Here is a 72,089-nt window from a genome sequence, read left to right on the forward strand (position 1 = left end):
ACTCCGGACTCTATACCTTATGTTGCTGTCTTGACTGGTGTCCCCGAACTAAAAGGTGGTAAACCGGAATCCTACCAAGAACTCAAAAACAAAGTAACATGGTTAAATAAGAATAGGCCCATTCCTAATTATATGGATGGGAAGATTCTCTTTGCCAGAAGGGTTAGCTGGGTGGGATCTAGATTAAAAGATGTTCCGGGTGACGCCATCATTGTCAACTTTGAAGACAGGCGCATAGTGAGATTCATAAGCGACCAGCCATCCTCTACAGATTGGGCAGGGATCGGGGTCCATGATTTAAGGTATTTCTATCACTCTCCCCCTAATCCAGTCGGAAGATCTAAACAAGATTGGGCAAGTGGTGGAACTAACTCTGGGTTCACTACTCCTCCCTTTGACCTCCTCAATGGAATGCGTAACCCAGTCAACTTGGTATGACCGGTGATAGAGGGGTCGATCCCAGCGGTGCTCAGCAGTGAATGTGTCGCTGGAACCATGCCCTTGGGTGGAGCTGCTGCAGTCCTTTCTGCATCTCCCAAGACGTCTAACTCTGAAGGGGCTCATAACCCAAGGGTGGACGGAGAGTACCCGAGGGAACACGAAATGGGCTTTGACACCCCCCATCAGGTTAAAAGGTTTGGACCAGGTGTAGGTTCTATGATCTCTTGGAATGTTGCGGGCTTGAAGTCTAAAATGGATTCTCCCGATTGGGTCGAGTTCATTGGTGATTTTGATGTTTGTCTTTTTCAGGAGACCTGGTCCTGTGAGCCCCAGTTTATGCAGGGATACCTGAACTTTTGTGTTCCTGCATCCAAGGGACCTAAAGGGCGCCCTATGGGTGGCCTGACAATCTGGGTTCGTCAGGACTTATTTCCAGTGGTTACCGAAGTCCTAACTAGGACACTTGATATTCAACTAGTTAGGTTATCATTGGGCCCCCTGGGTGATCTAGATATTTATTACCTGTACATGAGAGGGACCAAGGGATCTGGATCACGGGTCCTGGCTGCCTTGGATTCAATTATGGACAAGCACTCGAGCGAGAGGAGAGTGGTTGTCGCTGGGGACTTGAACGTCACTTTTGAACCCCTCCTGGATCCAGATCTTGGGTGGGGCGTTGATCCTGAGGTAGACCAGCTCTGGGGAATACCTGGGCTTGAACTCGATCCAATCAAAAGGTGGACCGAGACCACTGTTCAAGTCAATGCTCTCTGTTTTGACCAAGGTTTGAGGGCGCTGAATGGTAGGACGGTGGGTGATAAATCCGGGGCTAACACATTCGATAGTGGTCGGCACTCTAGCAGGATCGATTATGTCCTCTGTAGTCTGGAGTTATGGCGATCCTTAATGGATATGGTGGTTGAGCCAAGAGTCGAGAGCGACCACAATCCTATCTGCGTAACGCATAGGTGGTGGAAACGTTGCCACATACCGGAAGAGGACAAGGAACTTAAGCCACCTGAAGTCGTCCTTTCAAATGATATGCGCAGACTTAAATGGCCCGAGGTTAAGATCAATGATAAGGCTATTGCTGACATTGATAATAAATTAGCCAGTGCCATATTGGATTTGGAGGGCACCCTGACCAACGTGTCAGGTAGTGCAGTAGCCACTGGACTTCATGAATTGCTGTTTGAGGGAATACGTTCACACTAGGAAACCAGTGAGAAAATCTAACAAGGCCCCACCCAAGCGGTTACGTTGGTATGACGGTGCTTGCAGGAGAGCTAGGGCCGATTTGGCTACGGCCCTCTCTAGTTGACACAATGCTTGCGTCCGAAATGCCAGGCAAACATAAAAAAACTGTAAGACTGGCCAAAAAGTAATGGGACGAGCAGTATTGGCTCGAACTGAAAGGAGCAAGTCACGCCAGGGACACCTGGTTATTCTGGAACATTATCAAGTGGGATAGAGGAGGGTGGCCTGATAGACCCTCAAATCATGTCTCCCAAGACGAATGGCTAAAATATTTCGAACCGCAATATGCTTGCAACCCTTCATTTAACTTTACCTGGGCTATAACTTACGTTTTTTATTCCAAGGGTCCTTTCTGTTGCCAGGATGCTCTAAAGGCCATTGGATCTGTCGCAAGTGGGCGTGCCCCGGGACCTGACGGGGTCCCACCAGACGTCTTTCTCCACGACAAAGTTTGTTGGAGTAAGTACATTTCTCTACTGGCAAACGCTGTGGCTGTAGGTACGCCAGTCCCCAAGTCATGAGGGGGGGGGCAGTTATCCCAGTGTTTAAAAAGGGAGATAAGGCACTCCCAGGAAATTATAGGCCAATTAGCCTAATAGACTCCATCCAGAAGGTCATAAGGAGGATGGTTCTGAACTTGATACTTGAGTGGACCGAAGTTAATAACATTCTGTCCCCCTTACAGGCGGGTTTTCGCAAGCTAACTAGCACAGTGGACCAGGTTTTCCGCTTTGTCCAGCTCCACTGGAAGGTAGTCACTCTGGGAAAGGGCAGCCTTTACGCGGCCTTTGTGGACCTGAGAGCTGCCTTTGACCTCGTGCCTCGTCTACGGTTGTGGGCAGTGCTAGAAAAACTCGGTCTCCCCATAGAAATTTTGACCCTGGTAATGAGGTTACACAAGTCTAATTTTGCCAGGATCCAGTGGGGCGGGCCTGGTGATGTTACCTCGGAGTTTCCTGTAGAGCGCGGTGTGCGCCAAGGTTGTACCATGGCCCCCACGCTCTTTTTGCTGTACATAAACGGGATAGTTGATCACATGCTTTGTGTTAGCACTGATGCCCCAAGGTTGGCTGGAGTTTCCATCCCCATATTGATGTTTGCGGACGACACGCTAATCGGATCCAAAACCCCGAGTGGATTACAAAGAGCTTTGCGTGCGTTCGATGTTTTTTGTCATGATCATGGCTTGGAGGTTAATGTGGCTAAAACAAAACTTATGGCTTTTAACCCCCACCCTAGTTATAGAGGGAAAAAGCTTTTTATGAACGGTCAGTCACTAGAGATGGTTAATAACTTCACGTGCCTTGGAATGCATGTAGCAAATGATATCAAATGGAGTAAGCATATGGAAATGGCTGTCCTGAGATTCAAGCAATTATCAGGTGCTCTATGCAGGGAGCACAAGAAATCCTTCACAAAACCAATACACCCCGTGCTCCAGGTCTATGAGGCCAAGGCCTTAAGCTCTGTGCTTTACGGGGCAGAGCTATGGGGCTTTGACCGGCTAGCTCCCTTAACTAGAGTGGAAAACAAATTCTTTCGAAGTATAACTGGTCTTCCCCAGAGCACTCCTATGATTCCTCTAAGATACGAACTAGGCAGGAAGGCGATCTCGGACATAGCAAAACTCAGGCCGGTATTATACTGGCGGAGACTTTGGACCACCCCTGAACTTTCCCACTATGCCAGAGGTCTCATGGACATCATAAAATTAGATGTGTTTCATAAGATTGGATGGTTGAAGAATCTCCATGAGACTCTGAGCGTCATGGGTATGGAGGGTTTATGGAGTGATCCGGCGACTGCCCTGTTCCCTACAAAGAGATCCCTCAAAATGGTATATTGGGAAAGAGTTGACTATCAGCTATGGAGCAGAGCAGACACCTCTGGGATGACTGGACTCTACCTGGAGGCAAAAACTTCACCTGCTTTTGAATCATATTGGGATATGGTTGTCAAACCTGGAGATAGGAAACTTTATTTCCAGCTTAGAGCTGGCTCTCTACCTCTCAGGTCTTTGACAGGACGGTGGACTAGTATGAACGAGGAATTATGTCCTGCCTGTGGGGCACAAGCAGAAACAACTGCTCATTTTCTACCCCTAGGCGAGTTTGGCTGTCCCCAATGTGCAGGATCTTAGGTACTAGGAGTAGTGCTGTGGCATTAAGAATCTTGTGCACAAGCACACTACCAATCATCTCCATAGCTCTAGCTAAATACCTGGGATGGGCGTGGTCTTTAAGGGATAAATCCATCAAGCATACCCTAGTAGCCATTTAGTAAAATAACAGGGGCTGGGGTGTCTCCCCTTGTACTATGATATGTTTCCTTCCTTTTTCAACCCTTATAGTATTTTACATTTTATAGCAGACTTTGTTGTCTTTTTAATCATGTATATCCATCTTCCAGTCTCCTAACTTGTTTAATGCCTTTCTTAACTACTTTTTAGGTATTTATTGACGGTCTTTTATAATCCCTTTGGAATTATGATGTTAGTTTTTTGCTTTGTTTTATGTTTGTGCTTGTTTGTGTCTTTTATGATCTTTTAAATCGAATAAAGACTGATGATGATGAAAATGGGATTAGTTGCAAAATAATTGCACAAAACGCATAACAAAACCATACTCCTAAGAGAAGTTTTTCAGTCCTATTGACATGAAGTCAAGGGCTACACTTCACCCATTGGGACCACTTTGATGATAATAATTGTGTTGCCCAGGTCCCTGGGTTACTGGGTTGTGCCTTTTTGTTCTAGAATATAGAAAGGTGATCTGGACAGAGGACTGCGGGAAAGCCTTTGACACCCTTAAGGAAGCTATATGTACCGCACCAGTACTCAAGGGTCTTGACTTTTCTAAGAGGTTTATTGTGAAGGCAGACACTTCAGAGCATGCATATGGGCTGTTTAAGCACAGTCAAATGAGGAGGGTCTAGACCAACTGGTAGCCTTCATTAGCAGGAAGTTACTTCACCCAAAACAGAGGTGGAGTGAAATTGAAAGGGAGGCCTTTGCTGTGGTCTAGGCACTGAAGAAGGTGAGACCATACCTGTTTGGGACTTACTTCCAGGTTCAGACAAACCACAGGCTCATGCAAATCAGGAGGGAAAAGTCCAAACTCTTGAGGTGGTCCATCTCCCTACAGGGAATGGATTTTATCATGGAACACAGTCCTTGGTCAGACTTCACCAATGCTGATGGTCTATCCAGGTTCTTCCGCCTTAGTGATGAGAACTTCCAAGAGGTTGGGTAGTTCTACCCACTTTCAGCTGGGTGGACACATGTTAGAGCCGTCGGCCTTAGGTTGGTCTTCCGCCAAACTTTTTGCCTTCCTCTTCCATTTTCCTGATCTCATATTTGCTGGCCTTAGGACTCTATGGCCTTTACCACTGCTAGACAGTCCTAAAGTGCATGTATTCACTCCATAAAATATGATAACATTGGTTATCTGCAATTAGCATATTTAATTTTTGTATAAATCCCTAGTAAAGTGGTACTGCATTTACCCAGGCCCTCGAAATTAAATGCTACAAGTAGGCCTGCAGCATTTATTGTGCCACTCACTTAACTAGGCTTTTAAACATGCCTCAGGCTTGCCATTTCAGTCTGTGTGTAGTTTTAAACTGACATTTCAGCCTGCAAAAGCAACCTTTTGCCAGGCCCAAACTATCCTTTTTAATACATTTAAGTGTCCCCTAGGGTATACCCTGGACACCCCATAGGGTAGGATGCAGTGTATTTAAAAAGTTGGACATGTACTTTAAAGTTTTACATGTCCTGGTGGTGAAAAACTCCTAAATGTGTTTTTCAGTACTGCAATGACTATATCTCCCATAGAACAACATTGGAGGTACCTTATTATATTTATTAAGCTGTAACTTGCATATAGAAACAGGTAACCAGTTCATGTTTGGTGTTTTGGGAATTGTAATGAAAAATTGTCTCTTACAGTGGAGTCGGATTTTAAATTACAAATTAGAAAATGCCACATTTAGAAAGTTACAAACAACAAGATGATGGATGGAATACTTGAATTAATCTCAGCCACTGGTAATCCCTCAGGTGCATCCCAATCCCTCATTTTTCGCCTACCATGGCACCTCAGTTTGGACCTAGCTATCTGCAAATCAGTCTTGACTGTGTTCCTCATGGAATCAGTCCAGACCGAACTAAGCAGAAAATGATGGATTTCACATATAAGTGAAAGTTTAAAGGAATGTAAATGAGGCCGGTTATATGAAAAAACAGACTCCGGCGTAGGCCTTCCAGTTGACACGTAAGAACAAGAGACTTATTGAGCTTTTTTACCGAGTGTGGGTTGGTTTTATTAGTTATTTTAGGCACTTAAAAATAACTACCTACCAGACCACATTACACAGTGGAGATGTGGGCCAGGCATACATCATCTAAGGATTTCAAGGTACACCATCTTCTGACACATCATCCAGGGCTGTAGATATTTGGCTCAGGACCAGGCAAAGCATTATAAACCTTTATGGTCAACTTTCATACAGAGAAATGAAGGTTGCATGCTCGAACGAGATACTGCTGTCTGTATTGGATCACCTGTCATCTCCACTAAATGGGGATTCCTCAATAAATCCTAACTGTGTTTTGTGTCTAGGGCATTGTTCTATTGCAAACATGCATGGAAATTGTGAGTATAAACGGTCGGACTTTGTCCACATTCATCTCTGTTTTAGAACTGCGGCATGAGCGTGTTCTCAAATGTTCTTCACTTTACTTACTCCTTCTTTTCCCCCATTTGTAGCCCATTAAGGTACGGGATTACCTACGCCCAAGCCCATGGATTAATTCTCCATATGACTTTAGGTAAGGGCTTTGCACGTTTTATGGTTTAAACCAACGCGGCAGTCCCACCACAACTTGACAGAGAATGCACAGCCAGTTTGGTAGAGGATGTGTGTGTGTGGGGGTGCCTCGATAATAGTCTCTCATCTTAAACCACGCCACCTCGTTCAGCCTGGCACACAGCGATTCTAACATGTTCTGATTTAGGGTAACTACCCCGCATTTAGGCTAAAAAACCTGGACCCTTCAGACACAGCATGCTCCCACGCATGGGGGTTGTCCCGAGTACCGATAGTACCTCCGAGTTCACCTATTCCCTGGCGCAACCAGCGGTCAGCACACTGTGTCCACTCGGGCTGCCTCCATTTTTGAGAAACTACCCCATGGTGAAGACATTTTCAATTTCATGTCGTTTACGCAGAGTGCGCATTTTATGTTTTCTCTGGAGGCACACGTCAATACCTACGATTCATATTCCATGTGTGTTTTTTCTGCTCTTCTATCTCCTCTCCTTTCCTAGGTCACTTCAGGAGCAGACCAACTAATTAGTTGTAGCTGAGCTGTAGTCCTCCACAGCACTAGCCCGCTCTAACTACACTGAGGGCTAGAATCCCTCTATCACCTGCACATTTCACATCACTATTTATTGCTGGTCCTGAGGAAGCACCACGGATCCTTCTGACCATCTAGGCGCGAAACATGTCGACCTGACCTTTTTAGTTACCAGGGGCACATCATTGCCCATAGGCATAACGCACAACCTTTGGGTTTTTTAGAATGACAAGGGTACCGCCACAATAAAAGATATCTTCCCTCTGGGATCCCTTAGCCATTTTTATCCTTCACATACTCTTTCACTGTGCACATAGGACCCACCCCACACACACGAACTCATCTAATGGCTGTTCTCTAAAAAGATCTCTGCTAAAGCGACCCTTCGGGGGACCCGTAGGGCATCGTAGCGCCAGCCCGACGAGGAGAAAACGCCCGATGATGAAGCATGACATCCTTTGGGGTGTGTGAGGGCAACATGAGACAAGACTTGTTCTCCCCCTGCAAAGTGGGTTCTAGGCCTAGGTCTACCCTTTTGCTCTTTCCTCTCTCACCGGTTTAGCACCCCCACCGACGGAACAGTGACCCTCTTTATGGTTTGACGACATTGTTCTATTGCAAACATGCAGATACAACTTTAGTGACAAATTATTATAGGTTAGAGGCACACAGCTATTTTTGCATAAGTGACAATTGTAAACAATATCATAGGTGTACTCAGATCGAAAATAAGTGAAAACTATTGAGACATTAAAACGAGCAACGTGGATCTTGATGCAGAAGCATCAAATGCTGGAATCGTAAATGCCGGAATAATTGAAGCACCAAAACCCAACAGTCACAGATTTTGTCCCCAGAATGGAGAATAAACGCACAGGTCCAAAAACACATGGATATGTATGTTTATCCACTATTATCTGCACTAGCACCTGGCCATGCTGCTTGGAGGTGGTGAGAGGAGAAAGGAGATTCCAGGGTAGACCTGTGCGTGAGTGAGGAATGTTGTATGTTCCAACACACAAAAGGAAGTAGGAGTGAGAAAATAATAAATGCTTAAAGAGTTATAGTAGATAAAATGTCAACATGTTTGAAAAACTGCCCTCACCCACACGAATGTGGCATGCTTCTTCATAGGGCTGCTAACACACCCCTGCGCAGACCAACGCCTGGGTTTGCCTTTGGCATGCCAAAGGCACGGCCGGGCTTCAGCCTTCATTAGGTAAGTCCTGAAAAGGGGAGGGGTGCTGGGGAGGCAGGAGAGTGGGATGCAGGGAATGGCCAGGGTCCTGGAGCCTAAGGGCACAGGAACCTGGGTGCCTAGAGGGCTGGGGAAGAGCAGCGCTGGGGTGGCAGATGCTGAAGTGGCTGTCAGCTGAGGCTTTCCTCAAGCAGGCGAGGCCTCGCACCAGTCAGCTGTGACTATCAACACAGGAGAGCTGGAGGGACCTGCTCAATAAAGTTGAGCTGCAGTCTTCATTAAGTAGGCCCTGTGAGGGACACTGGGGAGGTGGGAGAGCGGGAACCACAGGCACTGCAGGAAAAATGGCGAGGGTCCTGAAGCCTAAGGAAAGAGGAACCTAAGAGGTTGGGGGGCGCTGGGTGGCAGAGGCTGCAGTGGCTGTCTGCTGAGGCTTTATTCAAGCAGAGGAGGCCTCCCAACTGTCAGCTGTGATTGTCACCAAGCCTAGAGGTCGTCCGGTGGCCGGGCTGTACTCCTGTCTTCAGCTCCTGTCCCTGCAGCGGTTTCACCGGGTGCACATCTGTGCCCAGTGAAACTAGGCACAGTATCTCCAGACCTCCAGCTATGACATCTTGATTTTGTGAACCTGGCATTACTGAGGCCGGCATTTGTAGACCCAGTAATTCCAGACCCAGAGACACCATCTCACTCATAATGAGGATTAGTTGAGTTTCAACCGGAGTTATCACCCCATATGGAATCCTCCTTACACTCCTCATCAGGGCGAGAGTCAACTTGGGCCAACATGCAAAGCCTTTAATCAAAGAGGGCCCCGGATATACACACACGTGTCACAGACAGAGGACACTTCATTAATGTATCAGTCTTTGAGGTAGAGCACATTCCCTGTGTCCCAATCTAAAGACTCTCCCTTAAACTAGTTTCAATCTCTCTTTTCTCCATTATTTTTATGCCGTTTGCCAATTATCCCTGGGGGCGTTTCTCCAGGCAGTTTCTGAGGGAACAGAAGGCTATCTCAGGACTGACTTGCAATGCAAGATTCACATGAGTGTCATTTGCATACTAGGGTGAATACAGTTCATGTCTCCCTAAGTGATCACTCAATCCATAGCATCCTTTGGGTCCTACCTAGATACAACCATGTGGTCCATTACAAAAAAGCCTCCCAATACCTGCTAACCACGAAAAGCAGCGTCATAGGGTGAAGGGTTCTGAATGATGCTGATAGATTGAACAAACAAGGTGACATCAGCACAACCATTTATCGATGAACAAAGAGACATTACATTGAATATCCGTGCAAATCCTTGACTGGATTGATTAAATTATAAAATCTACAAAAAAAATATTAAAATGCCTCAGTTTAAGTGCACACACACATACACTTCCACTCGTGCACACACATACACACACATTTGTACAACCTCACACTTCTAATATTAATCTGCGCCTGAAATAATTTCCAGACAGATGCTCTCAGATGTAGCCTCCAGCAATGTGCTGATCTAATCCTGGAACTTACACTTTACATTTGTTATTTTTGAAACCCTGACAGGACGCAACATTCACGCCCACAGGCATGAGGTCACGGAATGTGGCCCAGGTGCGACACCTTATGTAACTCGTTGGTTTCAGGGGCAGGCGACGATGTGTGTGTTCACAGTGAGGATGTTTGCTTCCTGGTGAAGGGGCACGTCGGCCATCTTTAAATACCTCCGGGCAGGAAAGAAGGCGGACTTTGTGGTGTGAAGGTGTGGTAAGAAGGAGCCCAACTTAGATCTGATTTGTGTTATTTTAACTAGTTTTATTGCGGAGGTTAATGTGTCTTGTTGCCAGGATCATGTTTTTATGAATAGATATACCTCAAGCGTATTTTTACTCCACAGTTCTACACGTGAGCACAAAGTACAACAAATGCTTATATGAGCCTCCCACTGATGTTTACAGTTCGAAAGGATGCGAATTTAATTACGTCCTTTATAACGAGGGGCACAAAAAGGGTAAAATGGTATGTATGTCAACAACATCTGCCCTCAAAAATATCACATCTACCACATCGCTTGCCACTGCATCGCCAGGGTATGTAAGTAAGTATATATTTAGTACGTTTAAATCCACATCTATTTACCTTGACAAAGTATTGGCAGTCGATGTGATGGATTCAATATTTTTGCCATGCAATATAGTGACTCTAAACCTGCAAAAAGAGAATATCATTTCTAGCTAGCGCTATATAAAATTCTAAAATAAATACATTAAATAAAGACAGCTTTCTTAAAATCGCAATGTATTACTGTACAAAGGAGCTAACACGAATTACAATGTAGGCCTAAGTGGTGTACGTTGGCTCAATTTCAGCTACTCCATGAATCTACAACCCATCAGGATTCAACAAACCTATTAAACCATCTTTGGTGTTCCATGCTGTGCACAACAATAAGGGGGTTAAAGGACCAAAAGGAAAGAACGGTCAAAGTCCTGGTTTAATGTGCTGACGCATGCAGCAAAAGAAGACTAAATCTAAACAGAGAACAAAAGGTAGACTACATGGAAGGTTCCCTTGAAGTCAATATAGGTCTGCTTTTATTTGTATTGAAAATAAAGGTTGGATGCAAAGGGAACGTTCATTATAGTCTTTCTTTAGTCTCAAGAACACAGAAAGAAAAGGACTGTAATGAAGGTTCCCTTGTCATATGCCTATGTTTTGTCGTAGGCACGTTGAAGGTAAGAGAGCCTTCTGTATAGTCCACCTTTCATTTCTAGGAAAAAGAAAAAAAAGGAAAATCATAGCAAGGCGGTGACTCCAATTACAAGCTGCCAGGAGGGAGGAGTGCACAAGATAAAGAGGAAGGAAGAAGGAAGGAACGTGAGAGGGTGAAGAGCACGGGGGTTGATAAATATACAGGAAAATGGAAGCCTGGAAGAGATGCCCGCAAGAGGATGGCAGCTGGTGGATTACAAGGAGCACAAAGGGGAAGGAAGGGTGTGTGGAAGATAGAAGCGGGCAACAGGCAGATGGAGAGAGGAGCATACAAGGAACAGAGAGAGAGACAGGGGGGAAATGATTAGGACATGCTGGAGGAAAACGAGTGAGATACCTTAGAGGAAGCCAGCAGGAGTGGACAGAGAATGGTACAAATATAAAGTAACCCATCACGCAGTTCAAAGCAACACTCAAGTGGAGGTGAAAGCATAGATCCAACTAGCCAATAGCATTAGGTGAGAGTTGAATGTACAACTGGGCGGAGCCAAGATGTGATTTAGAAAGTCTCATGCCAATGGTAGAAAGAGGCAGGTCGATGTCAATGGTTGAAAGGAGCAGATCGAATGTCCACTGTATGTATATTGTTTGCAAAAGGTCTGTTTGACAACTTTGCCTTCAAAACCCAAACCTCAAAAATATGTCCTGTATTTTGCAGAGTGCATTTTAAAACAAAGTTACAGAGTGAAACGAATTGCCTAACAGGGTTTTTCCACCAAGGTAACCCTTTGGTGAGTATTGCACAAATAATTTGTGCATGCATTTCGCAAACTTCAGTAGCTGTTTGTTAGGTGTTGTCGGTAATTGTCCAGTCCAACCCCGCATGAGCACTACACGCATCTAGCTCATGCAAGACCAGCAGCATAAAATGTTTGCATCAATTATTTCACTGTGCACTCGGGTCTCAATGGTACTTTGTGAAGCTCTATACCTTATTATCAAGAAAAAGAATGTCTTGAAGAATTATTTTTTCAGAAACCATAACTAGTGATTGTTTGAGAGGGGGGGGGGAGGTCTTGCTTTACCAGACATAACGTACACAGTTGTGTTGAGGTTAGAGGAAAACAGAAGTTTTAGGGGATATGGTGGGGTCCTAATCTCTACTAACTGAAACAAGCATTGGTAATGTCAATAGGTCTGACTTTAAAAGAACGTTGTATGGTGATGTTAAGTATTGCAAGTAAATAGCATGGGAATTAATATGTATTTGTGTGGAATAATATTGGTGTAGGTTAAAAGGTCAGGTGACAGATGCACTGTCAAGCCAGGCCTAAAAATCCATGTAGGTCAATGACTGCCCTTCTCCAATCTGTGCTGGTGCCAGAAAAAATAAACATAATTTATCTAGCTATCTAAAACACTTCAATAGCATTACAGTGTCATGTATGTGCCCCTGAAAGTTCAACCTCAGGCAGCTGGATAAATAAACAACAAATGATGAGAGCTGCCTGGAGAGTAAGCCCTTTTTTGGGGAAGCACACAACTTCTGTCCAATTAAAATATGTACTCCTGACTCCTAACATGCGGGCAGAGCCAAAGTCCCTCTCTAGTAATACTCACATTAATTGTCTAGCGACATCTGCGCTGTCAAGCCAGAGCATAAAAAGCAGCGCCAGCGGCATACTAAAAAAAATGGCAACAGCTACTTTGCAATGTGGTCGAGATAAAGGTTTTTATTTTCACTTAAAATGTGTCAGAATGGCCCCAGGAACTCTTAAACCAGTGATACTCAAAGTATAGCCCAGGGGCCGCATGCGGCCCTTCTGACCTCTTCATGCAGCCCCCTCATCAACAGCAGATCTGAGCTGCTGTTTACTCAACTCTGCACTAACATCAAAAAGATGTTACATTAATGGGCAAGTGTTTATTTAAAGGTTAATTTAAGTTACAGAAAGGAAGTAACAAGTGTTTTAAGAAAGGAAGTAACTAGTGTATCCTGCTCCACTTAACTTTAGAAATACCTTCATTTTTAAAGGCATCAAAAGTGTAAAAGTATGATAAAGTTTGTTCAAAAGTCAAAAAGTGTATTTAATTCACATGCAGAACTGTTTCACCTTAGTACATCAGATTTTATCAGTGCATTGAGGAGTATTTTTTAAAAGAGTGATAGTTTTCAAAAATGAATTTAGAAACACTCATTCTTCATCCCACCCTGACAATAAATGCCAACAGTGAACTAAGAGGCAAGTCAGTGGCATGTGTTTCTATTATACATGAACAGCATTATAGTTTATTATATCAAACAGAGGAGGTGGTTTTGTACATCATACATCCTTAAGTCATGTATTTTGGGGTCCTTAAATGCTATAATGAAGGAAAGGTGAAATAAAACAATTGACTGGGATCACACAAATTGGTTAAGTGGAGAAGCCGGGATTATTCCCAAGATTCTGGTTTCACATTGTGCAATTCAGACACCTGATATATATGCTTCGCTTCCCTACCTTACCGCCAAACCCCTTTCGCCACCCGAGACTGCCACCCTGCTGGCATAAATGCGGCCCTAAGTCACATCACAGACCAAGCTTTGTGGCCGCCATAGAAAATGTTTGCGAGTGCCCATGATTTAAACTAAAGAAGCCCCAGGTTTTGCTGTCTGTGCAAAGATATGACCGAACCCCAGCATTTATCTTTGATTGCGCCCTTCAAGTCTACAGAAATGCTGATCATTGTTGATGTTGGGTTAAATCTAATGTTATTTTACTACAGACATGAGTCACCTTTTCAGGTTCCAAGATTGCAGATAAGCTTAGTTTCAAACAATGCTGCTCGAGAGTTATTGAATAGGATGTGTGGATGCAAAGTAAACTGGTATCGCCCTGAGTCATGCGAGAGTTTGGCACCAGACTCAGACAGCAGCAATGATTAATTACGGAGGCGAGGAGACTCAATAGACCCCTCCAGGGAATTTCAGGGAGACGCTGTTCATTAATGCCCGAATTCCAGCGTCTTTGCATGTTTACGTCACATCTAATGGCCCAGGTTGCGGTTTTAGTTAAAGGCACTCAACATTGCTCAAATAATTTCCGGGATCATTTTCTGCACATGCCGTCACAACAATAACATTTACGGATATTTTATAACTTTAGAGGGCGTAGAAAAATATAGCAAAGGCGTAACGCGGGCCCCTGCGGCGCAGAAGGGGTGATGGGGGAGCTAACTTTTTAGGGGGCCCCAACCATTCAGGGGGTCCTATTCAGCCTACGTCCAATAAATATCTGTGACCTATGGAAGACGATGGATGGGGTCCCTCTTCAGATTATGCAGGGGTCTTCGTCATTTTGCGTCACGGCGCTGCTGTACAGAACATGCAGGAAAGCTCTGCGCCCAGGAAAACTGCTCCCCTAAAGCGTGCAATGTGCTTCTTCACTAAACTGGTCTAAGCAATGGCACCAAGAGATGTGTAGATGAAAGTATAGCATGATTCGGACCATTGTGGGACTATTAACTGCGTTCCCCTCTACATTTCACAGTCCAAGCTGGGGCTTTTCAGGGCAATGTTTCTTACAGAATAACAGCCAGTAACATTCACTCACTCCTTCATTCTGTCCACCTGCTGGTATCTAACAGCATCAGGGGGTGACCTTTTAAATTCAAGAGGGATGCTGGCGGTTCTTCTTCTTCAGACCTCGCTTTCAGGGCCACACTGAAGCAGTGTTTCCACTGAAATGGATCTTTGGCCCAGAAGCCTGGGACCTCTCTCAGAATAAGCCCAACAGAGGCACCGGATTGCGCTCTAACATTAAGCGGTGGTCAGTGGTTTCCATGTTTGAATGCTCTGGACCCTGGAGGGAATCTGCTCCTGGCTCCCCACCCTCCTAGATCTTTCTCTAAACTCCAAATGTCACACGTATTGCTTTTTTCAGCACCACTCTAACATCCTCTGATGACACTACAGCCAGTGTCAGCTCTGGCTGACACTAGGGGCCCGATCATGAGTTTAACAGTACGGAGGCAGGTCCACCCCGCCGCCGCACCGCCAAACTCATGGTCGGGCCCCCGCCAGATTACAAGTTAAACTAGTGCCTGGCAGGCTTTTTTGGCGTTTCCACGTGGGTGCCTTTAAAAATAGACACAGCAATGGGAACGCCAAAAACAGTTCCTGCACGGCATGGACTCAAAAGTCCATGCTGTGCAGGAACTGGTGTGCATGCTCACAAGGGGGCGCATGTTGTGCCGCCCTGTGTGTATACACAGGGCATGAGGCACAAGGGGTCCCTATCCTCTCTGCCTGGGTTTTCATGGAGCAGGGACCATCATGAAAACCCTGGCAGAGAGGAAACTTGTGATATGCTTGGCGGGACCACGGCAATGCTGCCAAGCATATTGCCGCCTCTGGACTGCCGCGCCGCCTCCAGGGAACGGCGGTTCCCTGGCAGCGTTGCAGTCCCTCCTCCTGAATCCTAATCAGGATGTCGGGAGACCACCACCGTCACACCACCACGAGTCTGGAGGTCTCCAGACCATCAGACTCGTAATCAGGCCCTAAATGTTCTCAGTAGAAAGCAATACACAGCATTAGTGCTAACATGGAACAACAATGAACTGAGAGAAAAATTGCTACACTTGAGAATAACAGTCAGTAAGATGCTCTGAAAACATAACCAGACTTGTTTTACACTGTGCATTGCGCAACAATCTCTCTTCTGCTGCACAGCTTCAAGTGACAAATACCTGACTCTACACCTAAAATTTGTATTACATCAGCAGTATCTAATTTTTGCTCCTAACATTAAGTTGCAGCCTTTATGTATGGAAGGCTTGACAGTTGGGTCTGCCAAGCCATGGCCAAAGGTCACGCTGAGTGTGTTTAGGTGCTGGAGTAGGTCTGGCCTGTGCACGAAACACAGGTTGTGGGCTGTATCAGGGATGTCTAACATGTAGATCTGTCACTGTGTGAGTTTCATCATGCTTCTGGCCGTGATCTTTACAACCAGTGATGATCACAACCAACAATACTCGCAAACATTTGGGATAGGTGCAAGGGACTTACTTACATATGTGAACTTGCATCCATGGGGCCAAATTAACATAACTGCTAAAAGGATCAATTCTCAATGTTAATTTCCGGTACAATTTTTGCTGTGTGCCTCAGAAAAATCTACTAAACAGAAGTACACCAAACCTGACATGAAACTACAACTTTACTCTGACAAGAACCTTTTTTTCAGTTTGGTGTAAATCTGTTCATGGGAGGTACATCTGTAATGGAAGTTTTATTACTGGAAGGTCCTAGGTGGGATTCTAAAGGTGAATGAGACAGGGATTTTTGTATATCTTGCAGTTGATTCCCAGATAATTCATGGATCCAGAACCTTGAATCCTCAAAAAATAATACATTTAAAAACTAAACAATTTCCATTGGATTTTTTCCTTTGTCGTATGGGGAATCTGCGGATCCTTAACAAATTTGAGCATCCCGGCAAACTTATTGGCTCACGACATCTAAACTTTTTTGTTGCAGTAGCCATTACAGGCGGACCATCTTACGTTTGTATAATGAGTGATAAAGTAATCGATAATTGCACAATTGTTTTTTAGGTCGAGGACCGTCCGGTCTGCCGAAGGCAGAACCGGAAGTCGGAGATTTAATGTTTTGGAGAAGAGGGGCTTGCACCCGCCCCTCTTCTCCCCTCTTCTCCATTGGCTGGCCTCTTGAATGCTGGCCAGCCATTGGAGAAGAGCTTCGTCACTCTGAACAGGCCCCGTCCTTTTCGGATTCGGGGGCGTGTTTTTTTCAACTTTTCTGATTATCTCCTCCAGCCAATGGCAAGAGGAGAGAACAGAAAAATACACCCCCGAATCCGGAAACGCCGCTGCCTTTCTCCGAGGCATTTCTGCTTCGCTTTGGAGAAAGGCGGTGGTGTGCTCGTCCTGGTAAGCCTGGTTCATTGTTCGTAGTAATTAAGTTCTGTGTTTTCTCTTTACAGTGTGCTACTTGCAGTTGTTTTTTGCGTTTTACCAGTGGATGTTTCTGAACTGTAGCAAGCGTGTATGGGAGTCCTAAAAAAATACAAAGTAGGACAGCTACATTTTGACAGCAAATATCATTTTTGGATTACTTCAAATGAACGTGGGTTCATAAAACATCTAGGCATTGGTCACGTGTGCGATTTGCCCAGGATCATAGTTGGGAAGCAGGGCAGACAACTCGTGGCTACTAGTTGGGAAGTTGATAACTTAACCCCTACCCCTGGCACGCTTAGCCAAGAGATGCCCCGCTCCATCATGCGTTGCTCTGTCTACGGCCTCTAGAGACCGTCAATGAATCTGAGGCGCTGAGAAGGCTCCGAGGCAGAGTTTATGCGCGTGAGTGGGAGCCCAGTAGGAAGAAGTGCCAGAAGTAATCGGAGGAGGGGGGAGGGTATGAGGGGGCTTGGCCCTTGTTTACAGTTGCCCACACCCTATTTGGGCACTGAGGTGCACGCAGCATTTTTGGCATCGCGCAAATGAGTCTGTTTTGGTCCGCAGAGGCTGAGTGGAGGCCGGAGAGGAAGGGGTATTCTCCGCATCGGGCTGTTTCCGGGGTCTCTCTCATCTTCTGGACTCAGATTTTGGGACTGTTTGTGGTTTTTTTTTGTTTTTGGATGTAAAGCTGGACCTGGCTTAAGGAATCGGAGATCGCAGTGAGCCCGGAGGATGGCTGCCGAGAGGGAGACATAGGTGGGTCTGTGTGCACTGCTGTTCATGCGGGCAGACATGGTGGGGGCCCTCAGAGTACCACCGAAGTGCACAGGGCTTCATTGATACTGTAGGTGGAACTGAAGAACATCTTCGTGCGGCAGCCTGTGTGGTTCCAGCGTTTATATTGAGCACTGTGTGGGTTTATATCACTAGGCGCTACAATTGTACATGGTCCTCCTATGAACCGCCAGTATTTTGATGTTGGTGTATCAGTGCCAGCAGGTTGCACAGCACTGCAGGTGAAATGACGTCATTGACACACCGGGTAATTTTTCTCCGTGCATGTCAGCTGTATATTTCATGTAATCTTAGCATTTTAAATCCGCACGCTTCCTCAGCCAGCCCCTTCATTCACGGATGAATCCAGTGATCATTCTGTCAATCCATCCATCCATTCATCCCTCGATACATTCATCTCCACACTCATACTTCCGATTACCATCCTTGCACCCATCTATCAACGTATCCATTCATCCACCCATTCATCTCACACATCCACCCTTTTATTCCGGCCGTGGAGGGGCGCACTGCGGGTCGCGTGCTCGGCTGCAGGGAACCGGGGTGCAGACGCGCGGCTGCCGTTGAGTAGGGAGCACGCTTGACTTCCAGCGGTCGGCTACAGGACGACCCTTGGAAAACCAGACCCGCTCTCATGCTGGAAGGAGGTATGTGTGAGGAGGAATGTACAGTCAGCGAACTGCGTGTTTCAATTCCCGTGTCATGGGCATGCACTTTACACAGGGAGGAGGGGGGCGCTCGGAACTACACGTTTGTACAAGCACTCAAGTTGTAGGGCAACTATTATGATATGTTGGCTGTTCGGATTGTCTCGACGTGCAGAATGTTGAAAGTAGATTTTTTTATGTTGAAATAAATACTGGTTCAGCGCTCGTATTTAATGGAATGTTGGTATAAATGTTTATCCCCCGCAAAAACTAGCCTCCTTTTGCCTAAACATAAATTGAAATATCCTTTGCTTATGCGTCACGCTGCATGTAACATCGGGATCATGCAGGGTTGTGCACGTCAGTTTTTCCTGCAGAGTCTGCCCCTTTGGGGTGGAAGAGGTGTTGGGAGGGGAGGGGGGGGGGGGTATTGAAACGGTTTATATGAGCATCAATTACCTTACATAAAGTCACGCTCATTTTTTTAGGCACGGGAAAATTAAACTGATTTGCCCAAGATCACAGGATGTGGTGCTGACGCCTATGTCATGTTCCCCAAGTCCAAAGTCTGCAGCTCTGCCTGTTACGTCACATCCGCTCTCAGATTCAGAATGCATTATGGCAATGTTTCTTATGACCGTTGCTGCTTTATAGAAGGCTGTATTGAGTAGATTTTTTTTACGTTGAGATAAATGCTGGTTCAGCGCTCGTATTTAATGGAATGTTGGTATAAATTTTTATCCCCTGCAAAAACTAGTCTCCTTTTGCCTAAACATAAATTTAAATATCCTTTGCTTATGCGTCACGCTGCATGTAACATCAGGATCATGCAGGGTTGTGCACGCCAGTTTTTCCTGCAGAGTCTGCCCCTTTGGGTTGGAAGAGGTGTTGGGAGGGGAGGGGGGGGGGTATTGAAACGGTTTATATGAGCATCAATTACCTTACATAAAGTCACGCTCATTTTTTTAGGCACGGGAAAATTAAAGTGATTTGCCCAGGATCACAGGATGTGGTGCTGACGCCGATGTCATGGTCCCCAAGTCCAAAGTCTGCAGCTCTGCCTGTTACGTCACATCCGCTCTCAGATTCAGAATGCATTATGGGAATGTTTTTTATGACCGTTGCTGCTTTATAGAAAACTGTATTGAGTAGTGCTCGCTCACCCCCCAAGTTGGAACCGTTTTGCTTGTCCATTAAAAGTCTCGATAACTATTATACGTTGCACGATCTTCCCCGGAGCAGAGTTTTGCACACTGGCCAGTTTACTTTTGCCCTGGAAAGAGCTTGTTCTGCTGGGCAGTGTCAGTGTTATGCCGTTATGTGTGCTGCGAAATGCACGCATGCGTTGTGGTTGTGTTAACTATTGTGTTAGGATGATTTTGGATATAGAAAGCGGTTCCTTATGCCAGTGAAGGTGCACTCATATGCACAAATGTGTGTTTGTTGAAGTTTTTGTGCCTTTCTTGTGCGTGCTTGTGAGGCTGTAAGAAAATAAAACTTTATTAAAGATAATAAAAACCCTAATGTGTATCCGTGCTTTGCGGCGAATGGCTATACCGCTTGCGTTTGTGTATTTAGAGCAGACGATTGTCACGCCATCATAAACACCTTTTAATAACTCTGTGTGTGTGTGTGGCTCTATTTGTGTGTGGTTTGCTCTATGTGAGTGGCTCTCTGTGGGTGGCTCTGTGTGTGCGGGTGGCTCCATTTGTGTGTGTAGCTCTGTGTGTGGGTGCAAATGCAATAGGTCTCGCATTTGGGAGTGATTAAGCTATTGACAGTGTAAATAACAATGCCGTTTCTTTACATGTTTTAAAAACAAAAACATAAACAAAAATAATGTCATGAACAATGCCAATAGCTCTAACTTTAATAATGCCGAGACCATTGCATTGTAAATGCTTGTTTTGTCTGCATGAGTGATTTTATTTATTGGAAGCCTGTTACATGTTAGACACCCCCCAGGTAGGCCCAAGGCACCCCCATGGCCAGGGTGCAGTGTGTGTGAAAGGTAGGAAATGTACCAGTGTGTATGACATGTCCTGATAGTGAAATACTGTGTATTTCGATTTTCACTACTAAAGGGCTACCTGTCCCAAAAGCTAACATGGGAGTTACTTTGTAACTTCTTGCAAGTATAACTTTCCATTTGAACAAGATAGAGAAGTGGAGTTTAGGCTCTCTGAACTCAGAATTTAGTAACACAACTTTTTAGGGAGATGGTTTTTAAATTGTGTGTTTTCTGCCCCCCACTCTGAGAAACCACAGAGTTCAGAGACCCCTGGATGGCCTGGGGCCTGGACCTGGACCTGGACATTAACAGCTGTCAGTGACCCCTGTTGGTTATTGTCCTTGTAGACAGAATTTTCCCTGTGATAGGGAAAGAAGTCAGACCCAAGGGATGGAATGGGCCACATCACTTTGTTGGCCATGGTGGTACTGTCTGCCTACTGGGATGCGTCTGTGAGCAAAGTAAGGTTAGGTGCTGCACAGACCGGGTCCACAGGTGAGGAGAAGGATTCCCCATGGGTCAGTTCAGTGGCTCAGGGCAGTATAGACCGAGGTATCCAACTGAGTTCAGTGAGGCGTAGAACTGACAAGTGCCCCTGCAGTAGTGGACCATTGTGCACGTTCTCTTACCTAAGCAGGGAAGTCCATGAAGGTATTAATTAATCTACCCTGGCTTTAGGCTGGAGTGAGGTTGTGTTGGAAATGGCCCTTTCTGCAGGGTCACACCCAAACGTTTTGCAATCCTTCTCGCCTTTTTGCTGAATTTGTTTTTGTTGTCTTAAGGACTCTGGGCACTTTACAACTGCTAACCAGTACTAAAGTGCATGTGCTCTCTGCTTAAAACATGGTAACATTGGCTAACATTGACTTATCCACAATTGGCATATTTAATTTATTTATAAGTCCTTAGTAAAGTGCACTACATGTGCGCAGGACCTGTAAATTAAATGCTACTAATGGGCCTGCCGCATTGATTGTGCCACCCACCTAAGTAGACTTTTAAACACTGCAGAGCCTGTGTGTGTAGTTTTAAACTGCCATGTTGACCTGTCAAGTTAACCCACTTGCCAGGTCCAAACCTTCCTTTTTAATGCACATAAGTCACCCCTAAGGTAGGCCCTGGACAGCCCAAAGTTAGGGTGCAGTGTGTGTAAAAGGTAGTACATTAACTTTTAAGTTTTGAATGTCCTGGTAGTGAAAAACTCTTAAATTCAGTTTTCACTACCGCAAGACCTATCTCTCCTATAGAATAACATTGGGATTACTTTCTTACATTTCATAAGTGTAATTTCCAATTGTTAAGAGCTTGGACCCCATGTTTGGTGTCTCTGAAATCACAATTTAAAATCACAACTTATGGTGCAGTCGGATTTTAAATTGTAATTCTGAAAATGGTACTTTTAAGAAGTTGGCATTTTCTTACTTTAGAAATTTGGTACCTACTGCCTGTCTCTGAATACACGTCTAGGGTGGGTGACATCTGGGCTTTGTGCATTCCTTCTAGACAGCTACACACAAAGGGAGCTTAAGTAGACAGATGTTGCCATCCACATCCTGATGGGCCATCCTGAGCAGGATGGAAGGAAGTAGCTGACACCTACACCTGAATAGGCTGTGCCTAACCCCACACAAAGGGCTGCAAACCACTCTGCAGTGAGTATGGAGCCAGCGGCAGAAAGGGCAGGGACTCTGTGCACTTCAAAGGCCTCTCTTTGAAGTCTACCCCAATTCAAAGGCACAACTGGGTATAAGTACTGGATTTCTGACACCACCAACTCAGTATATTCTAGACCTGTGGATAATCTGCCAGGAAGGACAGCTGTGCTGCTACAAGGACTGCCACTCTGTTGAACTGCTACTCTGCTTGACTGCTGCTTTGCTGTGCTGACCTGCTGCCTGCTGCCCTCTTTCCTGGGAATGAGAAGAACTGGACCTGCATCTCCCCAGCCCAGACTCAAAGTGACTGCAAGGGCTTGCCTCCTGATTGAAGTCTCTGTGACATAAAACTTCTAACTCGCCTGCTACAGCAGCTGGACTCCACCATCTGAAACTCTTGCCCTGCCAAGTGGTGCCTATCCAGTCCTGGGCCCTTGGAGGTAGGTATAAAGTGCTGAAACTGCCAAAATCCAAGTATCGCCTTCGCTGCGCCGCGCAGAACCGGCGCATTTCCATTGATGCCACTGCATCGCCACTGCTGTAAGGATCGAGGACATCTCATCTCCGTCGACACATCACCGCTGCTTTGAGGATCGTAGACATTGAATCGCCAACATAGCAGACCATCACCTCCATTCCCCATGCATCTCCTACATCCTAAGGATTGACGCCGATGCATCGCCTCCTTTGCTCCTCGCATCTCATCCTCAACCTTAACGCAACCGTGAATCAAAGTACTATTTCAGCAGGCCAAGGCTGGTCCCTGTATCCGAGCCATGCTCCATTGCGGTCGGCCTGAACTTTTGGATTTGACCCGGTCTAGCGTAACCAGATAGCCCCGGTTGGCGCTTTATGTTTCCAAGCACTAAATTTCAGATTACTCTTTAAAAATTCATAGTTCCGGTTCTACTTAGTGGATGTTTTTCGTTTTGGTGTTGTTTTGTTCATTAAATTAAGCTCTATTTTTCTTACCAAGTGTGGTATCTTTTTGCGTGCTGTTTTCACTGTTAGAAGTGTTGCACAAATACTTTACACATTGCCTCTTAAATTAAGCTTGACTGCTCTGTGCCAAGCTACCAGAGGGTGAGCACAAGTTAATTTAGGGTGTGTATCTGACTTACCCTGATGAGGAATGTGGTTCCTGCTTGGACAGGGTGCATACCTCTGGCAACCAGAAACACAATTTCTAACAGTGGGTGCATATCCCTCATACTCAAAATTCAATTACCTACAAAGACACTGTTTTATCAATGAGAAATAAAATACTAGACTCTTCCAAACCACCCCTTCATAAGCCCATTCTATGCCCAAGTTTTCTGACTTCAATTGACCCTTTCTGTGACAACTCCCAGGCAACAGAGGAAAAATCAGCTCAACGGTGTTCTGAGAAGCTAAGTTAACCCCCTTCTGAATTCCAGCAATTCTTTCAATATAATGCACTCTGCATTGTCATTAAGCATAAGCTGTATCACTATAAACTGCTTCATGATTTATAAATTATGCCACAGATGCTGAAGTGGTGTAGTAGAACTGCAAGCATTCAGAGATGGGTAGGGTTCCTATGTATGTGTGTAGTGTTAAGCTACTCAAGGTAATTGGTTTCAGGGTTTTAACTGTATATCTCATTGTATTAATTTCACACTTAAGGTTGATGGTTGTGTTTCAATGTTGGACAGGGGTATATGCTTCCAAGATGAGATTCTATTTTTGGCCATGAGAAGATTGAATACTGCTGCACAGATCCGAAGCTCAGTGTCAAAGACCCTGTTTTGCAATTCCCATATAAAAGTTTTGACCGCTTGAAAAGGGAATCTGTGTGAGTGGTACAGACTACTCAGGTTTTCATACCTCCTAGTTTGACTGAACTTGAATTTGCTTATTATTGGAAATTATCACTTCCTGCTGCTATAATTATTTGCATTGCTTTGCCTCCAAACCACTCAATCCGGGGATGAGGGCAGAGAAGACACTGTGCCAGGCAAGGTGTTCCAGCAGGGCAGGATTAGAGACACAGTAGGCTACATTGGACCTGGCAGGTGACACTACTTAGAGTTGTCCTCCTGATGCAGATTTTCCATGCCCCCACCTGCCATGGCACCAGGCCATTGATTGAATTCTGAGATATAAACTGCTTTTGGGTTTGTTTCTCAGGAAGAAAAAAATATTGATAGGCCACCATGCTATGGCAGCCTTTGCAAACTTTTGTTTCCTATGAAAGTTCTTCCATCAATGTTTTAGTGAACTTTCTTTAGGGTGACTGTCTTTCGTGGTTTGGGCTAAGACAAGGAGTCTGCCTAACCAGTAGTCCCAATCGACAGCTTGATGGGATCTACATGGTGCCCAAAGTTAGGGAGTAACTAAAGAACACTAATAGATTTGGAATTGTATCTACATAGCATGCTAAATAAAGTGTACTAACTTACTCACTCAATAATAACGTGTTCATACAAACCAGGTCACATTGTTAATGTACCAAAAAATGTATTAGAGTTCAAGTGTGTTTTAAATATAACAATTTAGAGGCCTTATTTAGAACTTGATGGATGGCATACTCTGTCACAGTGTGGTGGATATGCCATCCGCCATTTTATCTGTTATAGGCTACAATACATTTGTAGTACAGCAGACAGGATATTTGCAATGTTTGTGACGGAACATCCCGTCTGCCAAATTTTAAATAAGGCCCAAATTGTGCATTTTGAACTTTTAGGGCCCTACTCACAAACTTAATTTTTTAGTACATTTTGTAGCACTACAAAATGCTATTTGTAAACGTAGGTCCAGAGTTTATGCCTTCGCCCTCCCTAAACATATAGGTGTGGATATTTCCGCCCCAACTATGGTGTCACCGCACACATAGGTATGCATTTTAGTACTAAATGTGAGAGAGAGACATGAGTGGCTAGAAAATGGGGAATGCTTACGAATAAAGGGGAGAGGTTAAAGGAGGAGTACGGTGGAGTTTTGGGAGGGTTAGAAGGGAGTTTAGGAAGGGACGTCAACTCGCTCACACAAGACTAATCTTAAAGTTATGCACAAACTGCACTTCTATAGTTACAACAACCAAAAAAGGACACAAAATGCTGGAGTAAGTCTAGCACCACACATGGCCAACCACATTGCAACATCATCCTATAGAAAATAAAGAGTTAGGGACTTAAAATAAAACCTCATGGAAAAAAATAACTAATTAAATAATCTTAAATAGTTAAAAAATATACATAAATATACACTAATATTAAAATTTATTTGAGAAAACAGTACATAAATATAATATAATTATGAAATATTTTTATAAACTATTTTACATTTGAATATGAATGTTAAAATACTTTTTTCAAACCTAATTAAGTCACTCAAAATGGGAAGAAACGTACATAGCCCTGCACAGAGATATGTGTGTTTGAGAAATAATCAGTGCACATAGACATCTGTTCCTCCATGTCCGATAGTTCTACAAGGCTCACGGTTTAGATACGGTACGGCGAGTGGCATAAAACTGTCTCCCGCTGAGGGCAAGAGGCCAGTTCAGCAGACCCTAAAAAAGCAGATTTTCGGCGTCCTCAGAAAGCACGCTGCATTCCTATCTAAATACGCCTCACATTTTATTTTGAACGCAAGCAACTGCCCTCAGGTCAGAAGGGAAACTACAGAGTGTCGCACAGGCTGGAAACAAAACATTGTGCAATGAATCACATCACAGACCGATGGTGTTAAAAGGTCGCTTTTATTTCAGCAACAACAAAAAAACAATACCATAATGTAATCAATGACTTTCAAGTAACCCCACCCCTGCCACCCCTCCTTGATCCCCCATGAAATATCCACATATCGATCCCCCAATGAAATTTCCCCCATATCGATCCCCCATGAGATTCCCCCATATCGAATCCCCCATGAAATTTCCCCCATATCGTCCCCATGAACTATCCCCCATGTTGATCCCCATGAATTTTTCCCCATATTGATCCCAATTTTCCCCCACCTTGAACCTCGACCCCAACTCCTTATCTCTGTTTCCCTTCTGTCCTAAGCTATTCTGCCTGCCCCAACCCTTCCTGCCTGCCTCAATCCTGTCCAAATCTGCCGCTAGGGAAAAGGAAAAATATCGTGCAAACCCAGGAAACCTGCCCAAAATGAAAAAATTGCAACTATAAAAATTAACAAAAGGGAGGGTGGAGGCACAAAATGAGTGTGCTGCCTCCTACCTCCCCTCAGGACCCCCAACTGGCAATAATTAGAACGCGGCGTTTGAAAATGCGCCTCGCCTGCATGCGCTCGCTCTGGGCGATACTAACTGCCCGAAATAGCCCGTGGGTGGACATTCTTCGAATGCCACCCCCAAGACCCCCATCGGGCAATGAATCACATCACAGACCGATGGGGTTAAAAGGTCGCTTTTATTTCAGCAACAACAAAAAACAATACAATAATGTAATCAATGACTTTCAAGTAACCCCACCCCGCCACCCTTCCTTGAACCCCCATGAAATATCCCAATATCGACTCCCCAATGAAATTTCCCCCATATCGAATCCACCATGAAATTTCCCCCATATCAGTCCCCCATGAAATATCCCCCCGTGTTGATTCCCCATGAATTTTTCCCCCATAGTGATCCCCAATGTTCCCCCACCTTGAACCTTGACCACAACCCCTTATCTCTGTTTCCCTTCTGTCCTAAGCTATTTGCCTGCCCCAATCCTTCCTGCCTGCCTCAATCCCGTCCAAATCTGCCACCAGGAAAAAACCCTGTAAAGGCATTTTTCCTGTTTTCATGTCCCTCCCCCCCCCCTAATTTTGTGCTTGGCGATGAATATAAAAAGGCTTTGCTATATAGCAAGCATAATTAAAATCCATAAATCAGCTTGTGAAAGAAACAACCCTTTTAATGTGATAAACGTCTCCATAGAATCAAAGCTGAAGCCAGAAAAAACCCCAAGAAAAAGGAAAGCCACTTAAGCAATCCTTCAACCCCACGGATGCAGGCCCAAAATGTAAGATAATTTATCCTTAATATTTACAATGTATAACTCATTTGCAATGAAAGACAAATGAACCCCATCCGGTCTGAAAAATTGAAAATCGTCTTTACCAATGTCATCATGCGATAGCCAGCTACTATCGTTAATGATGCAGAACTGGTGAAGCTCTCTGTTGAACTTACGCCGTGTCGATGGCAGAAAACTTTTCAGTGCCCCTCCAAACCCGCCTTGGGACCAGTGCAGTAAATATGATCTTCGTATTTGACCAAGGTAGCACCATTTTTGCCAGGTCAGCTTTAACATACAGAAGAAGACCCAGGCCTGACAGCTTTACCAAGTCATTCTCCCCCAAATGAAGCAGTAAAACCTTCGGTAGTGGCTTAGAAGACGCCAATTCATATAAACTGGGCAACAGCTGACCTCAACGCATACCACTCTTACCAAACCAGAAAATGTCAGTGTCCTCAAAACTAAAACCCAAATTTGAACCATAGTGGGTTCTTTCAGCTTGTTTGGCCGCCCATCTCACGAATGAGTGTTCTACGATCCATACGTTCATCATGGATGTCGGTGAAGAGATTTGGGGACCTAGAAAGAAAGAAATGTTAGCAAGAACGAACTGATTCTTATAAGTAATTCAAATCTCTAACATACTTTGAACAGCAATTTGATGACCAACGGCCTAATCGTCGCAGCTGCTGTAAGGAAAAACCCCTTCTGACAGCTTCTGAAGCTGCTCCTATTTGAAAAGAATGGGTACCAAATTCTAAAGGGTTTAGACCCAATAAAAGCAAAGATTTTCTCAGTACCGCTAAAAGCTTGGAAGCGGTTAGTGCAGATCCATCCTGATGCTGAAAGATAAAATTATTATTAGGGTAACTTTTAAATTCTTGAAATTGTAACCAAGAGAACCATGGGCATAGCTACAGTAGCCTCTTTACCTCTCTAGTCAATTTTGGATGACTCTAAATGAATACATAGCGAATCTGAGGAGGTTGACACATTGGAATATTTTAAACCTTTAATAAACGACTTACCTAGAAGCTCAGATATCCTAAAAGCCCCAAAGAATAACCATAACATGCAAAGTTTAAACAGTGCGGCTTCAGTCTTGGAATAACAAAGTGTGGGCAGCGTTGGTAGAATCCCTCCCAATAAGGCAAAAGATATAGGTTTGCGCAGTACTGTACCGCCTTTCTTTACCTTAGACCAACCTAGTAAAATTCTCCTTCCCAACTCTCCCAAAGAGGGTTCATAACCCCAAAAACATTTACCATAGAAAGAGATGCCTAAAAGCTTCCCCGCAATAGTGGTGGCAGCTATATTCATGTCAATGTGGCTCAGAACAAAACGCAGTATTTCATTGTTACGTAGTTAAGAGCCTGTTTGATCATTGTTATGACAAGCCGCACCTGACTGGAGAAATTCCGCCCATGCCCTTCTGTAAGCTAAGCATGTGCTGATAGCAAGAGAGTGCTCCACCAACATCCTTATCTTCAGTCCGCTAGAAACCATAGCTCCTGAGGAATTTGAGTCTTTTCTGGATCTGCTGTGGGTGCCAAACCAGGGAATCTCTGCCACTGAGAACGAGATAACGCATCTGCTATATTGTTGTCCAGACCAGGAATATGCTTTACTCTAAAAGTTATATTCAACATTAAGCAACTCAGCATAAACCTCTGCAACAATTGAAGCAGGCGTTTTTCTTTTGCCCTCTGACCACTAACCAGATCTACTACAGTTCTGTTGTCAACATGAAACAGCACAGATTTATTAGCCAAAAACTTGCCCCAAACTGACAATGCTACTATCAAGGGAAAGAATTCAAGGAATGCAATACTGTGTTTCTCAAAGACCCATTTCAGAGGCTGTGGTTCCGCACACCCTTTTCCATCCCAAAAAAGTCCAAAACCGTTAGCTCCTGGCGCATCGGAAAAAATCTGTATAGACCGCACAAAGTGTTCGTCAAAAGACCTGACAGGAACACCATTGAAGCTTTTCAGGAAAATCAACCAGACCTCAAAATCTGATCTCATGTAAAGAGACACTCTGACCCTGTGATGAGGTAATGACACACCAGGCATAGCAAAACCCAACCTCCGACAAAAAGATGTCCCAGCTTTTACTACTCTGCAAGCAAAGTTTAGGTGCCCTAATAAACGCTGCATCTCGAACAGAGTGAAGTTTGGTGACATTTTAGCATGATCCAGCAATTTTACAATTTCCTGCACCTAAACAGCTGGTAACCTGGCTTCCATTTTGACTGTATCAATTTCGATACCTAGAAATATGAGACATGTCTCCGGCCCTTCTGTCTTCTCCTTTGCGAGCGGCATACCTAATTCTTGCATCGAGCTTTGGAAAAATTGGAGTGCCTTGCTGCACTGCTGTGAACCCTCTTGACCAACAAAAAGAAAACCATCCAAAAAATGAGACACTTGCATGTAACCTGACCTGAATGAGAAAATCCATGGTAAGAGAGAGTTAAAGTCTTCGAAAAGCTGACAAGAGACTGCACACCCCATAGGTAACACTTTGTCAACGAAGAAATGCCCTTGAAAATGTATGCCAAGTAATTTGAAGTCTTGGGGATGAACTGGGAGTAACCTAAAAGCGGATTTAATATCGCATTTGGCTAACTCCGCTCCTGAGCCGGCCTTCTTAACCAGATCAAGAGCTACATCCACTGAGGCAAATTGCACTACAGTGTCTTCCTTGGCTATAAAATCATTCACTGACAATCCTTGTGGACAGGACAAATGTTGAATCATACGGAATTCTCCTTGTGTCTTTTTGGGAACCACTCCTAAAGGGGAAATGAGAAGATAGGAAAGGGGCCATGAAAGGAAGGGGCCGGCTATCCTGCCTTCAGCAATTTCAGAGTGTAATGTTTAAGCAATTACCTGTGGGAATTGCTTTGCAGATTTCAAATTTTGTGCAAACCTACGATGCCTGGGACCTTGATAACCGAGCTTGAAACCCTCCTTAGACCCCCACTCCAACTTTAAAGCTTTCCCCCGAGAGGGTAAAACTGAAGCCAATAACATAGCTTGTGAATATTAATTGGTGTAGCTGCTTTTGAAATGAGGCTGGAAAGGGGCGCCTCTTCCCCTACCTTGACCGGTAGGGAAGCTCGAGGTCTGTTCGCTAAAACATTGCAAAATGGCGTGTTTACCACTGCATTTTGAACATTCGTGCCTATATTTACATGGATTCTTCTGACAGAAACCCCTATTTAAATTCCAACAGGCTCCTGTAGCAAACGCTGAGGATTTATCCCATGTGCCCACCCCTCCCGGAGTGGGTCTGTTAAGAAAGGGCTGAGGGGCAATAGCAAGCCCTCTGGCAGCATGCATTGTAGGGGGAGGCCTCTGGGAATACATCCATTGCACCCATAACTCACTTTCCACTTCACCCCAAGGTTTTTCTGAAACTAGCACCAGACGAGCTCTGAACTCTTCGTCATAATGTAGCCAGGCAAAACCTCCAAATTCTGCCTGAGCCTTTCAAATTGTATCCAAGTATTTGAAAATTGAAACCGAACGATCCGAAAACTTTTTGCAGTAAACACTCGCAAAAATCAGAAAGGCTGAGGTCCAGGAATCAATATTAGTGGGGACTCTGGGTCTCTTCTCTAGCTCCCAAGCCTCCTCCCTAGAACCTTCCTTGGATTGGATCTCCCTATGCAGTAACTTAAAAATGTCCACAAATTCTCTGTTCCAAATCTTTTCTTTAGTATGCTTATTTAGATGTGAACCTAATGGCATGGACAGACCCATGTAGGGCAGCCGTTTTAAACCTATGGTTTTGGCCTTACTGTCTTTTCCCTCTAGATAATGTGTGCAAGATGCCAACACTTTGTCTTGAACTGTATCTGTTTTTGGGGAGAATACATTCTGTAACTTTGAAGAAGATTCACAGTGGCAACAAACCTTAGCATCTGCAGCTTTATCGACAACTGCGACCGCTTTACGTTTCCTAAAGTTGGATTTAGAATGACCATCAGTGACCTGCTCAACAGGGCTTGTCCAGCGTTGCACGTCTTTCCGTATTAGTGTCTTGGAAAACCGCTCTAGCTGCTTCCAACTCCTCTCAGATTCTTTCATCTGCAAAATATTAGCTCGAGAAATCTTGTTCCCCCTGTTTGGAGAAAAAAGGGCTGTTAGACAATTCATCCTGACTAGTAATCTCACCCTCTTCCAATTCGGATAAGTCATCCTCATCATTAGCATGAATCCCCTGTGTAGCCCCACTACATGATGGCTGAGCTCCATCCCCCACACCACCATCAAATTGCCTCCAGTTCACCGCTTTTTTGAATTGGGAAAGCCTAGGATCAGGTAACGGTGTTGGGAAAATAGCGTTAGCATTTTTAAATTGGTTGTGATGAGGTGAACAAGAAGCTTGAATTGAAACCTGCTCAACGACGGTTCACTGCACCTGATGCCCTTCTGCAGCCTCGACATAGCGTTGGCCTGCAAGTCGCCATTACTTGCAGACATGTGGGGCTCCTTAAATTTGGCCGGCATCGCAGTAGTACCCTTATCCTTCGCATCAATCCAAACCTACCTACCCGCACTAGGGGGCTCACTGCCTGCTCTAACAGAACCAACATCTGCTCCACCAACTTCACAGGCTGAACAACTAGCCTTAGCCGTCAAGTTTACAGGCGAACTCAAGCAGTTTAAATCAGAATTTACCACAGGAAAATTACTTGGGCAAGCCTTTGAGGGGACAACCTTTGATAAAACTGAACTATTCAATGATAAATTGCTAGTATCAGAAGACATGACAGGATAAAGTGGCCTCTCGCAAGAACCGGAAACCCTCGCCTTAGACAATTGAAATTTAGTACCAAAAATAGGAATGTCACATCTGGTAGACACAGTCGCAGAAAAATCATCCTGAACATCACCAAAACTGTTTAACAGTCAGCGCCAGGATGCCTGCAATGGTGATAGTGCGCTTAACAAATGCCTAAATAATAATAATAATAATAATTCATCACTAGATGACACCAACGTCTCACCATCATCCAAAACAACCCCCTCAGAAATGTTAGATAACCCTTTAAGAGAGGTTGACTGAGCGTGTGCGAGCCCTCCCTCTTCCCTTCACCACAACAGGAGAAGCTGGCTGCTGGACAGAAGTGAGAAGGGGAACTTCTTTTGACATTTTACTAACTTTTACAGGCATAACCTCAGGGGAACTATCAGACAATGTGCAGGTAATCACAGCAGCAGACACCCCTTCAAAAGAAGCCCTATTCTTAATTTACAAACCGGTCCAAGCCTGACCCAAAACACCATGGGCTAACAAATCCTCCCTCCCAGCCTGGCACAATACTCTAAGTGCCTCCCTCACATTAGCAGAGGCTTCCGACATACTTATTCAATATTAAAGCCTCCCAGAAACAAAGTAAAGCAGACAGGAGCAGCACAAAATGAGCGTGCTGCCTCCTACCTCGCCTCAGGTCCCCCTGGCAGCGAGTTGGTGGAATTCTCTTCCTCCACAAATTCGGGCCATCGATGAGCTCCTTCAGTTTAGACGGGCTATCAAGACCTTTTTATTTGTTTAGCTCATCTGTTGTGTCTCGTCTCCTTTTTTCCGATTTTAGTGCTGTATTGTGTTCACCTTCTCAAAGCGTCAGGACGCACCTTTGCTGGGGCAGCTGTGCGCGGTATAAATAAAAATAACATAACATAACATAACATAATTAGAACGCGGCATTTGAAAACACCGCGTTCTAAAGCAGGCGCCTCGCCTGCACGCGCTCGCTCTGGGCGATACTAACTGCCCGAAATAGCCCGGGGGTGGACATTCTTCGAATGCCACCCCCAAGAACCCCATTTCATCTAATCGCGAGCAGAAACAACATGAAATTGCTCGCACCTGCCCTGTGGTCTCCCTTCTCTTGTGCATGCATTAGCCAATCGGTGAAATATTCATCGTAAACTAAAAACTGGCAGGTGCTAGGTAGTCATATGAAACTATTGTTTTCTACAGTGCATGTCTTCAGCTAGATGTGTGGGTTGTTGATCCATGCGTAGATGAATTATGCACAATTTGCAAACTTTAAAATGTTAGATTTGGTCAGGTGGGTGTGCTGGTTGGCAACTGAAGAGAACTCTGCAACAGAGGTTACACCAATTAATGTAAGCAATTAAAAAAAAAGTCAGAATCAGTTCAACACCTAGCTTCCTTGCGAGTTGTCCATTATTTGGTGCGAATGGATTTAAATACCATGTGCTATCTCCGCATCAAATAACTGGCACTACAAATGTATACACCCCTAAATGGGGAATAACGTGCAGAACCAGAAATATGGTGATCCTTTCTGCATTACATTCCCCTTCCGGGTCGAATAACAAGTCTTTTTCTGCAGGGATGCTGATATGGGTCAGAGTGTGAGCAGGGAGGCTTTGCCAGCATGTGGCCTGGCTATGGAAGCATTACCCCCCTCCCCCACCCCTGGTGCTGTAGCAAGATATTCAGGCGCCAGACTGTGCCTCTGCCCCCAGCCGCTCTCCCCATCCAGTGCAATACGTTATAACATAAGCTTAATGGCTTTTACAACATCATTATTACATTTGTGTTTCAATATGAAAAGACCAGACCTATTGGCTTCAACATTTCAACAGTGACAAATGAACATTTGGAGAACAATGAACATTTGGCTGAAAAAGAATAGTTCCTGTGTTACATCAGGGTAAACAAGGAACTGATATGACAGGACAAGTCGATGACCTTTCTACCTCGTGCCAATCAAAAGTTTCAGTTTAAGAACACTTTACCCAAAGTTCATATCAGTTGAAATGTTACAGATTTTCATTTTGGCCAAAAAGGAATAGATCATTTCTTTATTCCCAACTGAATTATGAGGCCTTATCGGGCCACAACCAGTGTATTGTTGGTCTTTCTGCAACAGTGCTACCTGTGCAAAACTGCCAGGTTGAGTCAGACAACAGTCTTCCTTGATCAGCCAGTACACACCTTTACCCGCAACCTGAGCAGAGCCTCGTACCCCAGTGTACAGCAGTGGACCTTATATAAAAGGTGGACACTGGAAGTTACACATCAAAGTGATTTTAAGATAGAGCTTCTAGTGGGTGAGAATTCCTTAGGGTTCCTACACCAAATCAGAGGCACAAAATCAATAGATCCATAAGTGAAAAATAGGGTTTTCCACAGGTTACAACCCGGTTTCCTACAGTAAGTATGTAACACCCAAGATCACACAGACAGATCTTGCTGTTGTTTACAAACTTTTCTGCTTGTGCCCATGGCTCCAGTCCCCATACATTCCTTGCCCCATAAGTTATTGTGCCACCTTTTGTCTCTACTTCTTGACCATATTGGTCCTTCAAATATCCATCCAAACTGTGGTCACATTTCCAAGAGACCAGGGGTGTATCCATAATATGCTGGGAGTTTTCATCAATAGCCCACCATGGTTTATATAAGGGTCTGTCATGCATGAGGCACCAAAATGATGTCATACTCCTAATTTTAAGTTACTTTTCATGCTTGCCACCCTCTTTGCCTGGCCATCCATGTAATCACAGCCTTCCTCTGTTCATTAAAATGCAGAGGTGGGCGAATGGGACATCTACCATTTTTTGGCAGATGTCGTTTTACTACCAATTTCCAAATCAGGGTCTTTCAGACCTTCTGTATGCTTTGACCTTCATGTACATGTATTTGACATGGCTGTCCTGAAAATCTGGTATGGATTCGACCTTCTGGACCTGCATTGGAATCACATGGTTTAGCGCCTGGCAGTGAGATCTTTGGGTATACCGCAAGGTTAAAGGCTAAAGTAGGAGAAAAACAACTTGCAGAGTCAATGCACTTGCCTTAGGGATGTGGCTGTGTGTTTGTGTGCATGTTCTGGTGCCTGCTACTCTGACGTTGCCTTTCCCAATGCCAGTCTTATAGGTAAGTGGTTTTATACACTAGCCGATGATATTTGTTTGGAGCCACCCAATAGCAGGAGCCAAAGCCAGGAAATAGCTCCGGAGGTTAATTGGTCTTCTGCAGAGATGTGTGCTCACATGTTAGGTCACATATTTCCAGGACAGGATCGTCGCTCTGGCTGATAATGCTACTACTGCAAGAATAATACATGCACATCTCCAGTCTCTGTAGGATAACTCGAGGAAGAGGTGGTACCTGATGCTTTGACATATCTGTAACATCTAAAGTCTAAAATTCAAATACCAATAACATAGCTCCAGGGCTTATATGGTTGAATTCTGTATCTACCCTGCACATCTAACCCAACCCAGCCTGCCTAACTTTCAAGGTCAGCAAAATGAGTTCAGTTAGCTGCGGTGTTATTGACAGGTGCTCCTTGAACTGGAAGATACAACTCATTACCTTTGGAGTATCTAATCAGCTTTATTTATTGTGTGTAGAAATTACTAATTCCTTCCTGCATCCTCTAAATCTCAGTGGGAAAAAAAATACAAGGAAAATTACTAATTCCTTCCTGCATCCTCTAAATCTCAGTGGGAAAAAAAATACAAGGGGCGCTGCTGTCTCTGTGTTTTTGGTATTCCCTAGTCAAGAAACAGAAGTTGTGGAGCCCCTTCCCTTCCCTCCCCCGCCCCAAGGAGTATTAGTTCAATGCAATGCGCTCTTTCACTCTCTGTCACACATCCTCTAGTTTCTGGGCATCTTCTCACGTTCTAACCCCTGCACATACCCTGTGGTGTGTAAGCGTTCTAGGGCGCTATAAACTCCTGTACACACTCTGTGGTGTCGGAACATAGTATGCTGATGTATTAACCCCTACATACATCCTGTGGTGTGTGAGCATTCTAGGGTGTCATACAGTCCTATTAACATCCTGTGGTCACTAACCATCCTATGATATTCTAAACCGCAACACTTATCCTGTGGTGTATATGCTTCCAAGGGTGTTATAAACTCCTATAAACATCCTATGGTATCTAAACACAGTATGCTGATGTACTAACCCCTGCACGTCCTGTGGTGTATAAGCATTCTAGGGTGTTATAAATTCCTATAAAAATCCTGTGGTGTCTAAACACAGTATGCTGATGTAATAACCCCCGCACATGTCCTGTGGTGTATAAGCATTCTAGGATGTTATAACCTCCTATTAACAAATCCTGTGGTTTCAAACAATCCTATGATGTTCTAAACTCCTACACTTATCCTCGAGTGAATAATGTTCAGAAGGTGTTATAAACGATAAATATACTCTCGTTTCTAAAGATAGTATGATGATGTAATAAACCCTAGGCACTTCGGGCCTCATGTAGGTAGCCAAATACCGGTCGGTAACGGCCGAAATTCGGTAAATTTCCAGTTACCGACCGGTATTTAGTCAAGTGAGATGTAGGAGGCCAAAAACCTAAAATCGGTAAATATGAAGCGGTAAATACCGATTCATGTTTACCGAGTTCTAAAATACCGATTCATATTTACCGAATACATGTTTACCGAATCGGTAAATATGAAGTGGTAAATATGAAGTGGTAAAACGGAAAAAGACATGTAGGTAAATTCGGTATTTTAGAAATCGATGAAATTCGGTAAATAAGAGTCGGTAATTAACACAGATTGAAAGCAGGTGGTAATCATAAACAGTGCATAAAAGAAATCCCAAAATGCATCAGCGTGGACAACATGGCCGCTCTGTATGTCATTGCAAGGCGGCTACGTCTACAGGCAGCAGGACTGAGGTTTTGGAGAAGGGAGGAACGAATTTACAGACAGCGCATCACACTTTTCCAACTGACTGAGGATGAGATACATGAAAGGTACAGGCTACACCCCCAAACCATCATGGACCTAATAAGGGACCTGCACCCACTCCTGGAGCAGCCAACACCAAGGGCGCATGCCATACCACCACATGTGCAGGTACTCTGCAGCCTACATCTCCTCGCATCTGGCAGTTACCAGGTGGTGATAGCTGCGGTGGGCGGTGTATCCCAGAGTTGCCTGTCCCGTTTCTTCAGGAAGTTCCTGGATGCCATGATGCAGAGAATGCACCACTACATCAGCTTCCCAAATACACAGGCTGAGCTGCAGAAAACTAAAACTGACTTTTATCGCATGGCACAGTTCCCCCATGTAATTGGCTGTATTGATGGCACACACATCCCAATCTGCCCACCAGCTGCCACTGAGCACATCTACAGAAACCGAAAGTCCACCCACTCCATCAATGTGCAGGTTATCTGCGATGCAGGGAACATCATCACTGACATTTGTGCCAAGTTTCCTGGAAGCACCCACGACTCATACATCTTCCAGAACAGTGGGATCTACACACGACTGCTTGCCGGAGAATTTGGAGAGGGATACCTGCTAGGTAAGTAACAGTGACGCACCATGAAACTAGCAAATCTAAGTGTATTGAGGCATGTGACTGATGGTTCCCTTTCACTCACCCAGGCGACAGTGCATATGCCGTGCGCTCATTCATCCTCACTCCCTACCTACACCCATCAACCCAGAGTGAGAGACGATACAACGTGGCACACAAATCAACTCGCAACGTGGTGGAGCGCACGTTTGGACTACTGAAAAGCAGGTTCCGCTGCCTCCACAAGAGCGGAGGCGCACGCCAGTACACACCCATCATCTGTTGCAAGATCATCGCCACTTGTGCAATGCTGCACAACCTTGCCACAAAGAGAGGTACAGCGGTGGAACTCACAGAGTTTGAGGACAATGAGGATGATTCAGGACAGCCAGAGGCCAACGCAGATGGAGTGCCAACAGCAACAGATGGGAGACTGAGACGGGCAGAGATCACATGCAACTATTTCTGAGTAAGTAAGGGGACACAGGTTGGTTGTCATGTAGTAGTTTAATTATGCGCCACTACGCCACGAAACCAAGATAATGCAAATCAGGTAACATTGCAAAATCACAAGTGTGAAGACCAGGGTTAAGTCACCCAATAGTCTATTGCTACGCGGTGCAGCATCAAAGTTTGCGGCCACGCGCTACATTGTGAGATGGCACGGATTCAGCATCCTCACTGGTGCCAGCCCCATGCCGCCTGCTGCTCCTGCGTGTTTCTGGGACGGGGGGTGTGATGCTGCTCCTGCTGCTGGTGTCCATGCTTTCAGCAGCATCCCCTGCACCACTTGTGGCCGCCTGACTGGTCAATAGGACCTCCAGGGCACTGGTGACCTGCACCATCCCCCTAGTGACGTCGCTGCTGCAGTGTGTCAGGCCCTCCTGCATGTTAACTGAGCGCCGGCAGAGCAGTGATGTTGCAGTCGCAAGGCGGTTGAGTGCCCTGGTGTGCCTGTCTCCCCTCTGCCGTTCCCGGCGCCTTGCAGCTCTCTCTGCGTCCAACTTCCTGCACCACAGCTGCATGGACTGTGAGACGTCCCGCAGGCCCACTGCCATGTCAGAAATCCCCGCAGCCATAGCGCCGATGTTCCTGTCCATGTGTCTGAATGTTGTTCTGAGTCCCCGCACATGCCGCTGTACTGAAATTACTGCCTTCGTTTGCAGGCGCTGTTGTTTCAACATGCTGGCCTCAAGGCCCCCAAAGACCCCATGGCCGAGATGGATTGGTGGTGGAGTTTGCTCACGCGACCTGCGGCGCTGTCCTGCACCCGTGTCGTCTCCCTGTGAGGTGGAGGGACCAGTGGTATGTCTCCCATCCTGGGGCATAGGATTTGGCTCCGGGCCCCTGCTGTCATCGGAAGATGTGTGCAACACGCGCAGCCTGGCAGCAGCACGCCTCCTCGACCTCACTATTGCGGGCGGTGATGTGGCCGGTGACTCCAGCAGGAGTGGTGATGCTGGCTCAGGTACTGGGGATGCAGGCTCAGGTAGTGGGGATGCTGGCTCATGTACTGGGGATGGTGGCAGTGGCAACGCTCTCTGGCCAGGACTTGTGCTGCCCGTAGCTGAACTGGATTGACGGTGTGCCCCCTCTCCTGTGCCATCTGTAGTCCTGCGCGATGTTACGTCTGTGGACAGAAATGCAACATCAGCTCAGTGTATCTGAAGGCATGCATTGCAAGCATGACAATAAATTGTTCTAACACTCTCACATTGTCCTCTGTGTGCTTTAGGCTAATGTCTGTACCATGCATCATTGTTCTGTGCTATTCTGTTCATGGTGGGGGATCCCTGACTACATCTCCCATAATGCATTGCCTGTCTGCAGTAAAACATGGCCTGGAGTGGGATACTCATTTCACATTGGGGGATGTGGGATAGGGGTAGGGGGGGCTACATTGCTGTGCATTCCTCTTACCTTGTTGGGTGGCGGCTCTGGCAGAGCTGTCGGCATCCCCAAGGCCCACGACACTCTCAGGCTCGATTGTCGACTGCACCAGCTCCTCCAGTTCGGTGAGGGCAGGTGCCCTGTTAGTTCCACCTCCTGTCCGGCTGGCCTCCTTCTGGATGTCCCCCATCTTCCTCTTAGTCACGATGCGCAGGTCGTACCAGCGTTTTTTTAGGACGTCTATGTCCCTGTGGGTCACTCCCACGGCATTTACCTGCGCCTGGATTGCCAGCCAAATGGTGCGCTTCTCACACTCTGCCACTTGCAGGGATTGCCTCCCAAATAGCTTCTGGTGCTGCCTCACCACCTCCTCCACTAGCACCTGGAGTTCCTTGGGGCTGAATTTCACCTTGCGCCTCCTTTCCCCTCCTGTCCTCTGGCTGGACATGGTGTAGTTTGGTCTCAACAATCTGCCACTGGCTCCCTGCCTCTCCTCTGCACTCCAAGCCTCTCCTGAGTCTGTTGATTGTGTGCACCTGCCTGGGTGTGGCCACTTCCTACTTGGGTGGGGTTTGGTTGCACAGGATTGGCTGTTTCAAACAGTCATGTGATTCTTTTTTTCCGAATCGGTATTTTCCGATTCGGTATTTACCGATTCGGTAAATACCACCTCGGATTTTACCGATTCGGTAAATACCACCGCGGTATTTACCGATTCGGTAAATTCCGATTCGGAAAATACCGAATGTTACCGATTCGGTATATGTTACCGACTTGTTACCTACATATAACCTTCCGATTCTTAAATACCGATTCGGTACTGTTCGGTATTTAAGAATCGGTAAATATTTTTTACCTACATGAGGCCCTTCCTGTGGTGGCTAAACATCCCATAGGGTTTTTGATCCGTGCACATATCCAAACTCCTGAACTCATCCTATGGTATCTAATCATCCTCTCAAGTCCTACTCCCATGTGCAAAACCTATGGTGTCTGAGTATATGCCATGGGTCAATCAACAAAATATGTGCCAGTGTCTGGCACAAATACATCGGTTAATAGAACGTTTTTGATACAGCGCCGCCAACACATTCTTTATTCTACGAGAAGCTGCGATTTAAAGGCTGAGATGGCCCTGAAAGGGTTTGAATTTGTTAAATGTAGGTTGCACACAAATTTGTGTAATAGATTATATTAATTTACCCTGTTTGATAATATATGTAATCACTTCAAAAATGTGTTCCGTAATTGTACTTCGACTAAAGTAATGTTAATAGTAACAAGCACCGGTATTATTATTGTTCATAGCAACAACATTAATATTGTAAATAATGTTATTATTAGCACCCATATGCCACAAAAAACTCTTTCTGAATTTGTTCACTTACTTGAATGTTCTATTTAGTCACAAAACTGCTTTATAACTTATCATTTGAAATAAATATTTTCCTATTGATAAGTGTTGGATGGACGGGGACAGACAGATGTGGGATCGATGGATGGACGATGTAAAAGGGAGAGATAGATGGATAGATGGATGGACTAAAGTATGGATGACACTTGTAAAGTGTTCTATACATAGACAACCTTGTCGAGGAGCTGCGAAATGGGACTAATAAACGATGTGGACTAATTGCTACCAATCAGTAGAAGAAAAGGTGGCTTTTGGCAGCGCCCCTGCTCTCCTGGTGTGTTTTTTAAATGGCCAGAGGAGGCGTGTCACATGCCCAAGTGTAGGTGATGTTTTAGTGCGTGTTGAACGGAGGTCGGATTCTTGACCAGGAAACAGGCATCCAATGGGCTTTGTGCGTCATCTTAACACCATTTCCAACACGAAGTCTCCCTTTAATCCTATCACAACCTAAAGGGAAGCTTTCATTATTACTTATGTGCCACTTCTTTTGATCTCCAGTGGTCCGTGAGTAAGCCTCCTGGACAAAACACTCATCCACCACATAGTTGTGCAAATTGTTGCCCACACCAAAGTAGCAGCAGCACTCATGTGTGCTTTCTGGAGACATTAACATGCATTCAGGTGCCTTTTGGGCACGTTTGTGACCAGAGCTATGAAACAGAGGAGCCTATTTATGACCCGGTTTGCATCGCGTTTGCACTACGCAATGTGGTACATGTGCAAGGCAATCCTTAAGAAAAGATTTAGGAAGCCACGCAAGGCCACTTTCAGTGGCCCTGAGTGGCTCCATAAATCTGGAGTAAAGCAACAGAGCGCAAATGGATGCACTGCCATATTCTGCCCTGGTAAGGCTTTGCATGGGTGTTCCCACGCAACTCCCACGGATTTTGACGCATTCCTAGATTTACCAGAATTGGTAAACCTGATAATGCACCAAAAAGATACGCCTTCCCAGGGGAGGCGCAACGAGAGAAAATATTTTTATTTCTCCTCGTTTCTTCCTCTTTCTGCAGCACACATAGAAAGAGCTGCAGAATGCAGCACACATAGAAAGAGCTACAGAATGCAGCACACATAGAAAGAGCTACAGAATGCAGCACACATAGAAAGAGCTGCAGAATGCAGCACACATTGAAAGAGCTACAGAATGCAGCACACATAGAAAGAGCTACAGAATGCAGCACACATAGAAAGAGGAATATGCCTCTCAGGATTGTTTTTTTGCAGGAAAGTGTCCCTTTCACACAAACTCAAACCTGCATGAAATGCAGCCACCCTTCCACGATTATGCAAGGGTAGGCTGCCAAAAGGGTGCTAACGCAGGAGAAAAGGCAGGAATGCACCGTATTGCCTTAAATACGGTGCATTCCTGCCCTTTCCATGTCATGCAGCGCAGCGCAAGAAGTTGACTTGTTGCGTTGCACTGCGTGACATTCTTGTAAATAGGCCCCAGAATAATGATCCAGGGACAGTAAATCACCACGCTGAACAGTTATTTTTGTTTCAAAACCACCAAAATTCTTTATAGACTTCAAATTGCTGATAGTCCGACTGAGAACTATGAGTTAGAGCTAAAATAAGCACACATTGCAACATTGCACTCACACCTGTTCTAGCACCAGGACCAAAGTGCAAATTGTAATTCTCCCTGTGTTAGCCTGGGGGGAGGGCGGTCCAGCAATCAACAGCAGATTTTATTTTGTGATAATTGTCCAGACTAATCAGTGTCCAAATTTGAATAGCATGCACAACGCAAGGGAAATTACCATTTGCATGTTATTCCACTTTATTTTACAGCTGCGAGCACTCGTTTTAATATACTTAACTGTACATTTGCACAACATATGCAAAGTAATAATTTTACAGTAGAAATTGTGGTGAATATTTGAACTTGTCCTGATGCAGGAAACGCTTCTGGGCCTAAGTTGTTGTTTTATAAATTACTATGGCATCATTCAAGCACATATTTAGGCTTGAGGTTTGAAGTGTTTCAGAAAAATAAAAGTAATGTTGAGAGGGGCAAATAAACATGGCACCTGCTTAGCATTCATTTGTGTCTTTAGTTCATCCGCTGCACCAGAGGTTGGACTGAAGGTGCAGAGTTCTTCCCCAGGCAGGTGTGGATATCTAAATATGGTGGTTATAAAATTGGGTCACTTCTTCTCGAGGTGAAGTCTCAAGCAAACCCAACATTAACCTGTGCTCAACCTACAGCTAGCTTGGCACAAAACAGCCAGGGTTAGCTCAGAGGCGATGTATAAGGTATTTGTGCAATACTCCAAACAGTACTACAGTGTAACAACACCACAAAAAGATACCACAACAGGTTTAGAAAAATAGAGTAATTATTAATAAATAAAATTGACAATATTCCAATCAGTAGAACCGGAGATATGCAACACTTTTTCTTTTAGTGAAAACAGCACCATAAGCACAAAGCACCAACTGTGAATATCTGTTCGCACCGGACAATGTCAAAGTCACAAGTTCAGGGCTATGTAGCACGGGCCGGTTACATTGACCCAGTTAGGCCTGCTGAACAAAGTAACTTCAATCTTCGTTTACGGAGCGTTGAGATATCCGTATCGACGATGCATCACGCAGCCAAAGCTATGAGTTGGTTCCGAGGTGCAGCGAGGCTGCGATGCAAGGTCCTGCATTGTTGTTGAAGATCCAGTTGATAAGGGCTTGCGATGCTAAGTCCAGCAGCAAGGATGCGTTGCGCAGTCGGGGCGATGCATCGCTTCTGAGGAGCTGCAAAGCTGCATTGCCAAATCCGGCATTGTCATTGAGGCTGCTGTGAATGAAGGATGTGAGGGCCAGCACTGAGGATGTATCACTCAGCAGCTGTTCAGAAGAGGCTGTGGAGGCGATGTGGAACTTTGTGACGGGTCCAATTCACACAGCAGTGGTGATGCGTCGGTTTTGCTCGGCGTTGCGCCACACAGCAAAGAAGATGCTTCAGTTCCACTGGATCCACAGAAGCTGGCAGAACACCTTAGGCTCCGTTCCAAGGGTCCGGAACTGGGGTGGCACCATTAGGCAGGGTAGGACTCACAGATGGCAGAGTCCAGGTGATGGGTTCAAAGTTGTTGGAGCCTTTTGTCTCTGAGGCTCTAATCAGGAGATTAGCCAACTAGCCCTCGGACTCACTTTGGGGGTGATGGGTTTAATAGCTGCAGGTCCAGTCCTTCTCACCCAAGCAAGAGTGCCCCGCTCAGTCCTCCCATCCTGCAAGTAATGGCCCATCCAGGCACACCTAAGCTCTCTATTGTGTGTGGGTGTCTAGGAGGAATAAACAAAGCCCAAATGTCAGCTACACCCAGTCATGTGATCCAGAGTAAGCCTACAGGCACTAAATAGCTAAGGCAGGAAAATGCCAACGTTCTAATATAATTTTAAAAATTCGACTTCACCATATGTCAAGATTTTTCATTACAATTCCAAAGAAACCAAACATGAACTGGTTACCTGCTCCCATTTGAAAATTACATCGTAGTTAAATGTAATAAGGTAACCCAATGACACCCTATGGGAGAGGTAGGCCTTGCAGTATGACAAATTAATTTAAGTGTTGTTCACTACCAGGACATGTAAAACTTAAAAATGCATATCCTACTTTTTAAATACATTGCACCCTGCCCTTAGGGCTGTTTAGGCCATACCCTAGGGATGACATATGTATTACAAAGGAAGGTTTGGGCATGGCCAAAGGTTTATTTTGGCAGGTCTAAATAGCAATAAAAACTACACACACAGGCGGCAATGACAGGCCTGAAGAATGTTTCAAGGGCTATATAAGTGGGTGGCACAATAAGTGCTGCAGGCCCACTGGTAGCATTTTAATTTATAGGCCCTGATTACATGTAGTACCACTTTACTAGGGACTTTTAAGTAAATTAAATATGCCAATTTGAGATAAGCTAATGTTACCATGTTTTGTGGAGTGAGCACATGCACTTTAGCACTAGTCAGCAGTGGTAAGTTGTGCAGAGTCTTAAGGCCAGAAAAAAACAAGATCAGTAAAACAAATTGGAGGAAGAAGGCAAAACATTTGGAGAAGACCACCCTTAGACTGTCAGGTCTAACATGTGCCTCCCCCCTGCTGAAAGTGGGCAGAACTACCCAACCCCTTGCGGGTTCTCATTACTAAGGGAGAAGAACCTGAATAGATCATCAGCATTAGCGTGGTCTGACCCAGGACGGTGTTCCTCCATAAAGTCCATTCCCTATAGTGAGATGGAACACCTCAACAGTTTGAGATTTCACCCCTAATTTGCATGAGCCATCTGAGGGTCTGTGGTCATTCAGAAAACGGAAGTTAGTCCCAAACAGGTTAAGTCTCAGCTTCTTCAGTGCCCAGACTACAACAAAGGCCTCCCTTTAAATTGTCACATTGCTAGGTTAGGCCCAGGAAGAAACACTGCCAACTTTACATGCACACATTTTTTAAGTTGTCTTCTTTTCTACACAATGACTTTTGACACAAATTTGCTTGCATGAAAGTGCAGGATTAGTTTCTCTGAAACAACATTGTTTATAATTCTACTTCGTGGGTACACTATCATGACACATTGAACATTTAGTACCAGGCCTGAACACACACTGTGCAAATATTGTTGTTTGTTATTTGTCCATAAGGCGACATGACTATCACAAGAGAATAAACAATGCCAACCTGGCTGAAAGCCTCAACACAGAAGCATGGATGATGTTATTATAAATAAACACGCATTTCCTTGTTCAAATCAGAGGAGCACTCTGCTGTCATTGCAAGGTCGCTATTGTCAGAGTCTTAGCCCACTGATTCCTGTGACCAAGACGGGGACCTGCATACACTTACCTTCAGGTAATGGGGAGTTAGATCATCCAGTAGGAGATTCTTGGCAGAACACCTGCCCTAGGCAACTAGGTTAGGGGGCGCATAGTAGGAGTACACTATACACAGTACTTATATGCCAGCATATATACACTGTTTTAGCTCAATGGTGGAATTGTTTATCCTTTTCACTGTTCTTATACTGCTAATCACTTTTATCTGCTTCTATTAATCATTGCTGTACATATATGTTATACAAGAATCACAATAATTCAATAAATATTGAAACACCCCTTTGTGTATTTCTTATGTACCTTTCTGAGTATGCATGAGTGACTGAGCGAAAAGGTTCTAGATCTGTTACCATGTTTCCTTGGGGAGTTAGGTCATTTTCTGAGGTAGCACAAACCATTTGTTACTTTACTAGGTTTAGAGGTACATATGGTGGCACTGTGTCTATAGGCCAACACATCCTGAAGGTGTGCTTAGAATTAGTCTGGTACCATCCCAACATTGATGTTGTCCAACAAACGAGCAGTTCCTTCTGAGAAAGTGGAAACCACACAACACAATCACACTCCACCTTTGTTCCTGGGGCAGTAACCTCCTGCTAATGAAGGCTACCGGTTGGCCTAGGCCCTCTTCATTTGTGCTAAGACAGCCCCTATGCCATGCTCTGAAGAGTCTGTCTGCACTATGAACTCCTTAGTTTAAGTCAGGAGCCTTGAGTATGCAAAAAAACAATGATCCTGCCTGCTGACAAGTATTATAAGTGCACAGGAAGCACCCCTGGTGAAATATCAATAAGGAGGGAAGTACAATAAAACCAAAAAAGCTCAGTGAAAATTTATATATGAAAGTTGAATAAAAAGCATGGAAACAAGCTGCAAAATGTGACCGACACTGTACTGGGGAACCAAAGGTCTATTTAAGTGAGCAAAAGGCAGCAGAGTAGCAGACAAGGGAGGGGGGGGGGGGCTGGCCAGCATGGGAGTAGGAAACCCTCGACATCCGGCTCATAGGCTGATCAGGAAGGTTAAGGTATTTTTGCCTAATTTATTATTTTAGTCTGCATTTTTCAAAGAGATACAAACCGCTGCAAGGCAGCTTCAGAGTGCTTAAAATACTGTGTTAGAACACCACACAAATTTACACTTTTAGTATATAGCAATATTTCAGTTTCAATGTACACACCTAAACATCACTCCTCTTGGTACAGCTATATCCGTCACGTATGAGACACTACCCCCTCACCTTCCCCTTACTGGTAGTGGTGGTCAGAAGTCAATCAGTAGATCTGCATGTATGCCCAAAATCTGACACAATAAGGAAGAAGTCCTGACACCAGGGGCTTCCAGGAAGCCCTTTTATCCATGGCCATCTCCCTAGCCAAGACCACACTTCAGTTTTGAAGGTGTGACTCTCAGGCAGCACTTTATTTTTAGGTGTATCGTTACTCAAGACGATTTGATTTTACCCCTTCCAGACCCACTGAAGCAATTCTATCTGCTGCATAGCAGCTGGTACCTTGATCTGGAGTAAGCCCAGCTGAACCCTTTTCATTAAAATCATGCTCACTTGGCAAATTCATAATTTTTTCTTTTACGCCTCACCACTTAAAAAATGTACTAGTCACCACAGGATGCAACAGGGACACAAATAGTGCAAACACCTGTAGGGATCTATGGAAAGTCAAATCAACTGAATTACCATGACCTGGCTTTACGTGAAATCATATCTACAAGTGAAACCAAGCACTAAGTTGGGTCGCTCCTGGCCTGGTTGGCGAACCCCAACGCGCGCGGCTCTCCTATACTCTCTCTGACCACTGGGGAGGGAGATCAATGATCAGTTTCTGACATATTATACCGCCCTTTACACTAACACCATGCGGGACGCTCCCGGGGAACTGGAGGAGTTCCTGGCGACGGCCCGGCTACCGAGACTAGATCCCGCACACAAGGAGGCGTTGGGTGGTGACATCTCGCTAGGCGAGATTCAAATGGCGATCAAACATATGGCTCATGGGAAAACTCCGGGGACGGACGGGCTTCCCGTGGAATTCTACGCGACTTACGTGGAATTGCTTGCCCCGCAATTACAATCCGTTTACAGGGAGGCCTGGAAGGAAGGACAATTGCCCGCTTCCACGCGTGAGGCACTGGTTATACCTCTCCTGAAAAAAGAAGGGGACCCGGGTGCAAGGACGGCCTACCGCCCACTCTCCATGCTAACAGTGGACTATAAGATTTTGAGTAAAATCTTAGCCACGCGACTGTTGGCTCATATGACCTCCTTGATACACCCTGACCAGGCTGGGTTCATCCCTCGGCGTAACACGTCGACGTGTATCCGGCGCCTGTTGCGAGTTATGGAGGTGGACTGCATGGCCTACCCTGCCACCTTGACACTATCGGTAGATATGGAGAAAGCTTTCGATAGTGTGGAGTGGCCTTACTTGTTTAGGGTCTTGCAGGAGTTCGGTCTGGGGGAAGGGTTCGTGCGCTGGACGAGGTTGCTCTACACCAACTCGGTGGCTAGGGTGCGGACGGGGGCCACGATCTCAGCTCCCTATCCAGTGCGACGGGGAACGAGGCAGGGTTGTTCGCTCTCGCCATTGCTGTTTGCCTTGGCTGTCGAGCCCCTGGCGTCTCATGCACGACTGGGACGCGCATATGCCGGACTACTATTACGGGGGGAAACCCATTATATTTCCCTTTATGCGGATGATTTATTGCTCTTCCTGGTTGATGCGGATGGGGCCCTCCGGGGCGCCAAGGATCTACTGAAGGACTTTGGCCACTTGTCGGGCCTGAAAGTCAACTGGGGTAAGACTTGTGTGTACCCCATTACACAGCATGGGCGGACCCCCCCCCTCCCTGGGAGCCATACGCTGTGAGGACAGCTGTCTGCCGTATCTGGGAGTTCATATCTACCACACCCAGCACGACCTGCTGGAGGGGAACGTGGGGAGGGCGATCAGGGGCTTGGTGGGCAGTATTGGATTCTGGAGCACTCTCCCACTCTCGGTGGCTGGACGGGTGGCGCTACTGAAGATGGTGGCGCTCCCACGCCTGCTGTATTTTTTCCGTACGCTCCCTATTTGAGTGCCGTTGTCGCTATTCCGCAAGCTCACGGCCATGATCACGGGCTTCATCTGGGGAGCTGGCAGGAGGCGGGTGGCGCTGGCCACCCTACGACGGCCCAGGGCTGAGGGTGGGCTTGCGGTACCCGATTTCGAGTGGTATTATCTGGCTGCCCAGCTACAATGGCTCACGCAGGCGGTAGCTAGGGAGTTTAGAGGCCCGGAAGGCCCACAGGGCAGACTGATCCCACGCCATGTGCTTTCTTTTATCGTCTTCCAACAACGACTCGAGTTGTCACAGTTAACTCTTGAAGAGCGAACGCTCCGGCTGTGTTGGAACCGAAGCCTACGGAAGGCCGGCATTGCTCACCCTTACGCCCCGGAGATCCCATTAGGTATGTGCACGGCCCTCCCACATGGAGGGGATTGGTCGGGACTGGCAAACTGGGAAGACCTAGGGATACAGATGGTGGGGGACCTGTACCTAAATGGAGTGCTTCAGCCATTCCAGGGGTTACAGGACTCCTTTGGGATCCCGAGGGGAGACTATCTACTCCACGCAGCCCTGGTGGCAGGTCTCCAGAAGCACTGGAACGCGGGACTCTCTGAACCCCAGACGGCTGCAGGATGTCAATATGTGGTCATGGCGGCGGGCACAATTAAGGCCATTACGTGCCTATATCAGAGACTGGCGACGGAACATCTAGCCCCCTTGAACGCACTGAAGGACAAATGGGAAATGGATATCGGGAAACCTATCCCAGCACTGACGTGACCCAAGCTGCAGAGACGTGCCTGGAAGAGCACACGTAATGCCCGGTTTCAACTGGTGCAGTACTTCATCTTGCATAGGGCATACTTGACGCTAGCAAAATTATTTCAGTATTTTGGGGGCCCCACACCGCAGTGCCCTCACTGTGGGGAGGAGGGGGCTGACTTCAAACACATGTTCTGGTCCTGCACGGCATTAAGTCGCTACTGGGAGGAGGTTATTGATTGCTTGACCCAAGTGACAGGGCGAGATTTGGAGGTGGACCTGGGAGTTTGTCTGCTGCTATGGTTTCCCCATACTCCGCGCACGAAAATCACGAGCAAGTTTTGCGATTTAGGACTAGTAGTGGCCAAAAGAGAAATCACCCTGCCCTGGAAATCAAGAGCTGGTCCTAGCTTTAAGAGGTGGAAGGCGACCTTCACCAAATGGGCGGGTAGTGAGGGCACATACAGGCTACAGTTAGCGTTACGGGGGAACGACGAAAAGGCGCTGGACATGGCGCGTGCATGGGAGGCTCTAGTGGTTGAGCTCCAAGGGTGGGGGACGGATGTAGTTGAGGATGATGAAACGCTGGAGCAACCTGCAGAAGCGCAGTCATAGAGAGGTACTTGGTAGAACACACGCGATGGTAAGAGTACCTCACTTCTCCCTACAGCTCTGAGCCTGACTATGGGGGTGGGGAGTGGCCCGCAACCAATAACACGGCCACTTAAAAAGAGAGAATTATCCTTATACCTTGTATTATGGCACACTGACATGGGGGAGGGTGTATATGCATATGGGAGTGCTGACGGACAGTGACTAGTTGGTAGTGGTTTAGATTATATTATGCATTGGTTCATAGAAGTTGGATATGACTGTCGGCACGATGATAATTGACGACGGTAATTGTAACTGTGTAAAGCAATAAAAACTGTTTTTGCAAAAAAAAAAGTGAAAGCAAGCACTAGCAATGCGAAAGTGGGATACTGAGTTATGTGTAACGTGTAATTTTGGGAAAATTAAACATTTTTCATGACTTAGACTTGCCCGGTTGTTATTGCATAGAAATTTGCATACTAGTGTGTACCTAGAATCCAAATCTGATGCAACATACTGTTGGTTCTCCTATGCTGCATGGTGTAACAGTTACGCCTTCATTATGAGTGACCTCATAATTCCGATGGACTGGTTACCCGGAATTACTGGCCCCACTGCAATTATAATCTAGTTATTTTCACATGAAGATTCCAGCTGCTAAATGCAGATGGCTCCAGAGTTACTGATTCCCTAGTAAATCCTCATTTCTTAGTGGACCCCTTGAGTTCAACTCGTGTCAGACCGGATTTTCCCAACTTCTGGAGTTATTTGTCTACCCGTATCTGTAATTCCCAAAGTAGGGAAAAACGAGCCCCTTTTATCCACACTTGTAAGGAGGGCCTTATTGTCATCCTAAGAAGACATTTTCTGTGAAAACATAGCCGTTAACGAAATCTGCTGGCCTCTTATGTGGCCCCCTGCAATTACCCATTAGCCAGCTCTGGGGACTGAATATTGCCAATTTTTAGACTGACAGAGGCTTTTAGCTGAGTAGGGGTCTCCTAAATAGGGGGGACTAACCTTCACCACAGAGGCTTCAGGGGCCCACGTAACTCCTCTGAGTATCCAACAGCATAGCCAGCCGCGGCCCGTGAAGGTAAGAGCGGTGGGTCCGGGTTGGGGGGGGGAGGGATTCGACAGACTACCACGAGGGAAAATTAAATAAAGAATTGATTTTCCCTTGTCGCCGTCTGTCGAAATCCCCCCCACCCCCATCCGGCCCCACCGCCTCACGATTCTTACCTGTACGGACCAGGGCTGTGCATGACTATTGGTAAATACAGTGGGGTTTTTTTTTTTTTTTAAATCATTTGCACAACAGTGCTGCTACTCCATACCGCAAAACTAGCAAAATGTGCTTTACAAAGAGGTCCAGTTTGGAAAATGTGCCCCACGTCTTTGAAAAGTTTGGGACGTCATACTATCTAGACACAGTCATATTTTGCTCTTATAAAAATACAAATGGCTTGAAAGTGTACCTTTTCCAGCACTGTTTTGGGAGTAAAGTGCATGTGTTCAAAATTCAAATCATTTAATTAACTCAGTTATTCCAGAAATTGCCACAATTGCACCTCTACATTCTTAGAGCAGAAATACTATTTTACTAAAGGCAAACCAAAGAACAGAACAAAGCATTAATAACACTGTAACTATGTCTTATCGCAGCTCATGCAGGTCCATTGTTCCTCTGCATTCCTGTGGTGGCTGTTCCCAGCAGCTTTGTTTGCTTTGTTTCTGGGATGTTGCTTCGCGCCCTGGCTGTGATAACGCACCATGAACTCCTGTTGATTGTTGACCGATTCCTTCCTGGTTTATGTATATTTTTATCCAAGACAAGTTAAACAATCCTGGTAACCACTTGTGTGGTTTTTCTGTCTGTACTTAAGTGTGCCTGCTGTCCTGGTGCTGTCGGGTCAACGTTTGGGAAGTAATGATTCATAATTGAGCGCAGGTCACCGGGTCGCAAAAATGAGGAGCTATGCTCAGCAGCGGCTGGTATTATGGCAGAGTGGCGGGGCGGGCAGGGGGTAGGGATACAGACGACCATAATACAAAAACAAAAAAAGAACTTACCTGCTCTGCTGCCCACCGCATCGCCATTCTTCTGCTCTTCACCAGCAGCACAGGCTCCCAGTCTCCCCTGCGGCCAATCCTGACGCTTCTCTCAAGCGCGAGAGAAGCATCAGGATTGGTCTGAGCGCCCTCAATTTGCACTCCGAGGGAGACTGGGAGCCTGTGATTTTCTGTCTCCAGCCCGGCAACTCAGCTGCATCCGCTTACAAACAACTGGGGTACCCACGCAAAAAAAGGCACTTTCTCACAATAATGATGAGCATTATTTGGATATTATAGGCATCCCTGCGGTTATGGTTAGCATTCGGGGCATGTGATTGCAAAGACAGAACATTATTTTTAATTGCTCTTTAGGCACATTTACATGAAAAGAGAGAGAAAGAGAGAGTGTGTAGGTGTGTGTGTGTAACTACCCCAAACAACCATCACACTACTCGCATTTTCACACGTCCCATTCCAGTTCCACTCACCAACATTCTCCACGCTGAGCTCAGTAGCAACCTCACGCATGTTAATAATGCCATACATGACACATCTTCCCCTTTTATACATTAATAAAAGAAATGAAATCAACAACTAAAACAAATAATCACAGACAAGAAATATGATAATTATTAGTATAATTATAAGTAATTATAAGTATTCTGCAACATAACAAGGATTCCAAGAATTCCAAGAATATGGACTGTGATATCCTAACCTACAATAAAATCGTTCAATTTAACATCTAAATTTACTGGCCTTACCAAGCATGTAACTTTCACCCCGGTATCTTCCCCTAGTACACTTTGTGCAACAGGTGGTATTGGAGGTTCACTGATGCACCTGGAGTTACTACTCACATCTTGTGCGCCCCTAGGTTGTGCCCTTTCGCCAGCTTCCAACGTGTTTCCTTCTCAGGTCACACCATTGAGGTTGGCTCCCATTTCAGTACTATTTAGAACACCACTATCCCAGATCAATGAACCTGAGGGAAGGTTTCTGCTACTCTTCCATGACACGATCTTATTGCATTTCGCCAGTATGCAAAAATGCCAAATCTTGCCGTCCTCCAGTTCCTTTGCAGCTCGACACTAGGAGGTTCATTAGGATGGAGGGCGGATGTCCTCTGCCGAGCGGTCGGTAGCAACCGCCGGACCGGCGGCAGCCATCCGCCCGCCATCGAAGCCCTGAACACCGCCGGTCCGATTAGCATTGCGGCCGTGACCGCAGCGGTGTGATTTCCCGCCCGCCACTTTTTCGCCGGTTGCAGTCCGCCCGCTTGCCTGGCGTGTGGAGCTGGACCACTACAATTGTGGCGGATCAGGGCCAAGCACCGCCAGCACGATTATGATGCCGGCGGTAGCCAGCTTTCCGCGGTAGTGGAACCGCCATGGAATGGCATGTGGAGAATGTCTCCGGGTGTCCATTGCGGACCCCCAATGTGTTGGTGGGTGTGTGGGTGCACTGGGGGGATACCCATGGTACCCCCCTACATGTCCCTGTACCAGGTGGCAGGCACTGTGCAGTGCCTGCAACACAGTGCAGGGACATGCAGGACATGCTTGTTTGGACATCGCGGCGGTGCTGCTGGCAGCACCACCCGCCCCAATGTTAACCGCCACTATCCGACCGCCGTGGTCGGATTTCCACTGCGGAGCATAATAATTGGACCGGCGGTTTTCCCACGGTCCTGGCGGCCGGTGTTTTCCTGCTACCATGGCGGTCGGGGTGCTTTTCCGCCCGTCATCCTAATGGACCTCTAGGTCTTGCGTTTAGTAAGCACGCAAGTTAAGTGCTTTTGAGCCCGTCAGATGAGCGCCACACTAGTCTCAACACCGCAAAATTCCCCCAACTGTAACTGTATGTCTTCACCGCTCTCCCGCCCCCTCCACCCCCTGTATACTGGCAATTCCACATTTCTTCGTGGTACGGGGCCGCAATGCCCACAGCAACTCAAGTTACCCGGCAGGGATAAGTTGGACCATTTCTGCTAACAGGGTTGCAGGACCTGCACACACCAAATTGTAGTGATTTACGACTCCACAGACAAGGCAGGTTTCCAGTTTTATTTCATAGATGAGTGCGGTACAGACTTTTTTTTTTTATAACTCTTTTTATTGGATCACTGACAGAATATTGAGGAGAAGAATATCGAGCTGCCACAATATCGAGGTAAAAATATCGAGTGACAGAATATCGACTTCCTATCAACAAACGGGAAAGTACAAAAATATTGAACCCTAAATATCGTTGTTAATAATATAGTTTGCTAAAATATCGACTTTTTAAAATGTCTTAAAAGTAATATAAAATTAATGAAATAATAAATATAATTAAGTAAAACATACTTAAAAATAATTTTAAAAGATTAAAATTAATAATATGTAATAGGGAAAAAAATAAACATGCATATTTACTTTTTTATATATATATTAACTTAATAATTTTAAAAAATAATCAATATTTTTAATTATAAAATATTAAAAACATAATGTAAAATATAATTACATATATATGAATAAATCTGTAATATAAATATAAAAATAAATTATATATTATAAGTTAAAACATTAAAATAAATATTTTTTTTAACAACTAATATTTTACAATACATTAAATATAACAATACTAAAAACGTTGCATAGCGTAGGGCATAAAATTACAATTCTCACTCCAGCGAGTGATACAGTAGGGAAAGTGTTGGATAGCGGGTAGATAAAAATTACTATTCCCACTCCAACGAGTGGAACAGTAGGGAAACTGTTGGATAGCGGGTGGGTAAAAATTACTATTCGCACTCCAGTGAGTGCAACAGTAGGGAAAGTGTTGGATAGCGGGTGGGTACAAATTACTATTCCCACTCCAGCGAGAGCAACAGTAGGGAAAGTGCTGGATAGCGGGTGGGTAAAAATGACTATTCCCACTCCAGCGAGTGCAACTGTAGGGAAAGTATTGGATAGCGGGAGTGTAAAAATTACTATTCCCACTTCAGCGAGTGCAGCAGTAGGGAAAGTGTTGGATAGCGGGTGGGTAAAAATTACTATTCCCACTCCAGAGAGTACAACAGTAGGGAAAGTGTTGGATAGCGGGAGGGTAAAAATTACTATTCCCACTCCAGCGAATGCAACAGTAGAGAAAGTGTTGGATAGCGGGTGGGAATTTTTCAAAATGTATTTACCTCCCACCATTTTCCCCTATAAACGTCACCTAGAATATTGTAAAATATTAATAAATCAACATATTTAATTAACAATTAATTAATTAACTAATAACAATTAACAGTAAAATTAATAACCATCAAATCTAAATTAATTCACACAATTAACACTATAAAATAACTTTTAACAAATATATAAAAAATAATACAAATTACATTAAAAATAACTTACTTCCCACTCTACTCCCCTATCAACCCTCAACCCGCTCATAAAAAAAGTACACAATTAACATATTTACAAATTAATTATTAAAAATTATTATCTAATTAATTACTAAGTAATACAAAATAACACAATCAACATAATTACCAAATAATTATTAATTGTTATTGATCAATTTATAATTAATTAATAATAAATTAATTAACTTAATTACCCATATAAATTATTAAATACTAAATTATTAATGAGTAAAATAATTAATTAATTAATTTCAATTAAATTACTTCCCACCCTATTACCCTATAAACCCACAACCCGCTACAGAATTAAATGACGCAAATAAAATTAACATATAATTAATTAATTCTAAATAATTCTTAAAAAATATATTATAATTAATTGACTTCCCACCCTATTTCCCTATAAACCCACAACCCACCACGGAATTAAATTACGCAAAAATTAATGAACATAAAATTCATTACTTTAAAAAAATTCAAACACACATTACAAAATATATACATACTTTTAACACAAATACCAACATACAAAACACAAAAAAATCAATATTATTAACAACGTTATTTTGACAATCGATATTACTAACTTCGATATTATTAAAATCGATATTTCTTACCTGCATGTCGATATTCTTAACCACTATATTTTTGCAAGTCGATATCCTGTCCACTCGATATTAAAAAACTCAATATTTTGTCCATTCGATATTTTTAATTCGATATTATGACTAGTTACCCTTTTTATTATAGGCAAACAGCAGAATGGCAGCAGTTTAATTCTCACAGATGGACAATCGTGGTAATACATAGGGGCCGATTCCGATGGCCGGTCGGACAGCTGTCCGTAACCTTACCGTGCGACCGACACGTACCCGGAGCCGGTCCGTCCTGTAGAGTAAGTACGATGCGCATAACTGCCAAAAACACGACCGACACGTAGGCTGTGAATCAAGCCCCATTCTCCGTCCGAGCTGTAACTCCTAAAGATGAACCGAGTCGCCCGGAAGCAGTATCCATAGCAGTTTCCGGCATGACAAGTACGATGCGTAATTCCTACGCGCCAGACGGGTCGTCACGCATGGGACATCACAGCATCCGTAAAACAAGCATATCAGCTACGATTCGCGCCACAAATCAATACACGGCTACGAGACGGAACAGCTTGCAGCGGGTACGAGACGGAGCAACAAGCAGCGTGTACGACACGAACACATCATGAGTCCCATCGCGCAGGTCATACCAGTACTCTACATCTATGACCGGATCAGGGACCGACGCCGATGGCACAGACGGTAAGTCAGACACCTACAACACAAACAAACGACACGTACCCGCAAAATGGCACACACACAGGGGATCCACATCCTGGCCACTAACAACAGCCCACCATAGGGGTTGCATGGCCAGCACCACTAACACCCCCACCCATAGGGGACCTGTTTCCCATCACCCCTGTCACCCCCACTCACAGGGCTTATGTTGCCCATCACCCCTGCCACCCTCACTCACAGGGCTTATGCTGCCCATGACCCCTGCCACCCCCACTCACAGGGGACCTGTTGCCCATCACCCCTGCCACCCCCACTCACAGGGGACCTGTTGCCCATCACCCCTGCCACCCCCAGCCATAGGGCTTATGTTGCCCATCACCCCTGCCACCCCCAGCCATTGGATGGGTTATGCGCAACACATCCAGCATACGCAAACATCAGGTATGTCTGCAAAATACATCCCCCATAACATCATGACAACAGTGTGTAGTCTGTGACAAATGCCCACAACAGTGATTATGGTTATGAGCATACAATGTAAGTAACAGCACATGTGTGACCAACACATGAGTGTGACATACACAAGGCAAGCATCACCATAGCACTGTGCAATGTAAAAAGAACACCCCCTCACTGTGTAGAACAGAAGTTAAGTGGGGGCTCACAAAATGCAGCAGATGTGGAGCATTGTGGTGATGGGGACCAAACCCCCCTCATCACAGTGACCAAAAGGTAAGTGTCATCATGGTCAAAGCTGCAAATAACAAACAGCATGTATGATCCGTGCTCCCAACACATCAAACACTTCTGGGGCAAACTAGTGGTTGTGTCCCATACACACAGAGATGTGGTGAGGCTAACAGTGCTGTGAAAACATAACACTCTCTGCCATGTGCAGACAAGCACCACACATGGGGGCTGACAATGCATACAGCGTTCAATGACACAACAGCAGAAGTGACCATCACCAAGCATGCACAGATCTCGAAAATAGACACACCAATCAAAACAACATGTGTAGGCTGTAGGTGTCTGCTCACAAACTCACATTCCATGCCAGCAATGGCACCCAACAACCAGGATGAATGTGCACAATGATGTGAAATGGCTCACAGGGACAGCATGCAAAATCACGTAAACAGCATCCAGACAAAGGCCCACAACAGCAATACCAATGCACTGGTGCAGATGCACAAACACAAACAGGCAAACTCACACTGCACATCAGACACAACATGTGTGTGTGTGTGTGTGTGTCACAGTATCCCCAGGAAACTACACAAAACACATGAGGGGGGCTGAACCACACAGACACAGATGTGAACACAGTGTCATACAAAAGTAAACCATCATTGGGACACCCTCAGTGGGCAATCAGGCGTTGGGAGATGAGAGGAAGCACAACAGACACATGTGACACAAGCTGTAATGAACACCAACTAACACAGCAAGAGACTGACACACAACACCACTACCCCCAGGGACCAGACAGGGGGGTGACACAAGCATGCATGACGCCTCCACTGTGATGACAAAGGCAGATGTCGTACAAACTGGGAAACCCAGACATGTGTCCTGTGCCACAAACGTACATCACACATACACAAACACAAATCGCTCAGCATAGCCCCTCATCCATGGACAAACGGGAGCTAGGGGACCATCCATGCAAACATTCACATCAGTCCACCCTCAACACTACACACCTGAACTGCAACAATGTGTATCTGTGAAGTCCACATGGACAGGTGACATTGCACATGCACCCATGACAAACACAGGAATGTTGGGAGGAACTAAGGTGCACAGACACATCACACAAGGACTGTTTACAACCCTGGGGAATGACAGACATACTGCACAGTATGCGGTACATGGCCATGACCTCAAAGCTCATGTAACCTTCAGAATTCCTGCCACAGTCCCAGGACAATGCAGATGCCAAGGAGAAACACAAGGCACCCATGCTGACACCTGCCAGCATCGCCGCCGTGAACCCGACAAGTGGGAGCAGTCAAACACACATACAAATGTCTCAATCACTGAAAACTACCACCTAGGGACAACTACATGATATTGCGAACAAACAAGTGCCTTGAGGAACCCTGACTGTGTCCCATCTGTGTCTGACAACATCATCACCACTCAGAACTGACAAATCACAATGATGATACACCAATTAACAGTAGTGTGTCATGCACCCACACATCTGGTAGCCCATTGGAAAAGTAGTGGGATGAACCCAGTACCACTCAGCAAGCATCAACTACAGGAACATATCAAGGGAACACTGTCTGTGTATGAACAGGGATATGGACACACACACATGCACATACAACACACACCTTGGGCCCAGGCCATGTCACTGGACAACACACTAACTTGAGGGGACACAACTCCTGTGGGAGCCCAGCTGTGCCAAACATATTCACCGCAAGTCCCACTCATGTCTGCAGAACACTTGGTCAGTCAGCCATCAGTTACCACACAATGAAGGCTCTGGTCACAACAGCCTGGGTACGTGAGTCTCCCCTAAGTCATCTGCACATACCCAAAACATATGTCTAGCAAGTTGCACAGAGGCCCCAGTTGCCCCTATTACAATGATGCCCACACCTGTAGGTCCAGTCTTGATGAGCACAAAGTATGTGGAAGTGACAATTTGGACAATGGGAAGCACATCATATGTGCAGGGGTGCAAGCCACAGATGTGACCATGCCAATGAAATGCTCACAGAGAGATGTACACAAATAGTTGATCCTGACACACCCAGGTAGCTGCAAAGGATGGCATGGATACCCACCAGAATAGGATACATATATCATGGATCACAGGGAGTACCTCACATCAACACATCAGTATGCAACATTGTAAACCAAGCATTACAGGTGCAAGGGCATGTAAAACAACATCAACATGATGTACAGCTAAATCAAGTTCACAGGGACAAAGAAAAAAGCTGTATTCAGCATATTAAAAGTGAAACGTCTGTTCTGACAAAAGGCCAATGGCCAGTCCATGTCCAAATGCCAAGGAGTGAACTAGAGTGACAAATTCAGTATATGAAAATCTAAACGTCTGTGCAAACAAAAGGCCAATGGCCAGTCCATGTCCAAATGTCAAGGAGTGAACAAGAGTGACAACTGTCACACCTTTCTTGCCTGCACTGCTAAGGACCGGGGTCATCCCCTCGGAAGGGCATACATGGGGGCAGGCCAGGCACCGCAGGGACAGGATCATGGCGCAGCAGAAGGAGGCAGTGAAGAGGTGGGGGATGCAGGCGAGACACTTGCAACTGCAGTGGAGCTGACTGAAGTGGTGGGTGCTGTCACAACTGTGGGGTACAAGTCAGATGGGGTGGGTGCCGGCACAACTCCAGTGGGCAGGTCAGATGGAGTGGATTGGCTCATCACTGCAGTGCCCAAGTCAGACAGGGTGGTTGTGGACTCCAAAGCAGTGCCTACATCCATGGGAGCGGAATGGGGGACAGGTGAGGTCGGCAGGGCAGGGGGGGGGGAACGGTCCCCACATCAGTGGCACCAACTGTCTGACCAGGTGTGGAGGAGCAAGTGCTAGGGGGGATGGCCTTAGCATTTTGGGGATGATGTATCTGTGTGTGGGGGAACCCGGGGCAGAGAGTGGCGGGGGAACCTCTGGAGTGGTGGCCTGGGGGATGGAGGACGGAGACTTTGCCTTGGAGCTGCGTGGTGGCGGGGGGGTCTTGCTCTTCTTGCGCCGGGGGGACTTGCGGTGGGCGTCTCGGTCTGACTGCGCCTGGGGGAGGGTGTCCGGGTGTGAGGAGCACTCCCTTCTGTGTGTGGGAACTTCCGCTTCCCTTTGTAATCAGGATCTGCAGGGTCGGTGGGGAAGAGGCCAAGGTCACAGAGGAAGAGCTTCTGGGGGGATGGGGTTGCAGGTGAGGCAAGGGAAGGGGGCTGGGAGGGAGAGGTCTCGGAGGACTGTGGAGTGGTTGTAGATGACTGTGTGTGTGTCTGCAAACCAGCCCTTGTGAGTGTGGAATCAGTCCCCTGCGCTTGCTTGTGTGCACGTCTAGCCCTTGGCTTGGGGGTTTCTGTGCTTGGGACAGGTAGGGTGCTAGGAATCGTGGGTGGTGCAGGGGTAGGAGGGGTGCGGGACTGTTGGAGGAGGGACACTGCTGCCGTCAGGGAGGAGGCCACAGACTGATTGGTCCTCTGTAGGGCAGACATGCCCGAGGAAATGCCCTCCATGAATGACACCAGTTGTGTCAACAGACCTGTGTGTGCATGGAGGACCTTCAGCATCGACGTCTGCCCTACATGGATCTGTCGAAGTAAGTCCACAGACTCCTCACTCAGGGCAGCAGGGGACACAGGGGCAGGGGGTGCGGTGCCTGGCACAAAGGAGACATGCTCACGAACACGGGAGCCCACAGGGACCTCTGGGATGGGACCCGATGGGAGGGGGGTGGTGGTGGGGGCGGAGACAGCCTCACTAGCTGGGGTTTGGTGGCTGCTGATACCCGCCTCCACAAGGGAGTCATCCTCAGAGCTGCTGTGGCCTTCAGCTGGGGGGATGGTGCTGACGACTCCTCTGTGTGGCTCAACTCGCCCTCCGTGCCACTGGGTCCACCCGCCTCCTGGTCCATGGAGCTGTCCCCTCCTGTGGCCGTGGATGTATCTGGATAGGAATAGGAAGTAACAGAACTACATCAGTCACCTGCACCGACTGCACACACCACAGTGAGTACATCACATCACAGGGCAAGCCCTGGCATCATCAGCTGAACACAGCTCAAAGTGCCAACACTGTTTAGGATAAGACAATTGTCATTCTCAACATCAACCATGGCACACATATCCCTCCTTGACTTTCACACATATGTCCGTTGCATGTTGGATGCTAACACACCAATGTGCCAACATGCACCACCCACACATTAGTTGTACATGCAAGTGAACATGTAGGAGTATGTCACTATACACACAGCACATCTCTTGCGACTGACTCAGTACAGGTGTCCGGATGAAGGGATGGGCAGAGACTCATTTCACTTGCTTGGGATGCATGCCAGCAACACACACAATGATGTACTCATGTCCTGATGGGCAAGGCCACAATGGGGTGCATGGTGCACACTTGAACACAATGCAGGCTCACTCATAGCAAGTTAAATGCCATGGCACTGGGATGCCCTGAAAGTCAGTCAACACTATCTCCTGTCACAGGGGCAGGGCATCCAGACAACAACAATATGCACTGACTCACAATCCTAGCTCAGGGGTAAAGCTGACTCTGCAGATGACCGGCGCACTTGCCCATCCCATGCAAACAACATATCCAGGACCCAGAAGACCCCACATCATGCAAATCATTCATATGAGTCTCAGCAAACACAAATCCCTGTACATTAACACATCACAGTCTGCCATGCATGTAACCCATATGCATGAAGGACACAGTTGCATACACCATTGTGCGCTTTCAGATGATCACACACCTATATGTCACACAGGTCTTGTCTCTCACAGTCACATTGCAGATGTCATGCTGACCCTCTGAATCATGGACACCCCAGTTGTACGTAGCAACAAGGCACACCCTAATGACACAGAGGCAGACACCTGAGGGCACATGTCACTAAGCACAACCTGCAATTTCATACACAGGAGTGGGATTACAGAGTGTTTCTGAATGCCCTTGAGGGGGCATGACTGGCCAGGACTAAGTGAAACAGTGTTTTGCCCCGGACTGTAGTCAGGTGGCTAAGCAAGTGTGGCATACTTGATATACATACTCCTGATGCCCAAAAATTGGAGTCCCCTACTGCATGGGTTTGTTTGGAATACCCCAGCCACATGTAGCGAGTCAGACCAGCAATTGGTACACATCTCAAGGGCACACACAGAATACATGTCATATCTCAGGCATTGTGTAAACAATTGACCCACCCATGAAACACACAACAGATTCACGGGAACTGATGCTGACCGGTACCTGAAGCATAGCTGACTGCAGGGACACAGTGCCCTAGTGACACAAGCAACAGACTGGAGGGGCCACACCTGTGGAACAGATGAGGAGGGTGCATCACACAAATGAGGGACCTGAGTTTGGGACTACAAGACCTACATTATGTGGAAGTGTGACCTGGACAAAAAACTGCTATTTGCATGTCAGACATAGTACACAGATCAGGCATGGACTTACCCCCTTCCTGCTGCTGTCTGGCCTTCAGCTGCCTATCCAGGTCCGGGAAGGCTACCGCCAGGATACGGAGCATGTGGGGAGTCAGGGTCCAGTGTCCGCCCCTCCTGCGTGGAGGTGACAGCTTCAGCTGGACTCTAGCTATCCTCCGGGTCCAGCCCGGAAGGTCCTGCCACCTCTTCTGGCAGTTACGAATGCGGCGCTTGTAGACCTCCACAGAACGAACAGCCCGGGTGATGGTCAGCCAGATCTCCTGCTTCTGGTGGGCATCAACCTGTGAGGATGACAAAGTGAAAAGTACATTAACACACATGCCCCAGATTTGTGCAGCACACATTTGGATATACATGTCATCATCACAAAGGGAAATAAATTACACAGGTAGTGCAACCATGGGGAATGAAAACTCACATGCATGTCTGACATGTTAACAATGCCTGGATAGTTTAAGCTTGCAATAATGCACTTTAGCAGCAGGAAAACTATTCATTACATGTACTTACACACTTTGGGGGATGAAAGTAGTCAGTGAGAATGCTTGCCACTGCTGTACATACTGCTAGTACTGCTAGTCAGACAACATGCATAATTAGGAAGGCAGTGGACAGCACACTCACCTGCTCCCCTGGTGTCCCATAGAGCTTTCTGTACTCTGGAAGGAGCCAGTCCAGCAGGGCCTGGTTCTCCTCCTCAGTGAAGGCTGGGGCCCTCTCCAGAGTACGTGCCATAGCAGGAGCCAGAGGATGCAGAGACAGCAGCAGTGGTAGCAGGGATGTGGTTCAGTAGCATGTAGTGCAGGCAAGTGAGCTCCCTGGGGGCCAGCCAGCCTTATATCTGTGCTGCAGAGGCAGACTCTGTGCCATGTGTCCAAAGTGATAGGTCCAACACGGTTGCATTCTATGAATCTGGCCAATCCATTCAAAAGTACGACTCGTACACGCCTTCCGCATCGTTCAAATCTTCACCTTCATGGAACACTTGAAATTGCAACATTGTTGTAGGCATCCAACTGAATTTCCAGTGCACAACTCGTACAAGTTTTGAATCTGCATCCGTCTCCATTACAGTCCTGAGCCAATGGGTGCGCCCGGCTCGTTCAACTGACTGTACAACGCGTATTTTGAATATACACATGCACCTGTCTCCATACGATTCAATGGCCAAGGCGTACGCCTGTCTCAGACCATGCCTGTCCGACGCGTATGCATGATAGTCACCCGCGTCGGACCTCATTGCATTCAATGACAAAGCGTACGCACGGCTCGGTCATGAACCGTGCAATGCGTACGCATTGTCACCCGCGTCGGACCTCCTTGCATTCAATGACAAAGCGTACGCTCAGACCTCATTGCATTCAATGACAAAGCGTACGCACGGCTCGGTCATGAACTGTGCAATGCGTACGCATTGTCACCCGCGTTGGACCTCATTGCATTCAATGACAAAGCGTACGCACGGCTCGGTCAGGAACCGTGCAATGCGTACGCATTATCACCTGCGTTGGACCTCATTAGTGTGACTATTATACGGATGCAACACACATATACTGGCCATGGACACCTGCGCACACCTGCCACACTCTAGCATTGGCCAAACAGTGTCCCATGGCATGTAAGGCTGCATTCCCTGGGTGTTTGGGGGGGCCACATCTGTTTTTTTGGCTGGTACTTTGTGCAGCCACTCCCAGGCTGTGCACGTGTACATGGGGGCAGAATCCTTTGTGTGTTGTGCACATTACCACTGTGATGTGCAATTGGACAGTAATGGGCATGAGTCAAGGCCACAGTGTCAGGTTGGATATGTTTAAGACATGTCACATACACCCTGAGTACTGGGGGTGATGGCATGTACGTCACAGTGAGACCTGTAGCCCCAATACTGATGTGCCCCCACAGTCTGTGTGCATGTTGTGTCTCAGATGTGTCTGATCACATGTTACCAATGGGTGACAGTCTCCACATCCATGTGTTATATGCATCAACCTTGATGGGGTGTGTGTCTAAGAGACGTACATGTAGGGCCGGCAGGAACAACAGTGGCCACTACCTGTGGGACTTACGCTTGCCTTGTGGAGTGTACGTGCTACACCATGTCCATTGCTGTGTTGATGTGGCAATACAGGGAGCCTGGGTTTCTGCATGGCAAAGATCTGTGATGCCTGGGAGACATGAGGCCTCCATTGTCACTGGGGTGTGTTTTTTGAACGTTGCAGCAGCACAAAGGTTGGGTGACACAGCCAGATGATTGGCCCATTGCACTACATGGCACTCATGTGGACATGTGGAATTGAGATTTGAGGTGGTGGTCTTGTAGGTGACATATGTGTGCATGTCTAACAGCACACACCTCAGTACATTGTGTAATGTCATGAACTAGCATGTGATAGTGATGGTGGTCATGGCCACATGGGTGGATGTACTGACAATCTTCCTTTGTGCATCTCTGTACTGCAGGGCACCAGCTGTCCATCGTCCGTTCCCAGACCTTGCAACCATGCCGGAACGCGACTGCATCAGACGGTACTGCTTCACCAGGCCACTGATTGCAGAGTTGGCGGAGCAGTTGGAGCAACATCTGCTACCTGGCCGGACATACCCTACAGCACTGACCCCAGAGGTGAAGGTGATGGCAGCCCTGCACTTCTTTGCTACCGGTACCTTCCAGTACACTGTGGCTACTGCTGGTGGTATGTCGCAAACGATGTTTAGTCGGGTGCTACGCGATGTCTTGGAGGGGATGTTGCACTTCCTCGACCTGTATATCAAGTTCCCGAGCCCAGATGAACTCCCTGAAATTAAGGATGCCTTTTATACACTGGGGAGGATGCCGAACGTCATTGGATCTATTGATGGGACACATGTTGCCCTGATACCACCACAGGCACATGAGCAGGCATACCGGAGCAGGAAGCACTACCATTCGATCAATGCTCTGGTGGTCTGTCTTGCTGACATATCGATCACACATGTGTGTGCACGGTTCTCTGGTTCGGCGCATAATGCCTACATTATGAGGAGTAGTCGCATTGCAACGCTGATGTCACCGATGCCAGCACAGCGTACCTGGCTTGTCGGTGTGTACTGACTGTTTCTCATTGTGTGTGTTTGTCACTGTTGTATTCCGCACTCCTACAAAACTCAGCTACTTGTTCATTTTTGTGTGTGTAGGTGACTCTGGATACCCCAACATGCCGTGGTTGCTGACACCCCTCAGGAACCCTGTGACACCAGCCGAGCTGCGCTGCAATGAGGCACATGGTCGGAGCAGGAGGGTGATTGAGCGGACATTCGGCCTCCGGAAAAGCCGTTTTCGCTGCCCGGACAAGACCGGAGGGGCCCTCCCATATGAGCCAGCAAAGGTGTGCAAAATAATACTGGTCTGCTGCATGCTACACAACATGGCGGTGCGGAAAGAGATGCCTCTCATCCAGGATGACGATGACGACGACCAACCTCCGGCACCTGTGGAGGATCCCGGCCTGGGCCAAGATGCCAGTGATGATGAAGATGATGGTGACGTCCGCTCCCAGCTCATCAATAACTTCTTCACCTGAATGTGAGTTTCCAGGGTTGTTATGTGAATGTATGGAGGTAGCTTGGAATGTGTTGAGCCAGCTCTGTTGCTGTCTGAGTGTGTCTGTGTGCCGCTTGACTGGATGCGTGCTGTGATGTGTCCATTCAGCTGGTGTGTACTCCACAATAGGGTAGCACTGCTAACTAGTGTTTGTGTAGGTGTTTTGCAACATGTTTTGTGCATGTGTATTGCATTTCTCTCCTGTTCTTCTGTGCTTTTGACTGTATCTTGTCTATCCTTCCCAGGGTACTTTGCCTGTTGTGTGGTAAACACTGACCCCCAACACCCAGAAGCCAGTGTGGAAGTTGACAATTCCCATCAACTGATGTACCCCACATCCCTGGACTTCCATTCTCCAACACATTGTGAGCGTGTGTCCACTGTTACGTAGAATTACCGTGCAACTAGTGTGGAATAAACGTGTTGCTGATGTGTAATGAACCTGTGCTACGCTTTGTTATGTGCGTTGTCTGTCTTCCCACATCTGAGTGACATCTGCTTACCTCACCTGTGGACTTGTTACCACTGACTGGGCTTGGTGTTGTGTCTGTGCATGCCAATGTGTTTCAGGTCAACATCATTGTGTGTGATGAGTAACATGGCCATGGTGAGTATGTTTTTTGTTGCCATAGTGGTGTGTCTCCCTCACGTGTCACATCCCCATGACTCACCTTATGTTGGTCACATTGTTGCAGTATTTGGCATGCACTGTGTTGTGTAGCAGATCAACATCTCCCTGAACATGACAAGTTGGAATCACAACAGAGGCAAGTATGGTGTCCTGGTGAGTTTATTTACAAACATGTGTGAGGGAAGTGCACAGGATGATGGGTGCTGTACAGTGGTTTGGGAATCCAAAGTTCACATTGAAGTTGGAAGTGCTGGTAGATGAAATGTCCAGAGTAAAGTCCACAGTCATCTGATACATTGGCCCAACATGAACCCTCCATGTCATGTGGGTGAGTTGTGTGAGATTGGACAAGGTGTATGGGTTGCGCACAAAGAAAACTGTTTGGAGGCCCTGGGGGATATGCTGGGACATCTGCCTCTCACATGTCCTTCTTCGGACAACCCCTCTTCTTTCGGGGGGGGTCCTCATGTGCAGGCCTCTGCGGTGCAGGGGACTCTCTGCCAGAGTCCTCCTCCCTCCCTGTGGCGCTGGCAGATGGTGTTGTGACAGATGTTGTGGGCACACAGGGGAGTGTGGACAGGTTGGTGTTGATCTGGTGGAGGCATTGTAGTATGTCCCGATGCACCGCAGTGATGTCATCCCACTTGGCCTCTATGCGGGCATGGTGGGCGACCTGCTCGTGTTGCATGTCCTTGAGGATCCCCACTACCTGGCCAAATCCTCCGGTGCTATCCTGGTATGCATTTAAGATGCGTGCCAGTTGGGGGTCATCATGCAGTCCAGACACCTCTGCAAGGTGTGCCCTGTGCCTCCCACCCCTCCCAGCATCCCTCTCCACACGGGCAGGACCAGCAGTGGTACGCACAGGTGACACTGGGACCCCTAGGGTGGTGTTGCTGGTGGTGTTGTCTGTAGCTTCCGGGGGGTCCTGTGTCCCTGTGCTGTGGGTGTTGATTGTCCTTGGTCAGTCCGTGTTGGCGGGGGAGCCCTGTTGGTGTCCAGATGCTGGAGGCGTGGGTACAGGGGGGGCAGATGTTGATGCTGCTGGTGCTGCATGATGGCTCACACCGGAGGGGCCAGGTTGGTCGTCATCATCCGAAGAGGACAGTGAGAGAGTCAGACCAGAGAGCTCAGTGTCCACCAGAGTCTGGGCCTGGGTATCCTCGTCATTTGGTGCTGGGTGCCCAGCACCACCTGTGTTTGGAAGAGACACACAATGTGATTTATGTTTCTACATGCATTGTTGGTTCACAAACATGACATTTTCTACTTTTCAAACAGATGCCTGCCTGTACACTGCTTTTTCCCAGCTTGTCACGGACAGAGTTTGATATTGTTGTTGGCCATTTCCCAGCATGGCCTTGTGCTCCCCACAACAGAGCCCAGTGTCAGACATCTTGTCAGTCCCTTCCCACTCCCTGTGAGGCGAGTATGTTTCAGTTTGATCTTGCTGGGCCATGTGGGTGGGTGTAGGTTGTCTGTGACTGCGACTCCCATAATACTCTTGGCTACACCCCCCTTCCCAGCATGCCCATGCTTCCTCCCTCTTGACTCTGCTTCCCTGTGAGGGGGTGTGACAGCAATGGCAAGATGGCTGACTGTGTAGTCCTGATGTGTGATGTTGGCCATTTCCCAGCATGGCCTTGTGCTCCCCACAACAGAGCCCAGTGTCAGACATCTTGTCAGTCCCTTCCCACTCCCTGTGAGGTGAGTATGTTTCAGTTTGATCTTGCTGGGCCATGTGGGTGGGTGTAGGTTGTCTGTGACTGAGACTCCCATCATACTCTTGGCTACACCCCCCTTCCCAGCATGCCCATACTTCCTCCCTCTTGACTCTGCTTCCCTGTGAGGGTGTGTGACAGCAATGGCAAGATGGCTGACTGTGTAGGCCTGATGTATGATGCTGGCCATTTCCCAGCATGGCCTTGTGCTCCCCACGACAGAGCCCAGTGTCAGACATCTTGTCAGTCCCTTCCCACTCCCTGTGAGGCGAGTATGTTTCAGTTTGATCTTGCTGGGCCATGTGGGTGGGTGTAGGTTGACTGTGACTGAGACTCCCGTCATACTCTTGGCTACACCCCCCTTCCCAGCATGCCCATACTTCCTCCCTCTTGAATCTGCTTCCCTGTGAGGGGGTGTGACAGCAATGGCAAGATGGCTGACTGTGAAATCCTGGTGTTTGTTTGGCTACAAGTCCCAAGTGAGCCCCTGTGCTTCACACAGCAGCACCCAGTACAGGGTATCTTTTGCTGATATTTCAATGAGGTGTGTGTCAATGCATTGTACCCGGTGAGTTGTGTGGAGTTTGTGTTGAGGGGGGTTGTCTCCCCATGCTGAGTAGTCTGGTCAGGGCTGTCAGTTCTCCTTCCCATCATGAAACGTGCTTCCATTGTAGGGCGTGCAAGTTGTCTTTCAGGATGTCAGTCAGTGGTGTCCTGCTTGTGATTTGCACACAAGCCCTAGCAGGGCCTTGTGCTCCCCACAGCAGGAGCCAGTGTCAGCCATCTTGTCAGTCATTTTCCACTCCCTGTGATGTGGGCATGTTTCAGAGAGGTCTTGATGGGCCAATCAGGAGGGTGTGCATTATCTGTGACTACAGGCCCCATCATGCTTTTGGCTACACTTACTTCGCCTGCATCCCCACTATTCCTTCCTGACAGTCAGCTGCACTGTGAGGTGGTGTGTTTGTGGTGGCAAACTGTCTGGCAGTGTCTATTTGGCTTAGTGCCACTGGCTTGCTCTATTTGTTTGTAGGTTGGTGCATGTCATGACACAGTCCCCAGTCACTATGAGATGGCAGGTATTGTGTGTGTCTGACTGGCATACACATCGTGGTATGTTTATCTATTGGTTAGTGTAGCTTTGCTTGTGGTGCATGGTTTCACTGTCCCCTTGCCACACAATCTTGGGTATGTTGTTTGTGTACTCACCAGGCTCTGGGATGTCTGTTAGGCCATGGACGCTCTCTGGTGGTAGGATGTCCCGCACCTTCTCCTCCCAGGTCCTGAAGTAGACTGGTTTGGCAGGAGGGCCACCGCCGGTGCACTGACTCAGGGCGTGATCTTTTTCGATGAGTTTCTGGACCCTCCTGCGCACGTCATACCACCAGTTCCGGATGTTATCCTTCTTTTATGTGCATTGCTGGTGCTCGTGCGTTCACCTTGTCCACAATCCTCGCCCACATCTTGGTTTTCTGTGAGATGGGGGTCCTTTGAACCAATGTACCAAACAAATGTGGCTCTACTCTGATGATCTCGTCTACCAGCACTTCTAACTCACTATCTGTGAACTTTGGATTCTTCTTTGGAGGCATGGTGATGGGTGGTGGTGGTGGGGGGGATGTGTGTGTGAGGGTGCAAGTGATGTTGGGTTGGTGTTGGTTTTGCTGTGTGTATGTGTGTGTGCTTTTGTATGAGGTGCTGATGGTGTGTGAGTTGTGTGCTGGATGAGTTGTGAGTGTGTCTGTGGCTGCTGTGTACTGGTGTTTGCTGCTGGCTGTGTCGCCTGTTTGCAAGGGATGATGGTAGTGATTGTAGTCCTTTATATAGTTGGAGTTGTGGGTGTGTCTTTGTCCCGTGTTTTTTTTTTTTGGTATTTATTGGCTTTGTCATTGCTTGTTTGGTCCTTCTTTTGTCTTTTTTCCTTTGTGTTTTGTAGGCATGAAGGAGACGTTCATGTGATGGAAACGGACGCTGCTGTTGTCTCGTGCGGGCTTCTCCGCCTCGTTCACGCTGCCTGTCTTCTGTGTTTGGTACGCGTCATTCGCAGCGGTCTCTATTGCTTGTGTGCCCGGTTGTCTGTGCGTGTCGGTCATGCGGCTTGGTCTCCGTGCGAGTCGGTCTGGTTTTACACGCATTGCATCGTACTGCGCTAATCGTACATCGCGGGTACGGGTCGGTCGGGTTCATTCCGGGTTCGTGTCGGTCGGTGAAAATCGTGTTGGTTTTCCGGCCGGAACACTATTTTCCCTACGGCTCGGTCGAACGGCTTGTATTCCGTACGTGTCGGTTTTAATTCACACGCGTTGCATCGTACTGCACAGGTCGTACGGCGCTGGTCCGGGTCAGTCGGTATTCGGTCCGGGTCCGTGTCGGTCGTTTTGCGGCCGGAATCGGCCCCTTAGGCAATAATCATCTACACACATCATCAAATGTACAGAATAACAATAGGTAGATCGTAGGTTCTGCTCTCCCCCACAGAGTTACTCCTCCACCAACTGAGTGGTTGTTCCGGATGGGTGGACACAGGATCCCTCTATCATTGTTGCAGTTTCCCCAGATTTTGGACCACTTATGAGCCATCCCCTGCTTTCATAGACAACCCGCTCTGCTCGCATACACCAATCCATGAGCTCCTCCCATTCTCTCAGGGTTGGTTTAGAGTAGCCACTTTCTGGCTATATTGCGCTTCGCGACCATGAGGCCAATTATGACCCATATTCTTCCTCTTCTGGTAAGATCTGTCGTTTATTTTTCCAATGGGTGGTTACAGTTCCTGCAGAGTGGAGGGGGAGATTACAGCCAACAGATAAGCTGTAAATGATGGGGAATGTCTCCAAGGGTCAAGTGAGTGTGCAAAGTAAGGAAAGAGTACTCCTTAATGTGGTATCTAGTGCCCTCACACACCCTTGCGGATGTATAGCATCATCATTGGGCAATGGTTGCTCCTCGTGGGGGTGGCGCTGCAGTCCCTCACGAGCCCTTGGTTAGGGGCTCTCTGGCGGAGTTCTTTTAAGGAGTTGCCACATTTGTGAGTGCGGGTGTGTGGGTAGGGAAGTGCTAGTGAGTGCTGGTTTAAAATGAGACAGGGACCTAAAAATATTTAATCAAAAAGATCCCTGGTTCAGGCTAAAAAATTCACGGGGGTGGAGATGCACAGTAGTGCTGCTTTGAGAGGGGAAACACGACCAAATAGAGTCCCACTACTCTCAACCCGTGTTGTGTATTAACAAAAGTGAATGTGAAGAAGGTCTACATGGTTCGCGCTATTAGATGGTCCCTATTGGATCCAGGAGCGCTTCGTCAGGACCAGAAAATGGGTGAGAAATAG

This window comes from Triturus cristatus, chromosome 8 (genome assembly GCF_964204655.1).
Source record: "Triturus cristatus chromosome 8, aTriCri1.1, whole genome shotgun sequence".
Lineage (NCBI taxonomy): Eukaryota > Metazoa > Chordata > Amphibia > Caudata > Salamandridae > Triturus > Triturus cristatus.